Genomic DNA, 72089 nt, shown 5'->3' with positions numbered 1-72089 from the left:
ACCACTTGGGAAGGGAGGGAAGATTAATCCAATCAAATAATCCATCCAATCCCTCCCCGCGGGATTGTTGGATGTCTTTAACAAGATTTTTTAATTGATTGATACTCTCATGGATTGATTGTGCATGATCAGAAAAGTTCATGCAGCACATCCCTTCAAACTCCTGGCACCCATGTCCGTGTGCCAGGAGCAAGAAGTCGATGGCTGCACGATTTTGAAGACTGATCTAGGAGGAAGGGGCTCACCATTGATGTTGGTTAATGACCTGCAGCTAGAAGTCCAGTGGTAGCCCTTCCCACACCTCCGGCAGAGAGATTTTGGTAAATTTGGTTCAGGGGTCAGCCTCGGGCAATGTTTTTTAAAGTGCCCCTTTTGGCCACAGTTAAAACATGATTGGGGCCCAGTAAAGGCGGCAGCCAGTAGACGTGCCTTATGGGAGTTTGAGCCAATGTTCTTACAGGCGTCTATCATTTCGAGCAGAGTGGGATCTTTTAACATTTTCAATGCTCTTTGGCAGTCCTCATTTGCTTTTTCTATAACCAATTTGTTAAACAGAATCTCCTGACTTTCTTTTTGATGGACTTGCCTACTAATTGCTTCTTTTAGCCTTGTAATAAAATTGATAAATGGTTCTTTGGGGCCTTGGTTAATAAGTGTGAAAGAGGGTGTCTGGACATATGCGTCCGCCACCCTCTTCACTGCCTCTAACGCCAATTCTTTGGTTGCATTTAACAATTTAGGGTCTAATTGTACCTGATTCCTTCTGCTCGAATAAGGGCCTTCCCCATAAAGCATGTCCACTACCTGCCTTACTGGGATTCCCCTCCTCTCCATTTTCTTGTTCACGTACGTAGTAATTAGCTTTTTCCACTCTGTCTCAAAGACAGAGGATTGTACTGTGGAAAAAAGCCCACCTATTACCGCCCTAATGTCATATGGAATTAAGGTGTATGCAAGGAAAAAAGACTCCAGGAGCCCGATGGTGAAGGGCGCCCCCAACCCATACTCCACAATGGCTTTTTTGATGTCTTTAAGTATAGGATAGGAGATGGGTCTCCACTCTGGAGCCTTGCCCTCCTCGAAATAAACAGGAAAAGCCTTTAGGAAGTCCGTGTCTTTCGCATGTGCAGCCTCCTCCCTGAAGGTTCTCCAGATGTTAGGTAACTTGGGCTGCCTTTCAGGGGAGTACTGCACACAGTCCGTGTCTGAGTCAGGGTAGCGGCAGGCGGGGTAGGCCCCGGTGGTATGGGCCCTATGGGCGTGGCCATGTTTCCGGAAACTGGCCTTGACCTTCGCCCTGACCCCACCCTTCGCTCCCCTTCCGTCCCTGGGTGGTGACCTTTCCAGGGAAGAGGCGGTGCTAGAGGGAGAGGGCGTGCTTGTGGGCGTGTTGGGGGAGGGATCCCTGACGTGGGCAGGTGGAGGCGGAGGCGGCCTAGAGGGTGGTGCTGAGGGGACCCGCCCCCTCTTTTCCCGCGCTGCTGGTTCCCACGCTGCCCCTTCCCGCCTTCGCTCCACGCGGTTCTTATGTCCCTCCTCCTCGACGCCATTTTGAGCACGCCGCGACGATTTTTTTCCCCTCCCGCCATCTTGTGTCTCCGTTCGTGTGGTGTTTGTCTCCGGGAGGCTGCTATTCATGTTCATCATTTGGTGCTGTAGCACCATCAGAACAAGTCTCCAAGCAATAAGTGCCTCTTTCGCCGTGCGGTCCCCCCTATCGTTGTCTCGCCAAAGGCTGTAGCCGATTGCTTGCCATTTGTCTACAGTGGTATCATCGGCGAGCTTATGACCTTTACGGTCCAGCCATTTGGCGAGTGCTTTAGCTGACTTTTTGTCCAGAGAGTGACCATGTTCAATTATAAAATCTTTGAGGCGTCTGTACACGAATTTTTGGGAGGTAGACAGCGCGAGTCCCATTCTGATGTTATCTGGATCTCAGCGACAGTCTCTGATGGTAAAAATCCTCCCTTCGGTGTTTTATTGGGGTTGTGGGTGTTGGGGTGGGATGTGGATTGTCCCCAGCTGCTCACCTCTCTGGTGCGTCGACCCGTGCAGCTGCAGAGCTCACAGTCGTCCGTCCAGCTGGAAAGGACCGGCGGGACAATCACCTCTCCTGGTGATGCCTGAGCCCAATTGGCAGCACAGGAGTTCTCCTGATACAGGAGACCTCTACTGTGCCCCACGTTGGGCGCCACTTGCCACGGTCCGGGGGGTAAGGGAAATGGGACCACGGCACTGCAATGAGGGTCAGGACACAGTAGAGGTCGGGAAGCAATGCCAAACTTTATTAAGGCAAACAGGGATTTAAATAGGGTAGTTTCAGGGGGTGGACTCAGGCTTAGGGAGGAGCATGGGACAGGCAGCTCAGGGGGAGTGGTGATTGGGAGACAGGGAGAAGGTGGGTGGCAACTTTGGGTCTCCAGGGGAAAGGGCCAATGGTAGCTCTCTCTGCACTGCAGCAAACCGGGGCCAATCAGGTGCAGAGGAGCGGGAAAGCAGGGAAGTGTGAGGGAAGAAGGGGACAATATGGAGGGTATAAAATTTTCAACAATAAACAGGGGTATATGAAACTTCACAACAACATAACAATAAACTGGGGTGAAACTGGGGAAAAACTGTCCATCCGGTAGTGTCTAATCCAGTATAAGAATGTCCATTTAATTGCCATAGATGTCCCTCCAAGCCTTGAATCTCTCCCAATCTGTTTTCTGGTCCTCGTCAGAGATTATTTATTTTTAACATTAAGTAGGATTTTCTTACTTATTTCTTTCTTGAATATAAAAATCTAATCATAATGTAGACACCTCAAGTACTAAGTTGGACTCTGAGAAAGTGACGTGATTCTTCTGTGAGTGAAATTAAGACATCACTTAAGATTTACAATGGGGTTACTTCTTTCCAGAATTCAGGAAAAATATAATGTTTGCAGATACTTTTAAATTGCTGTTCAGTTTCAAAGCAGTTTATTTCATCAGAGCTAAAAAAATACCAAATCTAAAACCACCCCCTCATCCAAATTTCTCTAAAAGACTAAATGGCTTTTAGAAAAGAAAATAAGACTTGGGAGGATCTAATTGCTGTTTTCTTCTACCCAAAGGGATGATAAAGAGAAAACAGAGTAAGACTCTTCCCAGAGATGCACGAAGAAAAGAGTGGAGACAATACTCAGACTGAAAGGGGAAATTCCAAACATATAGAAGGAAAATTTACCTACACAAGAGTGTATGAGCACTGGCACAGGCTGCCTAGAGAGAATGGAGATCTCCATTCTTAGAGATTTTCAAAACATGCCTAGATAAATTCCTGAACAAGATCTAGCTTTGAAGTCCATTCAGCCTGAAGCAAGAACTAGACTACAGATTACTATATTTATTTACTGTGGGATTTTGGCCAGAAGCACATTCATACTAATACCCTAAATACTAGGTCTGCTAGGGAAGAAAAATTGCTGTATTTCCAGTGGAACCAGGGAAAAAGACAAGATACTTCAGGAGCAAAGCTGCTGTACACATTTGCTTACCCTCCACTGTCTTTTATTACCATGGTATTTCAATTCATTACAAACATGAATGCTTTTATCTCCTACTAGACAAATGTAACATTATCACCACTTCACAGACAGTGAATTAAACACATAGAGCAAAGCCTTAATTATCTTGTCCAAGGGTCAAATGCAGAAGCTATGGCAAATTCAAGAGCAGAAACAAGTCTTCTAAATACTATTATAGAGCCTTAATTTTAAGCATTCATTGTTTGTGAAGGATTTATTTGCCATATTACCACAAAACAGTAAACTAGTACCCGAGGTGCCAAAATATCCAAACTACTCTTTGGTTCCTCCTTTATGCCTTGTAGTTTAAAAATCTGTTATTTATGCTGGTAATGTGATTTAATGTGATAGCTTTAACAAGATCTGACCTGGTTTCAAAAAATCAAGATGACTATATCCTAGTACAGGCAATGCATAAAAATCGAATGTAACATTTACAATATTAAAACATTTACACTCTTAGCAAGGAGTCTTTGCATGAAGCTCAGTACTGAGTGGTGGACCATTTAACACCTGTAAACGTTTTATTTACATCCATACTTTTAAGCAAATTTGGAAGCAGAAATAATGCCCTGCTACCTGGTCATGACTGATACGGCAGGCATGCAGGCATTCTGGAGTAATTTTTCAACAGTATACTATCAATGAAATGGCAACAAACTAAACAGATCCAAAAATGGGTGAAGAAAAAAAAGAAAAATAAAAAGAAAGAAAAAGAAAAAAAGAAAAAGAAAAAGAAAAAGAAAAAGAAAAAGAAAAAGAAAAAGAAAAAGAAAAAGAAAAAGAAAAAGAAAAAGAAAAAGAAAAAGAAAAAGAAAAAGAAAAAGAAAAAGAAAAAAAGAAAAAAAGAAAAAGAAGAAAGAAAAAGAAAAAGAAAAAAAGAAAAAAAGAAAAAGAAGAAAGAAAATTCATAGGGTTAGAAATAATTTTCCAAGAAAAACGACAAATTAGTCAACTTGCAGGTTTAGGTTTAGGTTTAGGTTTCTATTTAGGTTTCTATTTTGATTAGAGAAAGAAGTCTAATCAATAAAACCCAAGGAAAACCAGAGATAGTTTTGTCTCTTTTCCGTGATTTCATTTTAAAAAATGTAATTTCTTATTTCCTTTCAAACAGAAGGTTTTGAGCACTTTTTTCCCTTAAGTGACAGGTCAACCAAAGCCTATTTTCCTGCAGAAATGCATCCCATTCCCTACAATATTGCACAGTTCGCGTTCTGCATTCCTCCCCTGTGCCATCAGACGGACCCTCACCACCACACCCGGCACCATCTCCACTTCCTTCAGCTGCAGTGCCTTCACCCCTTGCCCTTACAGTGCTCTCAGTCCTTTCTGAGACCACTGAGTCCTTTCCCCCCTTGACCAGTGGGAAAGCAGGATATTTTGCTGTTATTCCTTCCTGTGCCCTTCAGACTCAGCTGTACACACAGCTGCCCAGTGTCTGTGAGTGCCTTTGCCATGGTGGGGCACATTCCGGCTCTGCTGTTGGTACATCTCTTCTCACCCCTTCTCAAGTTTCACGACACTTGAAGCAGATGTGTACCTTTGATAGCTCTACCGTCCTGTCAAATGAAGTTTAGAAAGGAATCAAAAGCTTTTAGGACTGAATGAAAAATCGAAAACTCATTCAAACAAAATTCCTTAGGAAATTAGGATTAAAACACATGATATTATTATTATTAGTAATAATGTAGTGATATAGAGGGAGTATAGGATTTTAGCCAACTATTCTGTACATTTTAATTAGAAAGTACGCACAGAAACCCAAACCAGGCAGAAAATATCTTCCCAGAATGCAGTCACTAGGAACTTACAATAATATGAACTGAAAGGCAGTACTGCTGAATCTAAAGTAACTGTGGGACATACTGATCTTACAGAATTTGAGGGATGAATGGAAAATGTGACTAAACCTTTTCTGGTTTACCTGGTGGAAAAGACACAAATGTATATACTGTTGATTACAATGCTAAGTTCTTTGAGGACAGCACAGATGTGTGAGTCATAGTTGTCTTCTTACTGCAAGCTATGCTTTAAAGATAGTCTCCTAATCCCCTTGCTGCTGCATTTCCTCACATCAATACTTAGGAGTTTTTTAACAACTTCTTGCTTACAGCCTTTTTTATCAAGAAAAAGAATTCTTCAGGAAAATACTACGTATGGATGAGCAGCCCCACTCAACCTTCATCTGGTCCTTTTCAGTCTGTCTTCAGTCAGGGCATTTATTTTCTTCCATATTTGCTCACAATAGACTAGAAGTCACCAAAAAATAAATAAGATTTTCAGAGAAAATGGCAGCACAGGAGTCTGGCAAAGTGTGGGTGGGTGGTTTGGTGGGTTTTTTTTTTTGTTTTGTTTTTTTTTTTGTTTTTTTTTTTTTTTTGTGTGTGTTTTGGTTGGTTGCTTGGTTGGTTTTGTTTTTGTGTTTTAATCTGACTAAATTATACCATAATTATACCAATATACATGAGCAAAAATAAAAAATAAGGAATACACAAAACCAAAAAAGTTGCCCTCAAAACTCACATGAGAGAAGGAAGAAGAATTCTTATTTTCTCATGTCCCAGTACTCAAAATACTTCTGCTCCAGGTGTTAAAATCAACCTCTTGAGGGATGTCTTTAAGTTCTCATTTACAAATACGGGGCATTTTGGCTCCCTCTCTTTATCCATTTTTCTTATTTGTCAACTGTTTCTGACCAAAATATCAAACAGCAACAAACCCTGGCTTTTGTGTAATCTATCATTGTGTACAGAATATAGAATAGAGTAGAATAGAGTAGAATAGACTACTGCAGTTGGAAGGGACTTTCAGCATGAATCTAGTCCTACTACCCAACCTCTTCAGGGCTGGCCAAAAATAACAGCATGTTATTAAGGGCATTGTCCAAATGCCTCTTAGACACTGACAGGCTTAGGTCAGTCACCACCTCTCTAGGAAGCCTGTTCCAGTGTTTGACCACTCTCTCAGTAAAGAAATGCTCCTAATGTCATCTGAACCTCCCCTTTGAACCACTCCTCTGTGTCCTATCACTGAATCCCAGGGAGAAGAGCTCAGCACCTCCCTCTCCCCTTTCCCTCCTCAGGGAGCTATAGAGAGCAATGAGGTAACCCCTCAACCTCATTTTCTCCAAACTCCAAAGTCCTCAGCCACTCCTCAAAGGCCATTCCAGCTTTGTTGCCCTCCTCTGGGCATATTCAAGGACCTTCACATCCTTCTTAAATGGTGGGGCCCAGCACTGCACACAACATTCAAGGTGAGGCTGCACCAACACTAAATACAGAGGGATAATCGCCTCTCTTGGCCGGCTGCGATGCCATGTGTGATGCACCCCAGGATGGGGTTTGGGCTCTGGGCTGCTGGGGCACACACTGCTGACTCACATCAAGCTGCTGTTGACTAGCACCCCCAGGTCCCTTCTGTCACGCTGCTCTCCAGCCACTCTTCTCCCAGTTTGTACTTGTGCCCAGTGCTACTCCAGCCTAGGTGCAGGATCCAGCATTTGGACTTAGAATGATAGTAACATAGAATATATTGAGTTGGAAAGGATCCTTAAGCATCATCAAGTCCGACTCCTTGCTCTTTGCAGGGTTTCAGTCTATCTAGATCCCTCTGCAAAGCCTCTTGTCCCTCAAGAGAGTCAATCCCTACCAGCTACTTCTACTCCTACCTAGCCACTTTTCCAGTGAAGGCGTCTACATGCCTGGAATATGAGGAGTTTGTGCACAAAAGCCTCCAGTTAATAATTAATATTAATAGTGTTGCTCAGTGGTAATGAAAACATCCCAATATTATCAATGCTATTTCCAGCACAAATTCAAAACCTGGTCTTGATACCAGCTGTTATGAAGAAAATTAACTTCATCCCTGCCAAAACCAGCATACTACAAAAAGAAGGAAGAAAACAAGGCAATAAAATTTTCCCTCCTTTCGTCTATTGTTAAAAAGGTACAAATGCTACAAACTCTGCTTTTCCAAAGTATTCAGTAATGTTGCATATCCAGTTGAGGTTTTGTGTCTAAAAATCAGAGCACTTTCTATGAAGAAGCATTGTTTATTTTTATATCACAGAATCACATAATTATAGAATGATTTGAGTTGGAAGTGTTCTTAAAGATCATCTAGTTCTAATCCCTCTGCCATGGACAGAGACACCTTCCTGTAGACCACGTGTCCTCTGTCAGAATAGTCTGCTTAACAACAATATGTGAACAAATGTAAAATTGTCTGACTAAAATGAGGAAAGATCACCTATCTAGATCATTATCTGCCTAGAAGAAAAACCTGTCTATTGAATGAATTATCCCAGCTGAATAGAGAAATCGAGAAAGACCAAAGAGAACATAAAGGGACTGTGCAGTGACACCCTCATGAAGGGCAGCAGAAGAACACCTGAGAGCACTGTGACATTCCTGTGTATATTGTCTTTTGTCCTTGCTTTCTAATCCTTCCTCCATTTTTATTTCCAACTTTGTTGCCCAGCAACATATCCTTATATGAGGATATAAGAGACCTAGCTCACATCCTTAAAAATCCTTATCCCTTTTTTCTTTCTTGGGAGCTCATAACTCTTTTCCTGCCCTCCAGATCTTCCCAATTCAGTGCTCAGCCATAGCATCTCCCTGATTCATAGAATCCCATAATCATAGAATATGTTGAGTTGGAAGGCACCCATCAGGATCATTGAGTTCAACTCCTGGCCCTGCACAGGACAGCCCCAAGAATCACGTGTGCCTGAGAGCATTGTCCAAATGCTTCTTGAACTCTGTCAGGATTGGTGCTGTGACCACTTCCTAGGGAGCCTGTTCCAGTGCTCAGCTACTTCTGGGTGAAAAACCTTTTCCTGATATCCAATTTAAATCTCCCGATTCAGCTCATGCTATTTCCTTGAGTCCTGTCACTGATCATGAGACTGCAGGGATCAGTGTATGCCCCTTCTCTTCTCCTCGTGAGGATGCTGAAGACCATAATGAGATCTTCCCTCAGTCTCCTCTCACTCAGTCACTTTCAGAGTCAGACTTCTGTCATTAACTGCCTTCCACACATCTCCTCTGCCTCCACACTGATTTACAAACCCAGTCCCAGACTGTCTAGCTGGTCCCACTCTCTTCAGGGAAACTCAGCCCTGTGTTCTGTGTTCTTCACACCTCTGCAGTGAGAGTCCTCCCTATTGCACAGTTGTCTGCCTTGTTCCTGTATGAATTGTTTTAAAAAATGCCTTGCTTTCAGTCTAGCAACACTGCATAACAACCTTGAAAGTACAAAGCCCCTTAGCTTAAGAAAAGAGTAGTATTGACCGTACTGCTTCTAAGGATTCTTATACCAGTTTTACAAATGTACAAATAAAATGGTCTCAAATTTCAGCATCATTAAAGATGAAGGCTTGCAAGTACACCATTATCTTGTGTTTTGCCATCATTTATGGGCTCCATTAGGCTGATGAAAGCTTTCTGACAATTTCTAGCCATTTCTGACAACCTTCTTCCTCTTTTTTTTTGGTCCACTTATCTAGAAAAACAGAGTTTTAAAAAGACTGAATTGTTATCCCTATTTTAAATACTGGGAGTTATTACCAAGCATCTCAAAGAACTCTTTGTTAACCATGAAATACTATGCAAGAGTGGTTAATTAACTGCGGTCATGTAAAAACACCTGGGAACAGTTAATTATGAGCAACACTATAAAGTCACAACTTGTGTTGGCTGTTTATGTTTTCTCCCAGCAGAGAGTTCACTTAGTCCATTATCTGAAATTTTAAAGTGAGGTGGGGTGACTGTGTTGTTTGAGTGTTACAATATTTACCTACAATGTGCTGGAGCTAAGCCATTTTGGCTGTGTAACAAAATTCTATGCTCATTTGCACAGCCCATTTTATGTATGTCCAATGCTTGCAGATTTTACCACTGGAAAAATGAGGCCATCTGAAGAGTAACTGTGTGCAATGTGCCATGTGGCAAAGCAAATTACAGAGTATAAGCCTAATATAGGCATAGAAAACGATCTCTTATCTCTGTTATATATCTCCAACATATTCTTCCCTCTTACTGTAGGATTAAGAATCCAAGTATTAGGTTCTTAATTACCTATTATAAGCAAACTTCCCATTTCAGTGTGAAAAGAGAGAAAAAAGCAGAAGTAAACCAGAAGAGGTAAAGACGTGATGCTGGGTTGGATCCTGACATATGGTACACGGTGGTTTTTTTCCCTATATATCTGTGCTCCAAGATATCATTCTGTGGTAAAATGCAGTAGCAGTTTATTGTATTAAAAGGAAAAATCTACTCAACTGTCCTACCACACTTATTCCTCAAGCGTGCTGATAAACAGCATTATCTAAATTTAGCTCTGGATATATATATATATATAATGATTTTATTTCAAAGGATGTTAATGGCTGTCTTAGTCTCAGGTCAGCTACAGTCCATGCTACACTGATAACTATTGTAACACCATTGACCACTCACATCACTGTCTCAGTGAACACTCTTAAGTAAAGAATGATAGCAATATACCGAATCAATATTTGCACCTTGTTCTTCATTGCTGCTTAGGTATTGAAAAACCATATTTCTTCTTGTCAGAATCAATAGCTTTGATTCCTCTATACTTTAGCAGTATGATTCAAGTTCCCAAGCTGTACAATGAGCAAAAAGCATAAAACTAACAGCATCAAAAAATTCTAGCGAAAGATACGTTACTATCATGTACCCTTTATCTGCAGTTGCACTTAATTCTAAGATGACTTCCTAAATTCTAAGAGAGCGGATGAGATGGGGATGATCCTTCTTACCACTCATGTCTTCTTGCCCCAGAATTTCTTGTGCTTAATTAAGGGGAGCAGGATTTCTTATATGAGCAAGAGGGAAGGCAGGAAAGGAAATAAATGGATGTGGGTTGGAGAAAGAGAATGAGAAAAATAACACAGGGAAAAAACCCCAAACTCATAAAATAACCTGGGGAGAAGAGATAGCCAGGGTGCAGTTATACGTAGATGCCAGGATGGAAAAGACTGACTAACAATGGACTGATGAAAAAGGATGTCGCTCTGAGTGGAAATAAAACTCCAAATAGCCAAATGTAAGATACAGTGGAGAGAAAAGCAGCAACAGGATGAGTAATATGAAGATTGAAGTACAAGTAGACAATGACTACATCTATTACATCCTTATGATCTCCTTGAGGGAGCAATGCCTTTTCTAGCAATTGCTCCAAGCAGCTCATGTCTATCCTATCAATGGCAACTTGCAATTGATGTGAAATGAGCACTTCCATATTGCAGAACACCTGGAATAAGTTCTAGCTTGGTATCTGCTGTACAGGCCTTTGCACCTACTCACTCATAGGCTCATCTAAAAAGCTATACTTCATGTTGAGCATTTTATGTTCTACACAGGCTGTGTGAGCATATTTCTTTAGTTTTACCTGGCCTGCTCAGAGTTATATTCAAAAACGACCCATGAAAATCTTCCCTGACCCTTTCTTGTTCATTGGCAGAGTGATTTTCTTGGTTCTGAAGCACTCCCAACTTCAATCCAGTATAATACAAAGCATGCAAATACACTGGCCTTCATTTTGCCTCTTTCAGCTTGAGACGTTTTAAGGTGTTTAAGATTCAATGTGTCTTTATAGGTGACTGAAAATAATTGGAGAATCATTTTTCTATCAGTTGATAATGATGTGATAATAATATCTACAGTTGATATCTCTGCTATCTTGTATCTTAATTTAAATCTGATCATTCTTTGTGTCTTGACTATTGAGGTTGTGTATTCCTTGGGACAGAAGGAGTATGCTAAACTCACCTAGAATTTATTCCATAAAACCATCCAGTGACTCTTGCTCCAGTTACTTTCGCTCACTCTCACGTCCACATTTGAGCAGACAGGAAGTCCTTGTACAATGTTCATAGAATAAGTAGAGTTTCACAGATATTATGAAGACCATGTACTTGATATCTCTCCTAATATGGTAGATGAGGTTTTCTGGAAGGCATTCAGAAAGCTGAAATTGAAAGAGGCGTTCTGAAGATAGAACTGTACTAATAAAACCATACAAAATAAATGGATAAAGAAATAAGGAAATCTCCATATATGTGTCTTCCGATCAATAACAAAATTCAGGAAAAACAGGAAACAAAGAAGTAGACATCAACAAACCTCTCTGACAGAACTCCCAATTCCAAACAGATAAGGGCCATTGAAGGCATGTTAGTGCCAAAATTCTGCTAGAAGCCTCACTCACTGTCATTTGAGCATTTGACTTAGAGCTCCCAAGACACAATATATGCCAGCAATCTGACTGGGAGGCTTCTCTGCTTTTCAGAGAAATTCCTCCAAGGCTGACAGCTGCAGTGACCTTAGAACTCACCCGTCTTCTGGTCTCTTCAGTGTTGGTAGAAGCTGAGTTGAAATACCATGACTACGTTTAAAACTCTTTTTTCACACAAATTTTCCTTAGGTACAAGATCAAGAAGACAAAAGAAACTGGATTTGCTCCTTTGCTGAGGGAGGGCATGACAAGGAGAGAGATCACAGGAGTCTTCCTCTGTGGTTATGGAAAGTATGGTTTTCATAAGGCTATAAATATCTCCTTAGAACATGATCAGCTGAAAACAATTTAATGGGAAAAACAAAGATTAGATAGTGGTAAAACTCTCTCATTGTTAAGATAGTAAAACTACCTTGTACCAGGACCTAGAAAAGTGTTGGAATCTCTTTCACTCTAAGTAAATATGAAAAGGTTAGAGAAGTATCTGTACAAATTACTTAGATACACGTGATCTGCTAAAATGTAGGGAGTAGATTAGAAGACATTTGAGTCCCTCTGTATATCTATAGCTGTCATATTTGAATCAATAATTCTGATGCTGGAGTCATATTATAGTTCCCAAATACTATCCCATTGCAAAACAAATTACATTTTAAATCTGAATTTTGGTGGATAATCTAACACTGGAAAATAAGAAATATTCATGAAATACATTGCTGTTGATAGCTAGAGGGATATCTTTCCTCAGGTTCTGTTTAGCATGTTTCCTCTTCATATTTCTTTAAAATAAATGAATGAGCTGATGTATCACATGATATAATAATGCCTTTCTGTATAGATGTGGTTCAGGTTCTAAAATTCTGTGTCATGGTTTGAGATAGCCCCAAAATCCAATTCCCTAGTCTAAGCCCCCTCCCACATCTCAACCTAATGTGAGATGGGTTTTTCCAGACAAAACACACCAGACTCAGAATGGGGGAAAGGGAATATATTACAATGACTATACAAATAAATATCATAATACATTATACACACGATTACAATATCTCTACCATGACACGTATTTACAATGATCAGATCTCTTCTCCCCTCCAAATAAAAGTCCAGGAGGGAAAGAAGGACAGATCCCTTCCAGTCTCTAAGCAGCATCTTCTAAGGCAGCAGGTCCTCTCTACATGCAGCAGCTGATAGCTGGATCTCTGCCAGCACTCACAAGGGAGGTATCCAAGCTCCCTCGGCCCCATCGCCTCTAACTGAGGGGTCTTCCGTGGGCTTCGTCACCCCAGACAAGGTCGTTTCACCACGGTCATATCACGAGACGCAGGGGATCTTCATGAAGGTCTGGTATCTCCAGGAGACTCAAGCTCCTGCAGGGCCTCTGTGCCCTGTTCTCAGGCTGCCACCGTGGCAGCAGTGCGAGGGGGGAGCCAAGGTCAACCCCTCTGCATTCCATCTGGCCGTCCCGGTCCAGCTCTGGGATGTCTTTTGAGCTTCTCAGCTCCTCTCTCTCCGGTGCTGCTGTCCAAAACTGCTCCAAGGCTCCTCTCAAATAGGAGTCCATCTACTCCTCCTTTCTCAGAGGTCTCAAAGGAGTTTGGGGGTCTAGTACAGTTCTTACCCCCAGAACTCTGTAGAACTCAACTGCTGACTCCCTCTCTCTCCATTTCCAGGAGTCCTTTCTGGGATGCTGCATGTCTCTGTTGCCTCTCCAGTTCAGGTCTTATCTGTCCTGGCTCTTAGCCAGAGTCTCCGGACGCTGCGTCTCTGCTTTCTGCTCTGTCTCTGCTGCCCACTTTGGAGAAAACATCTCCCGGCTTAACTACAGACACTTAGTCCAGTCTAGCACTGTTCCAAGTCTCTGTAGCCCCCAATTGGGGCTGAGGGGTCCCGGAGGCCCTGAGGGGCTCTGAGCCCCTTCCTCGTGGCTCTACAACATGGCCACCACCCTTCCACAACCAACTAAAACTCATCTCTTCCGGTGCTTGTGATATGTTTACATTTTTGCGGGAGCGCAGATTGGACAAATCTCAAGTGTTACCACCCCTGGGGGTTACCACTTCTCAGCCTCTGGGGGAAAAACCAAGGTCCAAACCACCACATTCTGGACCTCTGATTTTAATTACTAAGATCAAATCACATGCATAAAAATGGAAAAGTATCCCTCCTTATTTGGCTGACATGAATGTGCAAAAGTCCATGACAACTTCTAGACAGAAACTTTTCAACAGTTCCTTCTACCTTTCATTTCTTAGGAAGAAAGAGCAAGGCAATAAATGTTGGATGATCTTATTTTGCTGTCCTTTGTGCCCCTTCACACTCCTACCATAATCTGGACAGTCTACATTGCCAATACAGATGTATTGTGTGACATGAAAGATTAAAGTTTAAGAGAAATTCAAGAACTCAGTGAACAGAACAGTTCATAGGCAGTGAAGATGATTTCCATAGACTACTTAGCTTATTGGATTAAATTCTGTAAATATATCTGTTCTGAGGTGATACGGAATAAATTAAACCAGACCTGAGTCTTTGATGCAGTCTACTGAGCTCATTTCATTTTTATGACAAAATAACACTTTGGTGACAACTTCTCTTGTTTTCTCATCTGAACAGTTACAATAGATTGTGAAATAAAAAATATATTTTCTTCTCACATCACTACTTCTTCGAAATGGTCTTTCTCCAAACGAATATACTCTGTCTTCAACATGAATAATCAAAAGCATTTGGTGTAGGAAGTGGCATATTTTGCTTGAAATTATCTATTTGTAACTAGCAGCTGAGAGACTTTTTTTTCCTAAATCAGTATCTTTACCCAGTTAAGTGACCTGTTAGTACAAGATTTCTGGAGAATGTTGTGTTGTTTTTAGTAATTTGACATTTGCAAAGAAGTCATTATTTAATTCCCAAAATGATTTCCCGTTATTTGACATTTTAAGAGTTGAAATTTCATTTGCATGCAACCTTTTGCATAATTAATATACTAGAAATTATTATTTGAAACTGTAAACCTGCTCTCCCATACTATGACTCTGCAACTGAGGTCATAATTATCATTCAGCTATTAGTTATCTTGTATTTAAATTCACAGCTCCATACACAATGAGTCCCAGGTTCAGAAAAAGACCTTTTGTTGTTTCTCTTCCTTTATCTTGTTTAAGCCTCTGATTTTCTTCCAGCATTAGTTTTGCTAAAAGTTGTTTCAGTAGCTTCAGTCATAAAAATTGAAGACAAGATCAGAATGTTCCTACTGCAGATCAACCATTATAGATTTCAAGTTTACTACCTGTTTTAGGCACTGTGTGTCTATTTGTGGGGAAGAATCATTATCTAACTCTACTTTGGCACTTGGATTGTGAATTTCAGCAATGATAATCAGTGCTGTACTTAATACCCAAAGCCACTGTGGAGAAATGGCCACAACATACGAAAACATAGCATTGCTACAGGTATTATCATTTAACAAAGGGGTCAAAATATCTGTACACATAACTATTATATATTATTAATAACAGTGGAAAAAAAGACAAATATAGAGGGAAAAAAGGATTAAAGTTGGAAGTGGTGATCAGAATTCTATGGTATATATTGTATTTAGCTCCTGGAAAACTTTGGTTGCATTTTGAAGAGCTGTTTAATCAGCATTGTGTGTAGCCACACCTTAATCTGTGATAAGTGTTCTAGCAAATATTAGCTAGAGCTTAATGTTGAGCCTTTGTTATAGAAAGTTTATTGAGCCAGAGCAAATTTTAAACATCTCTCGTGCAGAGCAATGTCCAACAAAAAGAATATGACTCAGGACCAGAGTAAAGGATAAGGCAGTAGACTGTTTTAAAGACTCTGTAATACCTTCAGTACCACCAGATATTCTGAGCTTTACTTGTAGATGACTAGGTTGTACTGTAGGGCTCACCTCTAAATCAACAAATAAGCAAAAGAAAAATCACCATTCATAACACTGAAGTATGTAACACCCTATGAGTAATAATTATTCATTGATTACATTCCTTTCTGTTTAAAATACTCTAGGAAAGGATTTTGATGATTCAGAAGTGGGGAAGTCATGGAATAAATGAAATCTGGACAGAAGATAAAAAATTCTTCTAAACTGAAAGACACACAAGTATTTTGAACTTTCAATTTAAAAACAAATAAGTGAAAGGGAGAATTATAAAGATAATGAAGAAAATATTCTGCATTTCTTCATTCTATGATGCTTTTCTAAAATAAAGAGGTTTTTTAAGAATAAAATATTTTCTTTTAAATTCACATTTGATTATTCCTTACATTTATTTTGAAACTGTTTAAAAGGTTGCTTTTAGAAAATCCCTGGGTTTGCACTGAAACTGTGGTCTTCTGTGAGATGCTTGAATGCCTGAGGAATAGAGTTGCTGCAAAAGACATTTCACAAGACCAATGACATTTCAGTTCAACTCATTGCACCCTTGGCTTGCTGTTGGCTATCAGCCATCACTGTCAGATGTGAAGCTTAGAGCCCCAGAAAACAAAATATAAAAGAATATAGGGAAGCAGGAATCCTACTGAAAGCATAAAATTAATCAAATTACTAAAGATAAGAAGGAATAAGTACAAGAGGTTATGAACAGAGTCAGAAAAGTTAAGGCAGAGCTAGAGAAAAGAGTAAAGGAAAGTGAAAACTAATGAGAAGTGATGTTAAGAAGGCCAATTTGTTTAAGGTCTCTTCTGTGTTAGTCTAAAGCAAAAAGCTTAAGTTGGATTTATGCAACTAAGAAAGGTTCAGACCAGAAGAGAAAGACAACAGGCTGGAAAATATAATTACTTTGTGATTTGAAATAGGCATAAAAAATTAAATTCAGTTTTGATGTATTGAGGATTTGGTCTAAGAGTAGCAGTCCAGTTACCTCTGAGCTGTAGAACGGGTGAACGAGATGCTGGAAGACCAGATCTAGTGATTTTTTTTATTTTTGTTTTTTTCCTGGGGTTGTGTACACAGGTGAGCTGTCACCAGACAATTCAGGCAATTTGAGCTTGATTCCCAAAAGGCTGTTGAAACCAATAATAGTTTCCTAAGCAACTAGAAGTCAACACAGTGAAAAATAACATAGCCTTTTCAGTAAAGGATTATTTCAGAGTAAGATAGCTCTTCCCCTATATGAAACTATGTTACAATTTTATTAAAAATTATGCTGTTAAAAAGAAGTTAAGGAAAAAATAAAACATAAAGGTGGAGAATTGAAGGGTATTGGAAGGCTATATTCATGGTTTAACATCAAATTGGAAGAGATGTACCATGCAAGATGTTACAGTTTTTCCTCAAGTAGGAATCAAGTCATTGTATTCATAAATGTTTTGGCTGAATAAATGTAATATCTGAGAAGATAGTACATTAGAAAGCAGTTTGAAATACTTTAGGGGAAAGGATCCTAATTGAAGATGGCAGTGATGGGTCAAGGAAGCAGCCTGAAATCAGGTGAAAACCAAGAACTGTACTTTCAGAGTACATCCTATCAGGGTGATGTAAGTGAGACTTCCACCTTCCACAAACAAACACTCCCACCTGTCCAGGAGCAGCAAAGTTCAGCTGTTTGCTCAGGGACATGGAAATATGGTCAGCAAAGCAGAGGCCACTGCAGCCAGTGCCCAGTCTCACAGTATCCAATAAAGTGATTAAGGAAAATATGGGTGCCACATTCAAGCAAGAGTCTAGATCCTCAGGCAAGGTAACGAGACAGGGCCAAGGTCAAGCCAAAAAGTCAATCTGCAGGTCAAGTCTGGTGACAGTAACCATGGCCAGACACCAGTACCAGCAAGGTGCGACCTCCTCTAGGTCTGGGCTCTTGGAGACCTTGATACAGACTTATTTAACTGCTGTGAGGTATCAGTAGGCTGATTCAGAACACATAGTGCTGAGGCTGGGAATTGGGAAAGGGATGTGGCAACATGGCATAGCATGGCATGGGAAACTTGGAGTTGGATGGGGGTGTTCAGGCTGGATGTGACAGCACAGGCACCACCAGTGGACTTAAGGCCCCAGGTGCTCTCCATGGGTCTGATCTGCTTTGGATGAAAAGGAATTTTGAAGGGGATTACTTTTTCAGCTAATAGTAGTAGTATTTCTTCACATTTACCTGATGTTCCAAAGCAAAGTGGAAGAGACTCATCCATTCTGTAATAAAATATATCTGAGCTCCTGCATTAAAACAGCTCAGATCCAAGTCTTTTTAAGGTTTTCTATCATATGTGAATTTGTGATTGAATGACTTGTGATTTCAACAATCCGTTGACTCTGAGAAGAATTTACTTTGGTGGGGATCAGGAATTAGAGGTTGTTCTGCCTGTGCCATAGTTTTAGTAGTTACTTGAAAGCAAGCAATATCCTAAGAAACAACAGGAATCTAATTAAAAAATGTGAGAGTGTCTACTCTTATAGTGAAGAGCTGCTCAGGGTAGTGACTGCCACACTCAAGCCTACCTGGTGGCTGAGGGCAGTTGCCCAATAGTGGATTCCATTTCAAGGTACACAGTTGAACAATCTCTTCTCTTTGTACTTCTGAGGGTCCACAAGGCAGGATGAGATGGAAAAGGAAATGTGGATTTGGACCTTCCGTTCCAGAGACTTGACCACTCTCTGCTTCTGCTGCTTGATTTTTTGTGTTAGACTCTAAGTCACGTGAAAGCACGGAGGAAACAGCAAGCTTCACCATCTTTTTTTGTGCTAAGAATTTCAAGACAAGAAGCAAGACTTTGAGTTTTATTTTGAATACATCTGTACCAAAGTAAAGATTCTGTTACCATATTGGTTCAAGCTGGGGAGCGTCTTAGTTATATAATGAACATACAATGCAGTGTGCCAAAAAGTAGCATACAGTCATGTGGAGCTTCCCTTCGCCTGTTGATAACTTAGAAGACTGACACTAATGAGGTCCCTTGATAAGCAAAGGCAGAATTTAAAGCATCCTAACTTCAAAAGGATTTTGTGCTTCAAATATTAAAGTAATGCAGAGGAGAGAAAGGGCTCACAGTTGTGGAGTCCCACGAGTTAAGTCAAACTGCTTGAAGATTAGAAGCCATATCTGACTTTGTATCACAGATATACAACTGATGGAAAATCTGTTCAGAGGAGATTATTGTCCCAACTGCTGTACAATTTCTAAGGGAACTTCCCACAGGGGACTGTGTGGCTGAAGTTTGATAAGGCCTGACATTGCTGAGGATCATGTGAATGATATGCATGACTTTGTAAGCATCAGGCAGGAGGTTTTCCCACATGTAAAGCCTGGTAACCATCAATGAGGAAAAATATCAGTCATGTTTCAGTAAGAATTTTAGGGAAGGTGTAGGAATAAAGCCCTAAAAATGAAGCCCTAGGAAGATATAAAATGCTAAACAAAAATAAAATATATTGGATTATATAAAAAAGAAAGATAGGCCAGGAAAACCAGTGATTTCTAAGGCGAGATTTTACTACCCTAAAAGTATGTGTTTCTCACCATCCCTCTAAATTTTTCCCAGTCTGTGGCTATTTTGATTGTCTAATAGCAGGAAGCCCTGGCTGCTTAGGTAGGGTGTTTGATACCAGAAACAAGTGCTTCTGTGTAGGTAAATGACTCATGCAGGTTACCTTAACCAGGTGATTGTCAAGTAGTTGATGTTCTTGGTTTTCAGCCATTGAATCTATTCTGCTGTGTTTCGCAGTCCTTGTGTGAGCCTAGATAGATGTCAGGACCTCTTTTCTCAGTAGTGCAATGTTTAGGCAAGGAACAGAAATAGTGTAAGAATGAGAGAATCCACTTGGTTAGATGGCATATATGCTAGACATTGGAATGACTGGAAGGCTTGGCTGGTATGGGAAGGGGAACAGAGATAAGGTGTTGGTTTTCAGCAGTAGGGAATAGGTGGTGGCACCTGTGGCAGTGCGGGGCCAAGCTCTTTGCTGGGGACATGATCTGCTGGGAGGGGCAGGAAGAATATTATCGTAGAACAATATGGGCTGGAAGGGAGCTTGGGAGGTCACCTTGTCCAGCCTCTACTAAAAGCAGGCTTAATTTACCTGTTAGGTCAGACTGCTGCTGAATTCTTAGGGACTATAGGATCCTTATCCAGGCTAGGAGAAGGTGTACAGATCCTGAAAGGGAAGGGCATGGGCTGAGTTGGCTCCTCTCTCCGACTGGCCACGCAGTTGGACATAAACAGGATGTTGTAGAAACTGGGCATGTAGGGCGCACCTCTTGCCCGCGTAGGTTTATAAGCTGTCATGGTGGCAGCGAGGACTGCCCTTTAACTTTTATACAAATAGAATAAGGAAGCTGGCTATAAATATGAAAATAACCTTTTAGTAACCAGCTTTGGGAACACAAAAAATTACTCCTTTATGCAGGAAAATATAATATAGAAGATATTAAGTGCTGTGTTCAGCAGGAAGACCCCAATCCAAGAGTGGGATTTTGAAAAGTCTGACTGCTTCTGAGGATCACCAGTTGAAATATCATAAGTAATTCAAGGGTAAAAAAACCTCTAATTCATGGGAATATTCAACTCTATTCTTAAATCTTGAGTATCTCCCTTGGCTTCTTGAGGCTTCTCAAATTCACTGCAGTATCCAAATCCCTGTTTAGTTGTGTTGTGCAGTCTTTTTATGAAGCTGACTAGTGTCTTGCACAAATTAGAAGGAAATTACTGCTTCCCTGAAGGGGAATCAGAGCACATTCTGGTTAGGTAGATAAAAACAATTTAAAAGACCCCCCAAAATATGAAATATTAACTGTTGTGCTGGTCTCCTGGTAATAAGATGCAGATCTGGGTAGCTCTGATGTCCTAGATTTAGTTAGTATATCAAAGAGACTTGAGGGTGCTAACAATGGATCCTGAAGTGGATTTTGAGAGTTATTTTCTTATAAAATACAGAGCAGTTAGCTGCAATTTTCATAATAGTCCTTTTGCCATTATAGTAATTCTGAAGTGACTTTGTCCTTAGAACTTTTTCACTCTTGCTCACATTAAAAACTCCTACTTGACAGTCCTGCAGATGCTTGCAAATGGACAAAAACGAAGGGTTTGCACACCTACTTCTGCTATGTCTTTTCTTGGGAGGCCAGACTGCAGGTGGAAAAGAGGTTGTAGCCAGCGGGGGTTCGGCCACTTCTCCCAGTCACATAGTGGTAGGACAAGAGGACATAGTCTTGAGCTGCACCAGAGGAGTTTTGGACACTAGGAAGAAATTCTTCACAGAAAGATTAGTTATTGGAATGGGCTGCCCAGGGAGGTGGTGGAGTCACCATTCCCTGGGGTGTTTAAGGAAAGGCTGGACGTGGCACTCAGTGCCATGGTCTAGTTGACATGGTGGTGTTTGGTCATGTGTTGGACTTGATGATCTCAGAGGTGTTTTCCAACCTACTTGATTCTGTGATCCTGTGATTCTATGGCTGAGATGTCTCTAAATACGCCAATGTTTTTTGAGAAAGGAGTGATTAAAAGCTGCAGGACTGGGCATAATGTTTAAAAGCATTAGAAGATTAAAGCCTTGTATTGCAGAGAGCTGATGGTGCTGTATATTCTGAAGGGCAGCTATTTTTCTTGATTTGGAGTTAGTTGTGAAAAACAGTGCACAGTTCTATGACTTAGATTTGAAGAGTTATCTTCTGTTAAGTTAGGTTACCATCTTTCCAAATATGTATTTTTAATTTGAAAGGGAAAAAAATGGAATCTAAAGTCTCCAAGTTTAGCAGAAATGGATAGGATTTTCACTGTTTGGGAAGTGCTAAATGCCTTTTTCTGGATCAGATTTTCCTTGTAGTTTGGAAAATCTTAATATCAAACAAAGAATTTTATTTCCAAGAATGTATGTGGCAAACAATACAAACAAGGAAAACTTGTATCTAAGTGTGGTGGTTTGGGCTAGGCCTTCCTTGGTGACCAGTTTGCAACCAAGGAAGGGTCCAGATTTACCCAGTATTCCCTACAATTTTTACGTAAGCCAGATTATAAGAAGAGAGGAGGAGAGGCCTTTGCAGGTTCCCTGCTGTTGACTCTGCCGTGTTGGGGAGCGAGGCCTGGTTAGGCCTTGCCGACCTTGGGAGACAGAGGTTGCCGGCGATCGTTCCGGAGTGACTCTCGGTTGTCCCAAGGAGAGTAGTGAGCTATTTCTTCTCTAACTCTTTTAGTTGTTAGATATTGGGTCACTAATCAGGATACATATATATATATTTTATTTTTGGTTTGGTTCCTTTTCCCTTCCCCCTTCCCTTTCCTTGGGAAATTGTATATATTTTAATTGTATATAAGTGTAAATATATTTATATATATCACTTTAGCTGTCTCTCTCTCGTTTCGGGTTTTCTTAGGTTTTTTTTTCCTCCCTCTTCTCCCTGAGGTTTTGGCGGGGGGTGGGGACTTCTGGTGGTAAGGTTTGGAGACTTGGCAGGGAGCCAGCTTCAAACCATATCACTAAGTGATCAAAGAATATGTGTGTAGCGATAGATTTAGCTTCCACATTGATAACAAATTTGACTAAGGAAAAGTATAATCCCTCAATGAAAAAAATGGGGCATAAAGCCAATGAACGAGGAATGATATGAAGAACTGAAAATTGCAATTTATTATGTTGCTCAATCACAAGGAAATTCACCTGTCCTAACCTCTGTTCCATCTCTTCTTCTTTCTGTATAAATGCAGGGTTAGGATTCCAAATAAAGAAACAGACATGAGTGTACTCACAGTAGTAGCAATAAACTCATGTTTCCATTCAGCCAATCGAGACAACTCCTATTCAGCAAAGTAAGAATTTTTATTGTGTTGTCCATGTTGGCAAATAGACACAAAATGTGTGATCTTCCAAAGGACATGGATCTGACCTCTAAAAGGCTTCAGACTGGTCTTCCTCTGCAGACTCCACATCTGCATCTGTGTGCTTACCTTGTAACAAGAAGAGAAGGGAAACAGAACTTCATGTAAGTAAAGAAACTTCTTTGCTTTGACTTGGTATTTATCTCTTGCAAGAGTCCATGAAAATTCTTGCTGGGATGTTTCTGCTTCCACAGGAGGTAAGCAGAGCTTTTCAATTTTCATACTGGATTGTGATCATATCATGATCTTCTTAAGACATTACATGATGTAGCTATAGAATCTTTCTCTCTGATCTGCAGTACTTGTTGCACTAGCAAATTATTACTCCGCAAACAAGAAAATTGTGTCTTTAACCATTGATATTGTAATTAAAAATAAATTAAAACCTAGATGTACTTATCCTAGAAAAACTGAGGGAGTGCACAATTTTTCCAAAAAGCCTGCTTTTATTTTAAAAAATTAAAAATAAACAACTGTTTACTATCCCCTCTGGATTTTCAAATTGAACATGTAGTTTTATAATGATTATTTGTCTTTCCACATTTATTAAAATAGTTTCCTTTGCTAAAAGCTTGTGAGTTTATGTTAAAAAATTAGTATTTGCTTTTAATTATGCAATGAAGCCAAAAACTGACTAACTTTCCAAGAAATCTCATTTTTTCTTAGTGTTAAACATGGTATATGTGCCACAATAGGAATGCAATAACTCGATTTTCCAAACTGTATTATTGGCTTAAGGGAGGATAGCAAACACTTAGACAAATGAACTCATTATTAATGCAAGAATAGGATAAACACACAGGATACAAAAGTGCTATACAAAAGTACAAGGATACAAAAATGCTATTTAACATAACTATTTCTGTCTTTGTAAACAAACATTGTTATAGGCATTAAACCCTTTTTCTCCTCTGCCCCTTTCTTTGCGTCCTCCCCCCTCCAGTTTTGTAAGGGGGATTAGGCTTAGATAGTAGGAATTGAAATAAAAGAGACATTGAAAAATAGATTTGTTATGTCTGGGGCGCTAGAAAGGAACTCATTTGCAAAATAATTGTCTGAACTGAATTACAACCTCCTCTTCTGCTGCTTGCATTGAGCACTCTAGGTTATAAGTCCTCACTGCTAAAGGTTGCAACCTAATAATAATAGTAATAACACTAGTACTAGCACTAGAAGCTTCAAATGATGATGTATTCCCTTTGTGTTAGGTATTACACAAACACAATCGAAATGGAAAGATCAAGGGAAAAATAGGTGTTATTATTTTTCCCATTTCACATCAATGAGTCACCATACATTTAAGCAGATAGCCAGTGTTCTCCCGAATTAGGGTTTGATTCTGGAATGAGGGTTAGAGCACAATGACTGCATCAGAATTATCCTTGCTTGCACCCTGCATTTTTCCCTGTCTCCTGCTGCTTTGATTGTCCATGTCAGATACCTCTTGTAACACATGCAGGACACATGCCTAGACTTTCTTTGAGTGAAAATGGGTGTGCAGGAGAGGGAAGAGGAGGTTGTAATCTTCACAGTTTCGCTTAAAACTGAAGAGGATCAACAGGGGACCTATCAAGGATTGAGCGCAGCTGTGTTTGTTCAGAGGTCCATCCAACACAGCATCTCACCTCCAACCACTGTTCAGTAGAAGGTGCTTATGGTGGAGGACAAGAGCAGACAAGCACACTTTGTTCTCTTGACACAATTAACATCTTCTGTGTTTCGTAGCCATAGGTGTGGTTTTTTTCTACACACTAGAAATCTTTCAATATCCTTTAAACCTCCAGGGACTAAAAGCTCATCAGTTCTTGTGGAAAGGAGCTGTGTGTCTTAAATCTACCCTTTGAGACGTGTGCATGGGGTTTTTGTTATTTTTTTTAAAATTTTGTTCTGAAAGTGTTGCACCTAATTTCCTTTGCTGCTCGCTGTTGTTACTGAAAGAGACAGAGAACAGTGTGTTAACCTCTGCAGGGCATGATTCATTTTATGGGTCTCTAGCATATTTTCTCCCCATTCACCTCTCCAGCTAAAAATAATCACATTTTATTAGCTATTCATAGATGAAATCAAAGCAATATTCTGATAATCCTTATATTTCGATTACTTTTTTTTTATTTATACTCTTCCTCAAGCAATTTAAACTTCACAAGTTTCCTGTTGGCTTCCTTTACCAGTTGTCATGGTCCCTCTGAACGAGAGTCCTGTTTCTTGGAAATGCAATATTACTTGCTTTTCCCAAGACCTTCTGGCTTGGCATCATCTGCAGGCTTCTTAGGTGTGCACCCTGTCCTGTCATACAGACTGTTTATTGAGAGGTTAAATGGAAAATTAAAGTTGTTCCATCAGTTGTCCTCCTTGCCTATCAAAGTTTCAGAAGTTGTTTTCATTTATCATTCTCAAATACCTAGAGATTTAAAGTTGTTTCCTTTCAGTTGATTGTCTCTATAGTCTGCAGTAGAATATTAAAATGTTTCCATATGTTGGAAGTGTTTTCTATTTTATTTATCAGCCAATTGCATTTTTTTTGGTCATAAAGATGGAGGTGAGGAGGAAGTCCTGTTGACCAAAAGTTTGGTTGTCTTTCTCAGGTATATTGTCTGAGAAATCTAGTGGAATGCAAAATAACGTTTCAGATCCTCTATTATGAAGTGGATTAATACTCCATATCAATATTATTCTCTCAGTTTTAAAATGGGTTGTCTCTATAATATCAGTTTCTCTCTGATACAGCAAGAAAAAGAATATTTTGCTGCATTAGACTGGAGAAAGTAAAGGTATATTAAGCTAAAAAATCCCAGATCATTGAATTAAAATAATTGATGTATATTAAAAATGAACTGTGAAAAATAAGAAAAAAACATATGATACATTGAGAAATGTGTTTCCTTAAAATGTTCTATGAATGTCCTTTAGTCTTCTTGTGCTCATCCATTTGTTTTATATTATAAAAGGGTCTTCTTACTATTGGACTAAACTCATTGATTGCCCTTTGATGTTCAAGTGATCTTGCACCAGCATAATCAAGTTCTGACACAAGAAGCTTCTCCCGTTTGTTTACTACCCTTATATTTTAATTTTCTCTCATCTTGTCTCTCATTAGGTTTGAATCAATTAAATCACTGTATTATCTCAAGAAATAGAACAGAAAGGAGATCCTCTTATGTTGCTAAATATACCTGACTCAAAATAGATGAATTTGAAGTCGGTGGCTAGAATTACAGCAATATTGTAGATGGGCTCGTACATAATAGCATTTGAAGTGGAAAACTAGAAATAGTTTGCCTGATGCATCTTGACTCTTTACTTGCCTCTTCTACAACTTCTTCAAGCTGGTGTTTCACAGTCCAACTAACCACAGACTTTCTTTTCTCTCCCTATCTTGCAGTTAGTTAAAGCTGAGGGTTTTGCTGTTAGTTCACCGGTAAATGATGGGAAACTGCTGTGCTTTGACATTCAACATATTGTTGCATTTCTATTGCTCTATTGTAAAAATTTTGCAGTCTTTTTTTGTTCTATTTGCAGTCTTTTTTGTTCCATTTCTCTGCTTTGAGAAAGTGTTCCTGGTGACTCTTGAGACTTTCTCCTAGCTCCTGCTATTCTGGCACATCACAGCAAAGAATTGTTCATTCCCTTGAGCACCAAGCAGGCAGGTCTGAATGCTCTACTCTGCTCTGAAAATCCAGGTACTTCATTTCATTCCCCTTGGTTTTCACCTCTATTTTTACTTTTTCCCTTTAACTTTTTCTTAAATTGTATCCCATGCCTTTCCCAGAACAAAGTTTAAAGAAAGCAAATTCTCCAAAATATGATTTCTAGGAGTAAGTTTAGTCAACATTCATTGTCTCCAGAGGCATAGGCAGGTTAGTTGCTCTGAGGTACCACCAGGAAAAACCCAGAGCAGGGTTGCCCCACGAGTAAGGACCAGCAATAGCATAGTGTGGTGGTACTGCAGGTAGGGATACTGCTCTCCCCAACAGTCCCCCACATCTGAGTAGAGTGGGTCATAACAGGGTGCCACCAAAACAGAGCAGTTCATCAGGTTCGCTGTCTCATCAGAGATTGCAGTTAGGAAGAGGAGGAGATGCTGCTGGAGATGAAGAAAGAAAAGGAGGCAGGGCTGAAAATAACTTAATAGGTCTCAAGTCCATCCAGAGACTGTGCCAGAAACAGAGAATAAGATACTTACAGCTACAGGTGTCACAGACAAAGTAGAGTAAGCAACAGCTATAGCAGATCCAGGGTTTATTTAAGAAAAAACAAACAAACAAACAAACAAAGAGAATAGACCTCTTACTACAAACTTGCTGGCTTGCCTTGTAGAGCTGCATCCGCCAGAACTTATGTAGTCTACGCTCAGGTGGCTTTGTCTTATGTCCCTTCATTAATCAAAGAATTCAGAATCTGCTGCTTTGGTTTATTTTTTACCAAAATCTGTATTTGTTGTTTCTAGCAAATTCCTGTTTGAGAACTCAAAAGTTCAACATCATCCAGAATGAAGTATCTGCAGCCTGTAAACATCAGCAATTTAAGTTATGCTTTTTACCTACAAAAGCAACATAGCTCAGTCTAGGGCTGAAAGATTGGGTCTGAGCTTAAATGGAATTCTGGGACCAATCTGCAGAGCTTGTGTGGGTGGAGATCCCAAGTGAGATTGGTCAAAGCAATTTAGGCCTATTAGCGCACTCATGGCTCTGCATTCATGAATCATCTGAAAAGCCTTCTAAACTTCTTCAAACAACCAACTCAAAATGTTATTGATAAGCTAAAATATTCTGCTCTATTTTGCCATTCCTTTTTTTGTTCTCTTCTTATGCAAATTTCTTCCTGGATTTTCAGATCCATCCATTTGATCTAAAATGAATCTGCATCTATTCTTGAGCAGACACTGAGTGAAGTCACCACCTTCTTAGTTTTACATATGATGTAACTTCAAAGTATGCTGCAATAAGGGATTCCAAACCACAGTTAATTGTGGTAGCCAAGAGGGTTTTAGTAGACCTGGCTCAGTCAGTTGCAAACACACACACCATGCAGCATCTTACCCTGAGTTCATTTTGATCTGGTGGGGTGCAAGAGTCTTCCAAATAAGAAGGAATGTAGGTGCAATGCATTGGGAGTAGTGGCAAAACAACTTATCTGTGCATGCTAAATTAGTTTGGAAACAGTTTTGTTTCTGAAAGTATTCCTTCCTCTAGAAGATGCCAATACCAGATTTTTCAACCTAGTAAATAAAGGAAGACTAGGTGCTCATTAAAAGTAATGTTCCTTTCACCTTGGCCATATGCTGTTTATAAGCAGCTGTAGTGTATTATTATGCCAGTGACAATAGGAAATCCTTAGAGAAATGTTCCTGTGAAAATGAGTCCACATATGTCTGCAAGACTGATAATCACTGCAGTGATTAACATACAGATATCCTTATGCTAATCCCTCAGTATAATTTTTATTGCATCAGTCTTCCTCCAACTGTGGATAAACTTTCCTTTTCTATTTGTCTGAAAGAGAATAAATAAAACCAATAATGTCTTGCAAAAGGAAATGTTCTGCTTCTAAAAAGAAGAAAGTCAGGAGAGTGCTGTGATTTCAACTATGCCAGAGAGCTGATGGAATAATTTCTGCATGACGTAGGACCCATGTGCAGAATATAGCTCAGTAAGCAATACCTTAGGGTGACAGATAACTTATCCGGTTTGGCTCAACGTCAGCTGGGAAGTGTGATTCTTAGCTGGCTGGCCACTTAGAGTAAGCATGTCTCTGAGTGGCTATCCCACACCTTCCAGACTTCAGCTATGCTGGTTTGTCAGTGTGCCAAGACACTCATCTTTTTTCCTATCTTGTCTCTGTGTGGGTCTGCTGTGGTTTTGCAGGCAAGCAAACCTGCAGGTCCCCAAGAATATTACTGTACTATGTCAAGCAACTTTTTTGTTTACTTGCATAGCGAAAGGGGACAGCAGATTTTAGGGGAAAGGGAAGGAGAAAAACACACTGCAGCAAAAAGAAGACACTACATACTGTAGGTAAACTAAATATGTTTAAAAGTTCATCCACTTGTTCTATTTGACATGTGTGAACTAAATTCTTCCAGTTGTCCCTTCATAAGATATAGATGGGTGACAAACAGGCAATTATTTCAGATTATAAATTTTCAAATTTTAGATAAAGGGAGGAAACAGAATATATCTCTTTCTGCCTTCCTGAATGATTTTGGCTATGCCACATAATATTAGAAGGTTGTTTCTCACCACAAAGCTTTCATATTGAGTAACTTCTGTCTTCTTGTAAAGAAAGCACTTTTGTCATATTGAAATGGTAGAGAAATAATAATTTTGTCATTCTTTAAATGTTAAAATGCATGCATTGCTATAAATATGGCTGCTACAGTTCTAGTCTTACATGGGGGTTTTTGCAACTCAGCTGTTCTTAACCCTTTCAATGATACTTTTCTTTAAGCAAACACTTTATTTGGCCTACAAAATTCTTGTGCATGGAGAAGAAAGAGTTTTATTTTAGGACTTGCAAAAGCAATAGCTGATAAAAAGATATAGAATTATAGAATGGTTTGATTTGGAAGGGACCCCAAAGACCATCTACTTTCAACCCCCCAGCCAAGGGCAGGGACACCTTCCGCTATACCACGTTGATCAAAGTCCCACCCAACCTGGCCTTGAGCACTTCCAGGGATGGGGCATATGTGACTTCTCTTGTCTCAGAATCACAGAACCACAGAATCACAGAATATGCTGATTTGGAAGGCACCCATAAGGATCATCAAGAAGTTCTTCCTAATTACTAATGTAAACCTACTGTCTTTCAGTTTGAAGCCATTCTCACTTGTCCTAACACTGCAGACCTGTGCAAGAAGTCCCTCTCCAGCTTTCTTGTAGGTGCCCTTTTGGTGCTGGAAAGCTTCCATAAAGTCTCCCCAAAGCCTTCTCTTCTCCAGATCGAACAAACCAAACTCTCTCAGCCTGTGCTCATAGGAGAGGTGCTCCAGCCCTCTGATCATCTTCATGGCACTCCTCTGGACTTGCTCCAACAGTTTCATGTCCTTATGCTGGGGGCCCAAGAGCTGGATGTAGTACTCCAGGTTGGGTCTCACGAGAGCAATTATCTACCTGCTTTCTCCTACAGTTTTCATTTCCTCAGCACTTAAGTATATGCATTGTTGTATCTGTATTTAGCATAATGGATGGCAGAAACCTCTGTCAGGACAGAGAAGACAGGAATGTGCATGTAGGTGTAGAAATGAAAAAGAAGGATGAAAAAAGTCATGATGAAAGTGGTTAAGCACTGGAACAGATTAACCAGAGAGCTGGTAGAATTTCTGCCCTTTTAGGTTTTCAAGATCAAGCAGACCAAGGCTCCAAACCACTTGATTTAGCTTAGGAGGTCAACCTGCTTGATGACAGGGGCAGATTGGATGGCCTCTGGAGGTCGTTTCCAGCCCGAGTCTTTCTGTGAATTTTCTGAATCAACATAACCAAACAGTAACCTTCTGCAGAAGTAAACTATCTACTTCAGAAGATTTGCTAGCTGCTTGTTTTATCTCACTAGCTCTTAATGTGGTCCTCAGTTATGGCAAATCAGCAAAATTATCATTCCCTTGTGCACAACATAAGCCTTATTCATATATCAAAATTACTTTCACTTCCCACCTTGAAATTTAGGCAGACATCTCCATGATTATATATTATCACTCTGTTGACAATGTCTGACTGTGCTTTTGAACATCTTTGTGTCAAGAACGAAATACTGACTCCTTGTTTGTGAAACATTGCACAAGCTTGTAGCTTAGCCTAGGGGCACTTCCAATGAGTCAGGTTAATGGGAAATAGGAAAGCAAGCAGTTTCTTCTTGCTCACTGGCTCTTCTCCATTTTTCTTTATCTCCTCACCCTCTACATTTTGTGTCAAATGCAGAGCAGCCCCTAACCTTTTTGTTCTCTGTTCTCCTACAAGTTCTTAACCCCTTTTTCGTTGCTGGGGCTCACTGTTTTGCTCTGCATGCTACACCTCCCAGAGGCAGCAGGACAAATGAAAAAAGATTCACAATGATGATGCAACTAGTTATGAAGGAATAGATCCTATTTAATTCAGCCAGGAATTTCCTCAGGAAACAGTAATGTCAGCTAGCACATGCAGCAATCTTCCAGGTTCTTGCATTTTAATTTTTTTGGTGTGTTTTTACTGAAAGACTGTGGATAGGTTTTTTCCACAATACATTTCTTGGTGCTTACTCTCAATCTCCACCAACCTATGCAATTTTTGAGACTACTCACCTTTGATAGATAGTTGGGCTAATCACAGATTTCAGATGAAAGGACTAAATCTTAACAGTATGAATAAGATTTCGTTCAACTACTAGATGCAAATGATAATTCATGGGAGTCACGTGCCCAAAGTCAGTGTGTTTTCCTAACTGATGGTATATTTTTCACTGGTTTCCCACATTGATAAACTACCATTCTTTCTCTAGTGTAGAGTTATATATGACAACTGCACCATTGACATAAATGATGTTTTTAAACTGCACATCTTGGTGATCTGCTCCTGAAATCTCTCCTGTGGGAATCAATACAAATGTTCTCTTGTAAGTAACTGCTGAATGGAATCACTCCTAAAGTGCTTAACAACTCATATTTCTAAGGAGACACTTTACAGGCTTGCAAATTCTATTCTATTGAAGAGAATATGTTTCTATTGAAAATGTCAGCATTGTTAGCCCTACATTTTCAGTTTCAGTTCACAGATGGTGGAGTCTGTAGTTCAATGAAAATTCAGTTACTACAAAAATGCTGCCCTTAACTCCCAAATACACAGTCTTATCCTTTCTTAGACTGACGTTGCTGTGCTATACAAACTGGGAGCATCCTTCATATCTGCCTATAAAGAGGTCTTAATTTCCAATAAATAGTGTCAGGGCCCAGAGCAGGCTCCCCTTTTTCTGGGAGTTCAGATTATTGCATTCATGCCCAGCCTACTGATGGAAGTTGGACAGAAGAAACCAACAAGACTCTATAGGGGTCCCCACTCCTTGTCTTGGAGTGGCCTTCATGCTGAAGCTCCCTCCTTTGTTCTCCATCAGTCCCAGAATTGTTAAGACTGATTTGCACTTAATATAAGGAGCCAAGGAAAACTACTCCTTGTTACCTGTCCCATAAAATGAAACAGGGAATTGTGACTTCAGTGTGCTCTCTAAGGCTCTCCCCTTTATGAGACATAAGCTTTTAAAATTCATGCAGACAAAAATGACACTGACATGATCTTTAAGCAAAACAAAAGCATTTTAGTGTTACGCAATTTGGATTGCACAAAAATCAGCCCTTTGCACTAGTCCCAATTTGTATATTCACCCTTATGTCCCAATGGTGCCACTGGGTTTGTTTTTCCTAGTCACTGTTAGGTGTAATTCTTGTGCAGACACTGGAAAATTCAGCAATTATATAAGACATTAAAAAAGTTTCTGTTTGAACTCCTTCTATCTGTCTTATTTTATCTGTTTGCAACTGGTAATTATAAGTTCGTGCTGATCTACAATTTCAATTTCTACACCATTAGTCTGTCTTTTCTTCTCCAATAATATATTTCAAGGTTTGGGTGTAACACTGAAATATTCATAAAATTCCAAACCAGTTGCAAATTTTTTGCACTGTATTATATTAATGGAAGCTGTCTGACTGAAAAATGAGATACAACAGAGCAGAAAAAAGGGTGAAGGGAGAGCAAGAGAAAAGGAGAAAAAAAACCAAACTCAAAACTGAGCACGAAGAAACAAGAAAATGCAGACCGTAATGAAAGAAAACCAGAATAAGGAAAAGTAAAAACAATGGGAAGTGATAGGTGGAGAATATTTAAAAATTAAATATAAATGTTGCGTCATCACCTAACAAATAGGCTAGCAAAATGTCAGGTTTTTTCTAATCTTATACCCATACGCTTGACATACTACAATAGCTGAAAGACTAACATGCTAGTATGATATTTAAGTTGCTGAGGAAAAAAAAAGGAAGTCAAATATCAGATGACAAAATGAAGAAAAATTTTTGTTGAGAAACTGCTGCTAAAACAATTAGAGGAGTTATGTAAATGCAAATTCTTAGAGTAGAGATCACACTAGCTGAATTTTAAGAAATGGCGGAACCATTACTTTCTTGAGGATCTGGTTTTTTGGACAACCACCCAAAACTGGATCAGCCACTATGTTTGAAAATCACCTTTCTAAAGATTACCAGTTGCACTTGTTGTGTTAAAGAATAAATCAGATGTCTGGTAATATTGACCTTCCTTCACAGCCTCTTTATCAGCATTAATGATATTTCTATTCTTTAATTCCTCTGCTGTTGTATTCCATAGTTTTGTTTGCTTGTTTGTTTTTCCTCTGAGATTATTATAATGTAACTAGCCAATTGTTGTATCAGTTAGCTGGTTGATTTTCTGCATTCCATGTTGGCATGACACTTGCACTCTCCCAGTCCTTGGAGGTCCTTAGCCACTGTACCAGTTATGATTAGGTATAATCTTCTGGCCTCAGCATAATGAGTGAAAAGTTTTGTATCGGCAGATTAGCACTGCTCCTTCCCAAAAGTTATCACCTCCATGGGTCTGTCAGCATAAATTCACATGGAATATCCCTCTCTAACCTAGGTTTACTGAAATGATCCTAGGGATTTTTGACCCATTGAAAACAATAATTGAAGTATCTACACTAAGGAAAAAGATCTGGTTGCTGTTAATTCTTAAACAGCCCCACTGGAGCCAGAACATCACATCTTGGTGTATTTCCAGCCTCCTCTTTTGGTTAGCATTCCCAGTTTAAGATGCTGGGAGCGGGATGAAGGTGTGTTTGACTGTCATTAAGAATAGGCTGCTTGTTGTAAATTGCATCTGCCTCTTTAAATCTAAATCTGAGCGGCACATTTTTGATGTTCAGCCCTGAGATGGCTTGATTATATTGAATAGTGCACTGCAGAGTGCTGGTAACTACAGGGCTGTTTGCCTATGTGTCCCTGCTTAATAGCCTTTTATCCAGAGAGCTATTAGAATTGAACGCCTATGGAAACATAGCACATTGTATTCACATGCTTCTTCAAAAACATGATGCAGAACAACCTGCCACACAATTTTGATCTCTGTGTCATATCAGAATTTTTTCTACCAGTGATCATAAATAAGGCGGGAGGTAGATCCTAGATGACAGACATGCATTCATAAGAGACAAAATTGTATAAGCCGTCACTTGCCAATCTTCTCTCATATTTAGATTAACACCACTGTAATCCATGATTGACCCCCAAAGAACAAAACTTTGTGCACCTCCAGAAAGCAACAACATGCTTATACTGACTGTAACCCAGGGGTTTAACTTACCTGTTCTGAAACAATTGCTGAGTGAAACTTCTGACCTGCTTGTAAGGTGTGTGTGTATTTGTTTTTAAATCTCTAAGTCTAGGATTGGTGACAAAGGAATAATAAAAAATTTCCAGTTTGCTTTTCTTCCACATTCACTGATGTGATTCTCCAGTAGAATATGAATGTCAGTGAGCAGAACTTTTCTTATTCAAAGACTAGAGTCAAACGACATAACTGCAACATCTACCTTTTTGGCTGGCAGTGTAGCAGTCAGCACTCACAATCACGTGTTCCCTAAGCAGTGCGTGGGAGAAGTGACCATCTCACGGAGGGCTCCACTCTCAGAAATTGAACCCCAGTAGTAGTCAGCTGGAAAATACCAAAAAATAAAGTTATCATTTGAATTCTACTACACAGAAGCTTGAAATAAGGAGGGATCACTTTTATTTTATTACGAGTTTGTCAGAGGATGACAAGCTATTACAGTCCTGACCACTCTTTCCTACCTTTCTCCTCTATAAGCAAGTTCAGTAGTTCATATACAGGAAAGCCAAACTGGTTTCATTCCTCCCCGCTATCTCACACTCATATTTCTCTCTAGGGTTTATTGTATCTCTGCTGTATGAATGAGCAGGTAGTGTTTGCCAAGAGAGTTGTACTCCCTTTCTATTGGCACTAGTCCACCATGAACTTGTCCACACTGAACTCTTACTGATCCAGAGAGGACAGGAACCTCTTGTGTCATATATTTAGGAAACTTACTGGGAAAAGAAAGGAGTCAGTTGCAGTCCTCTCAATAAAGGTAACTTATGTAAACTTTTCACAGAATAAAATCCTGCCTGGAACACAGACTAGAGACCAGCTCCTCTTCTCCCATGAGTACTGAATCTTAGAGATTTCATTATTTTGTCAAAGAAATTTTGAATGTTTCTGCAAAATGGAATAGTTTCAACAAGGGTTGTTTTCCAGTCTGGTCTGGCTCATACTTCAGGCATCTTTTGCGGGGCAGACAATGAGCAGTAGAATCCTTTCAACACCATGCTATGTACAGGAAGGAAATGGATTTAGGTCTCCCATACCTGCTCTAAAAATTAAAAAAAATAAAATACATATTAAAAGGATGAAGGGAGAGGTTTTTTGTTTCCTCCTGTATTTATGAGAAAAAAGAAACTCTCTCCTGCACATTAACAGGTCACAGACTGCATCTGGAATATTACTTAGTATTTTGTGTTAGCTACATTCTGAACTTCTCAGATCTGTTAATGCTGAGGCATTTCTCGACATGCCAAAAAAGAAAACTGGGAAACACTAAGGAAAACCAAACACAAGAAGTTAGAGAATTTTTGTACATTTAATAGCAGAAAGAAAATAAGCAAAAATTTTAGGATTGCAATTTTGGTCATAGATAGATGCTATTTATGCTTTATTTCAAATATGTCCTGATTTTTGATGCTTTATCTTTGTAAGATTTGGTCCTTTGGTTGCCAATTCTTACAAATCCTTCTATAGTAGACTTTTAAAAAGAAGTCAATATGTCTACTGTAAAGACTTTGGTCTACAGCTTCTGAGGTTTAGATAAATCTTCCAGTGTGTTCAGCATGTTTTTTAGTCTACTCTAAAAGGTAAATTATTTTACATAAGTTTTCCATGAAATAAAAAGATATTATTTGTTTCCATTTTCCAGTAATGTTTCTTTTCCAGTAATCAGTTTGCATATTTGTACTCATGACACAATCTGTTTAAAAGCATTAGAAATAAAGTGTGCTAGCCAAAATAAAAGTGAAGGGCAGTCAAACTACAGGAGATAGATTACAGAAGAGAAGGTGCAAATTAGGCTTTAGTTTTAAAAATACTATAAGACAGATTTTTTTTTTAACTGAGCAGTTATTTTCAGAGAGAGTCCAAGAATGGTCTCAAATAAAAATAGAATTGTCGTTCTTATCTTTTATGTAGTTGTATTGTTTGAATTAGTGCCACACTTTAGAACAATCACAGCCAAAAATTATAAAGGACCGCCCTTCCTCATGCATGGAAGGTAACAAGCCAATACAGGTATTTTATTTTCAAAGTAAATATTCCTCTGGGCACCTCTTCATTTTGCCTTAACTGTTAAAGCTCTCTTTCAAGATTCATAAATTTTGGAAAGGATTACTAGCAAATTATTAAAATTAGGGTCTCTTAATTCTCTAAAACCACTAAAGCACCTGCTGTCAAGTACAACCACCATGTACCTATCAGCACCTTCTGCAAAAGAGCGACCGACAGCTCCAAAATGAGGTTTGAGGTTACAGGTAGCCCATGACAGATTCACTTCAGTCACACAAAAAGCAATTTTTGGATAGGGATGTCAGCTGAAATTTGCTGTTCATCTTTAAAAGATGAAAAACCAAAAGAAAAAACCCCAGCATGCAAGGATACTGACTGCACTCGCAGAGAACAGCCTTGGTACTTACAGCTGAGAGTAATACAGGCAACCTGTTACAGCTTTTGCAGCCACAGGCTTGCTTCAGGCTTGGCTTATATTTACTTCAAGGCTGATTTAGGTCTGGTTTTGGGAGGCCCCCTGCCTTTTAGTTAGGAAATGAAGCACATATTTAAACTATCTGCTTAATGCTTTCTTTTCAATGTTATTGCAACACACCAAGGTGGTGACTGAGGTGAAACTCCTGGTTTAGAGAATGAGAGTAATGGATTTTTATAAAACACATTACAGCAAATCAAAATAAAGAGCTTTGAGGGGCAGGAGAGTGGGCTGGAGTCTCAGCCAGTTTGCTGACATCCACTCAAGCTACAATCAATCTTCCCTTCAGGCTATTATAGGCACAATTACTCTACACAAACGTATGTGACCAGATCATGCATGAAAAATCAAATGCAGAATGAGATGTCCAACGTCAAGTAATGATTTTATTAATTAATAAATTCTAAGAAAGTAGGGATTATAGGATCACAGACTGGAAGGAATCTCAAGAGGTTTTCTAGTCCACACTGTTCCTCATAGCAGCCCAGCAGCTCAAGCTGGGTCAATCCCAAAGACTGTTTCCCTAACCTGTTTTCAAGACAGACCTGTCCTCCAGCTTCAAATAATGAAGATTTCTTGTGCTATATATCCCAGTTGCTTCACTATCATGATCATCTCAAGAGTTTTTCCATCCTGAATGTCCTTTGTTACAGTTTACTTCAGTGACTGTTTCCCATGCTATATTTATGCAATTAATTATTCCCGTCTCAAGAACTTAACCTGTATTCACAGTTACTTTGTAGCCCTGTGAATCAGGCAGTTGATGGCTTTGAACAAAAACATAAGAAATGTATCCAGTTTACTTAATGCTGAGAACATGTATGGCACTGCTACCATTTATGTGGGAGTCACTAGATTAAAGCAGTAGCATGTGCCTCTCCCCTCTTCCCATAGCTATGCTTTACAGTGGAAAAGACTTCTGTTTGATATTTGCAGCTGTGGAAGTAAGCAAGCAAACAAGACTCAGCTGCATGAGTGAGGAAATGGATCAGAGGAAATAATCTCAGGCTGATTAGAAAGCAGGAACATACTGAATAGAGAAGAGGAAAATAAAATATTTTTTTCTCCAAAAGTTTCAAAGATGATGCCATTAAAATTGCAAAACATGACAGAAAAATATATTTGAATTCACGCAGGAGAACGTCCTATCACAATGCAGGGATTGCTTCCATGTTTCACCACTTGACAACCCAAATGATTCTATGATCCTGTGAAAACGGCAGTCCAGTCCTATGAATCGACATAAGCCTTTGCAGGATTAATGTTTGGTTTCTTTTTATGTGGACAGGTAGGACAGGGACTGGTGAAACTCCATTCCCATAACTGTTGTGATTCCTGGTAACATGAGTAGGAGGATTAGAGCGTGACTGTTACCAATCTGTTAAGAAGAGTCTGCTGTGAACCCATTGGCAAACAGTTGTCAGCTGTTGCATTACACAACAAAAATCTTTCTAGACCAGCTGGAGTTTTCAGAGTAGCACCCTTGCAGAAGAGGTTGCACTTATTTAATGGGTTTTGCCAGCTTTTGAGCCCCAGGTACATGTACCTGCAAAATTCAATCAATGTGACACTGAAGATTTCTATAACTCTTCATACCGTATTGGGTAAGAATAGACAGAAAGGCAAAGTATATATCCCAGGGAGACGTTATTTCCTCTTTTCAATGATTATAGGGGACTTGTAAGTTGGAGACAGTCTTTTTAATAGGGCCTGTAGCGATAGAACAAGGGATAACGGTTTTAAACTGGAAGAGGATCGATTCAGACTACATACAAGGAAAAAAGTTTTTTATCATGAAAGTGATGAAAGACTGGAAGAGGTTTCCCAGAGAAACTGTCTTCAAGGCTATTTCCAGGATGTTCCACACCAGCTAAACTCCAAGGTTATTTTATTTCTGCAAAGCTCTTGGTGAACTAATTTGGTTTTTGAATCTGAGGCAGCAGGAGTGTAAATACTCATATAAATACATTTCTATACCTTATAAGCTGTTTTGTGTGCTTTTGCAGAACAGCAGTGTGTAAGTAATCAGGCAGCTACGTTATCATCAATACTGAACTCCACAAACTCAATGATGTACAATTAATACAGGACTGTGTGACATCACTTTTCTTTTGATTTGACCCTCTATCTTAACATCTGTCGGATGTGTTTGGCCCAAAACATTGAAAACTCGATACATGGTTATTTTTCCAGACAGTAACACTGAAGCAGGAACACTCAGAGGTCAAGTTCAACTTCCTGGTGGCAGAACAGAAGCTATGAACATATTCTGTTGCTGTAGTAATCGTTTGATAGGATTCTTTTGTAACAAAGTGACTCTACAAATACCATAGTCCTAAAAGGATGTGTGTTACCTCTCTCAGCCCAGTTCTTGGCAAGAAATTTATAACAGGAAGAAGTTACACGTAATACAATTTCTTCATTCAGGAAAAATTGAAGTCTTCTTGGATTTCATTGTTAAAGTAAAATGAGAAGTTAATAAATTTTCTGTTAGTTTTGAATAACCTTTAAGTAAAGCTATTCATAGTCTAGAACATCCGCTATTTTTTAATCTTTTGAAGAATACAATACGGTATTTCAAGGCTAGCAACCTGTTTTTCAGCACTGACCTGCTACAGATCCCTCACATATCTACTAGACAATCACTTTTTCCAAACTTTGTTTGTATGCACCTGACAAGCAGCACCATCTATGGCCCTCTATTACACAAAAGAGATTTCTGAAACAGCTATCAGCTTCATTAACAATCCTTAGTTATTTCTAATATCTAAGCTGTCACTGACTTAAAGAAGTATTATTGTTGAGCTCAAACACAGCCAATGTTAGCAATAAGTACTGTAGGCATGACTTTCTCCACGGAGGTTAATCAATGAGAAGCTTACTCCCAGTGGGTGGTTAATTTTCCATTAAATAAACTTCATGTGAAATGGCATCCTTTACAGGAATGCTTTTTTGATAGCTTGAGAGATTGATTTAGCTGACTTGGCCATCTGTCAGCCAGACTATCTGATCGCAAAAATATATCAAAGAAGTGTCATGGTTTAAAAACAAAAATCAGACAAAAAACCACAAAACAAACCCAGAGAATTACTGCTCAGATAAATTAGTTTCCTGATCACTCCCCACTCATATGAGCACTGAAACTGCTGCCAGAGAGGACACGTGAGAAATGTGGGACTACCAGTAGCAGCAGGGGCAGGACTGTGCTAGAGCACCATAGGTTTTGATGACTTCAAGCCACCTTGGGATTAGTGATATATACCGTAAACTTTAATTTCTTTGCCAGGGAAATCCCTTGTGAAATGAGAGATTTTGTAATGTGACTATGTGGTAAGTTCCTAAATAGGTAAGAAAAGGAAGGAACTCGATATCATCATTGAAAAAATAGGCAAAAAACCCCCAATCTTAATATGATCCAGAACTTGCCAGAGAGCTCCATACAGATCAGTTAATCAAACCTAGTCTGGTTGTCTTTCAGGATGCTGTTTTGTGACCTTTACTAAAAATATGAGACCAGGTCACTTCTATAGGAACCTGAGAGACTGAGTCCAGAACTCAGAACCCCAAGACCCCAAGCAGACAATTCCTACTGTCTATGTAATAGCTATCGTACAACAAAGATCCATAAATCACTGCTATGAAGTCTGTGATCTTGCAAGAATACTTGTTGAGTATGAAGCTGACAGGTCTCCATATCAGTTTAATGGCTGGACCTTAACATTTCTATTTTAGTGACTGTGCCTAAAGTTGTTTACAATGATTAATAGATCTAACAGAAAACAGATGCACTTTCACAGACCCACAATATGACAGGTGCTAATAACTGTATCCAAAGGATCTTACTTAATGCCTCTTGATATCATGTATCCCATTCTGTGTCATTTGCTATTTCCCTTTCTTATGGGTAAAATTTCAAAATGTGTAGGATATTTACCCATATTGCACATCAATATTTCCAAGACTTTCAGTTGGCTATACAGAGAATTCAGGCTTGCAAAATCAAACACACATTGACTTTGCTTGCTGATGACTTAGGTCCTATTTCCCAGAGCTGGCAAGTGGAAAAAAAAAAAAAGGAATAAAATACAAATCATGAAAGTCCAGGTGCTGAAATTTGTTTATATCAGCAGCTTTGACTAATTAGTTCAATTTAAAAAGTCTCTACGTAAGAGAGACAATTAGGGAATACTAAAGCGATGTTTTGTTTTTTTTTTATTTACTCTCAGATTAAGTCATTACACTGAAAGTTAAACCTCAAGGAAATTGCAGTTAAAATGCAATTATAACTAGGTGTTATGTTAATAGATCTCAGTGAACTTCAGAGACGGATAACCATAGATTTTCTTAGTTAAATATTGTAAATAGTATTGAGATGGGAATGAATTACACATTGCATAAAGCATAAAAGTGGAATCTGAATACTATGAATAAATTTTAAACAAATTCTTAGAATACCTAAAGTTCTTTAGCGAAAATTGGTATGTTACACATTTCAATAACGGGTTACAAAATAACATTCACACTGTGTCTTAGGATGGAAAAACATATATTCTTTATAAATCAGCAAAATATATTGTCTTTTTTACTTTACTTTCCTTCTCATTATTAACAAGCTCCATATGTTGATTCATGATCGCATTTTCAATGGCAAACACTACAAGTATTTTGCAGGCCCAAGAATACTGGAGTTGATAAATTATATTATTGTATTTTGGGGCACTGTTCTTCTACAGGGCAAATAAAATGTCTGAGAACCATCCTGGCTTCTTCCCAGCCTCCTGAGGGAAGCAGTAGAAGAATCATGTTTCAATAGTCCCACTGGGCATGTAGAGCTCTGAGTTAGAAATGCAGAAGGACTCTGAACACATTCATACCCACGGCCTTTTTGCATCTTGTTCCTGCCAAATGCCTACAGGGATCCAGAAGACAGACAGAGGGCTGCTTATCCTAAGTTCCAAGTTCAGGGAGATGTTTAGGGCTTTCTCAGCAAAAATTCAAGACTCACAGCTGGAACCGCATTAGCAGAAAACAAAACTAACATCTTAAGGAGATGCCACAAGCCTTCTTCATAAGAGCTGCCAGTTTTGAGCACTGGTATAGGACAAACAGCCTTATTCCTGTGCTTAATATTTAGGTGGCACATCATTGAGAAGCCAGCTTTCCTACAGAAAGGTCTAGGAACAAAAGACTCGGTCTTGGAATATGTGGAGGTCTGCTGCCAAGGTAGGCTGGAGAAATTTTCAGTTTTTGCTAGCTTTTCTCGTTAGCTGCTTGGGCAACTAGTTAGGTCACTTAAATTGAGTGTCATGTCCTCTGTTGTATAATAGTGAACCATTAAAATTTGCATGAGCTTCTTACTGCATCTCTGTAATTTATATATAACTTGTACCTTGCAAGGGGGATTGCTTACATCAGGCTGCTCTAGTTTTTAAGCTTCAGGGTTGATACAGAGCTGGTGAATTAATTCATGCTATACTAATTATTTCCATACCCCTGATTCTCCATTAACTGTAATTGATTTACAAGGTTGATGGCCTTTAAGTATGTCTGCACACATACAAACACATTGTATTAACACACAGAGATGCACATGACTTCATATGAAATTACTTTTTCCAGCATCATCTCATACTTATTTTTTAAATTATTTCACCTATCCTAATATGCTTATCTTTTAAATACCCAAGAAATAAAATCAGACTGTTCAGTCTCTAACTAAACCTTACTTAATATTTCCTGTGTTTGCAATTTTGATTTATTTCTCTCAGTGCCTCTCTCTCCCCTCTCCTAGGGAAGTTTAGATAAATATATTTGGAATTTTAAATCCACTACAAAAATGGCATTGTTTTTCTTTGCACCAAGAATGGTTCAGCAATTAAGTTTGATCTTGTAATTTTGACTGCATGCCCCAGTGATGATGACTAACTTTCTGACACTGTATATGGAGCTATCAATATGTAATATTTAAAAAGCTTGTTTTGTTTAGTCAGTGTTTTTTACCCTTTGCATACAGAAGTCCAGAGACTGCTGCATGCCCACAAACCTTTCAAAGTCCATTTCAACAACAGATTTGGAGACAAACATTTTTAAAAGTTTTTTTCTTCTTCACTCAGAGTTCATAGGCCAGTATTGTGTCATTTTTAATTAAGGGCATTTTTAACTTACGACTATTTTTCAAGACTTCAGGACACTACTTCACTAAACGTCTAATCACCAAAATAAAAATTTTGCTACATTTTTTAAAATAAGATTTGCATATGCTGAGATTAGAATTTCTTTGAAAGTTTTTACTTCTGTACCTTCTTGGACTTTCCTTTCATCTTTGTTCAAACCTATGTCCTCATGATACATATATTTCCACTGTTGTTTGAGCATTCTCTTAAGAGCACTTTGGCCTATTTTCTGAACATGGAAAAAAGAACAATCATCACGGTACAAGTCCTAGTTCTTCCTCATAGTGGATCTGATTCAGTATTGATCTAAGAAGTACAGGTATATCTAGTATTTAAGAAAGGTGCGTGGACTAGGCCTGCCTATTTTAAATTATTCTCTTTTCATTCATTGGCTAAAACAGGAAAAGAAGGACATTAAAGCACCAGAAAAGGAGTCCCTTTTCATAATTTGCAACAAATAGTTGTTTTTCAACACAAAGATTTTGCTTTATGTTTCCTTGCCTTTTTTATCTTCTGCTCTTGCATTTGTTTTTACTAGCAAAGAGCACAGATCTCCCTTTCACTGTGCCATAATCTAAACTAGACATTAAAAACTCCAAGTCTGACATTGTATTGTTTTAGAAGTAGCATTTATTCACACTTCTGAGCAGCTTGCTTCTAGGTAGTAGTAGAGGTGACTTACAGAAAGACAACCTCTGTAGGAAATGTAGATCATCATCTCTACTTCTCTGCCTCACCTACCCTCTGTGACCATGATGGCACTATACATAAGTAGCCCCATAAATAATGCTTTCCCCTTTAGTTGCAAAGCATCATAGCTTTGTACTGACCTCTCAATACAATCTCTGCATTTGTCTCTTTAGGCCTTTGTTGATTTTAGCTGGTGATAGCTGTGGCACCAGTTGCCTGACGGCCACATGACTGTCGCCTCCCTATGTTGGCTTCAGTCTGGGAGTGCCCAGGCCTGGGGGCTGGCACCCCTACATAGTCACTGTAGGACAAACAGCCTCTCAGGGGTAATGAGGCTGGGGGAGGGCTGCATTTTATATTCAATATTTAGTCTGGAAGATGTGACGAGGAAGTGGGCTACGATGAGGAAACATATAAAAATAACCAATTAAACACTAATTGGTCTAAAAATACATTCCCAGCTCTACCCTTAGTTTATGTTTGTCTGCCCTGAGCAAGATCTTGAGTGTAACCGTCTGGCATACTATGACTATGAGAGCAGTTCATGAGTACAGATATTCTAGAGATAAAAGCAGCTGCTCAAAACTATGGGAAATATTCAAGCTCACATGAGAAAAGACTTCACTGAGAACTACTTATGTCAAAGTCAAAGAGACTGTAAGAAAAGAAGAGTTAGTATCTACAACTTATCCTTAAAAAGAAAATAATCTAACAATACTGAATATTCCCAGTCACACACAGATTCCTGTGAAAGGAACCAGAGAGAAACTTGAACAGAGGCAGAAGATCTGGCTGGCTAAAACAAACACAACTTAAAACTGAAATATTACAAACTTTTTACTTACACCTTAAACCCCAAAGTCATGTGACTTCAAACAGCAAACTTAATTTCACGTTGTAAAAGTGGGCATTTCTTTCCCTTGTGACTTTGAGGAAAAGCTGACAATTTTACCAAAGTATTAACAATGTAGAAATGTCTGGCTTGCTCCACAGAACCTATGCCATGCCCTTCAAAATGAATTTGATGCTCACCTATCATTTTTTTGTATATGATGCACAGATATGTAATGCCTACCTGTTTTCTGTACAGACAGGAGATTTTTGGTAACTCTCTTTTTATCCTCAAGATAAGGGATGCCATGGTTTGCTTTTTTTATATGATTGTAAATAACTGTGGCAGAAAGAACTCTGTCATTATTACCTGTGTCTTTGAAAGGGATGAAAAACCACTGCCACACGACCAGTGACAGAGAATCAATAAATGCAACAGAATTTAACAGGAAATCCATTTTCTGCTTTGTATCCAAGTTTCTTTTCACTCTGTCATGGAAGATTAATATCATGGATTGAATAAAGTGTGAAAGACAGAAGTGGTTTGCAAATAGAGTAATATATTACCAAGTATTCCAGGTTCAGTGAAATGTTAGCCATTTTTAATCTTGAATCAACTAAAATGGGATTTTGGGCTATCACAAGCAAAATAGTCTAAAGTTAGGGAATTTAACTGAAGAAGGTAATGACTACCTGTTGTCCTTAGTTTTTCTTCTAGGTTTTTTCCTTCAGTAAGTACATCATCAGCATAGTGAAAAAGTTCTCCAGAGGTATTTTGCTAAGGTTTTATGGATTATGTCGGTGATGCCATGGCAGGTAGTAGGATGTTTTTCTTCATGGGACAGCTGTCTCCCAGCATACAGCACCCCGTTCTGAGAGAGGATAAATGGGAATCTTGCTTCTCTGGCACCACCACTCCACAATGTTCTGTACAGGACAAATTGGTGTAAGTCAGACACACTTTGGACACAGCCCAATTTTTTCTGAAAAAAATCAGCTGATTTTCAAATTTCACTGCCAGACCCTCAATTGGTTGGATACTGCTTTTGACTAATTACTTGGTCTCTCAGTAATGGCAACTGTGTGTACCTGAGCACAGGTAGGCAGGAGACATATCACCTCTTCCAAAGACCCAAACCAGTATTTTCTGGCATTTTGATTGTTTTGACCTCACAGTTTTTGTTTGTGTGTGTATGTAACACATGTATATTGCATTATGTGCCAGCGCTAGTCCTGTATAATGCAAAAAGAAGACTTTGAGTAGAATATAGAATTGCAATAAGTGTATGTGGAAAAGCTACAAAAGACACATTTTTAAAGATACTGCTAAAAAAACCTCCACCCATGCAGCAAATAGAGATTTTTCAATGGTACCTGTCCATTTTTCCTGGTTTGTGCAATAACCTCTTTTACACTCTCTTTTTGTTTGACATATTTTAGCTTTATTTTGATTGCCTCAGTTTTCAAGGGATTGTGTCTGAGATACCCTTTCCTTGCATAACTTAGAGGGAAAAAGAGGAGAATGTCCTACCCTGTGAGTCTGTCTACAGCAGTCAAGAGAATAAATCCCAGTGACAGCAGGGGCATCAGGGCCAGTGGATCAGGGCCAGTGGCAGTAGATGCGTGTGGGGTACCAATCTCATTTATTCGAACCAAAGCTTTCTCCCACTAGAATCAGACATTTCATCCCCCGGTGCCTGCCCTGTGTCCATAGCTCACAGTACTAAGACGTGTCGGTTCTCCTTGTTTCATGTAGAGAGCTCTTACTCTACCACCAAAGAGTGTCTCCAGCCTCCAGCAGCTTCCAGTTTCTTTTGGAACTGTGTTTGGACAGGGACACTATCTGCATCTGATTGGATAAAATTCCCCTGTGTGATGGCTAAAGTTTTTTTATATGATTTTTCTTTTCCACTATTGTTTTCAAATGCCTCAGCATTGGCTGAATTGTCTTATAGCTTGTAACACAGGCTCATTCCATAGGCACAGTTCTTCATGTCCCACTTTTCCATCTTTAAAAGGATGGTGCTTAACTTCTATTCGGGCTAAACAGTATGTAACATAATTTACTGATTTTCACATCTATCTTGACCATTTAGGAAAATACATCATCTCCTACATTTCAACAAAATGACTTCTTCTATGCTGATATGTTTGTCTTTCAGTTATCAATCAGCTCTCAGTTTTAAGGAACATATTGGAACTGATTTTCTCTAATGTTTTCTTGGGCAAAAAAAGGATTTAGCACCAGTTTAAGTGTGACTCAGTGTTTGGTAAAGATTTTTATAGCTGAGGTTTCTGGCAGTATTAATTAGAGCCAATTATAATGTGATAGACAGGTTTTGCCAGTTCAAAATTCTTAACAGAACTCCCTCTGTCTCTTAAAAACCAAATGGAGATTTTGATTGCGTTTGCATGCTTGAATTGTTAGACTCCTTGAATGTTAGACTCCAGGAATATAATAGGATATATGCAAATTAAATAATCAGAAGTTTACTTAAGCAGATAACCAGACGTCCATGTGTGTGTATATAACATTAAGAATGGAACAATATTAAACATAATAAATATTGTGGGGTTGTTCTTCATGACATTGTTGCTCACAATGATCTTCAATCTCAGCTTAAATTTTTCTGGTCAGATTTTCTATTTTTGATACTTAAGTAATTTTTCAATTATCGCAGTTGGTAATTTCATGTTTCTATTTGACTGGAGTTAGTGCTAAGCTATTAATTGGAAAAGCGAGTATATTTTTAATGAAGTATTTTCTGTCATTATCTGCTCCAGTGGCTTCCTAGATCCCAAACAAAGACACAATTAGTGTTTCATTCTCTCTCTGGTCCAGTAAATGTTTTAATCAAATACAAGGAGTAAGAGCCAGCAAGAAAAATTCAAAAAATCAGCCAGCATACATCCTTAAAATACATCATTACTTTGGTTACTTTCTCCACCCACAGCCTCTTCATGAAAACCTAGTGTTGCAGGTTTTTTTGAAACAGATGTCAAGAACTATTTTTTGTGTAAAATTGTTTTCTGGCCAACCTTGCTACCAAATTACAGCTTCCAAAATTCACTTTCTTATGTCAAAGTAATCTTCAACACTGTCTATTCCCAATATCAGCAATAAGAAATGTTAGTTATCCAGTGAATCTTAATATGTTTTCTATAAAATACATTTTCTTCATGTGCAAAGACAGCTTCTTTAACCATGTATGGCATGCATGATTAAAACAAAACTCTGTTAGACTATGTATAGCTTAGACTATGCATATGTTAGACTGTGCATATGTAGACACAACAGGAATTATTCTAAACCAGTTTTCTGTGCAAAGACAGTGGAACTCAGATGACCAAAAATAGACTAATCTGCTCTCCTTAATTATGCATTAAATTAATAATTATTAATAGTAGTTATTTTTGTCTTTTGTTAATTATTTCATCTTTTTAAACGTGGCTTGTGTGATAATTTGACTTTGAATTTTTTGTATCCTAACTTTCTTCATAATTTCTGGATTTCTAAATCATTATGTTATTTGCCTGCAGACTTTGGCTATTGTTCCCTCTTCACCATGTGCTGTGTTTTCTCACCACAATGTAGTACATTTCATCATATTTCATGAATGCCATTGCCAGAAGCCTTAGCATGCATAGACCAAAGCTGGAATCATTAGCCCTGTGCTTGTTCCATACTTTTCAATCTCCCAGGGCAGATTTATTTCTCTGCTTCTCCTGAAAACTGCAGATGAAAGAAATAGATAAGCTTTTGTATGTCAGTTCTTTGTTACTGCAAGTCACTCACTTCCTCCACTGTACTATTGGTTTTAAACATGTGAACCATTAACTCAGCTATAGAAACTGATGTCAGTACTGACTTTTCATGGTCTCAAACAAAAAAAGTGCTGTTTTCAATAGAGTTTATTCCTTATGACATTAAGAAACATGGGCATTTGATCTCTGAGATCTTAAATAGCAGGCCTGACCAAAACATTTGATCTATTTTTGATTCTGCTCTTGGTTTATATTTCCAAGTTGTTGGTTTGTTTGTGTTTTTTTTAACTCCTTTCTGTAGTGACACGCATCAAGTGAATGTATTCAGGAATATCGGATCCTTCATCTGACCTTTTTAGAGGCTTACCAGGACACCTAGCTGGTTTCTGTGAATGCTTTCAAAAATACAGCCTGTACTACTGGTCCACTCGTGGCTGTAGGCTTGATGCATGTTAAAGTGAAAATCACAACTGCAAGCCAATTCAATGTAGAAAAAGAGAGCTGGTGTTCAGCTTGTAGCAGAGAATTTTCTTGAAGATATTTGCTAGAGCTCATATTCAGTATTATCTATTCTACCGTTGTAACTTGCTCATCATCACAGTCCAGTAGCACCCATGATCTCCTTCAGTCAAACATCTCCTGGGAACAAGACAGTGGAGAACATGTTGCAAGGTGCAGTTTGCCTAGGGTGCTGGATGCAGTATAGGTGCAGTGATAATTACTGCAGGAATGAAGCTTGCAGGAATGCCCCAAAGGAGCAGTACAATAATTCTGTTCCATTAGAGTCTAGAACCTACTTAGTCACTGGTGTTTCTCCCACCCCTTAGACTGCCTTTATTTCATGTGCTTTCATGCCGTATTTGACTGTAAATCTAGATCCAAACCCTTTGCAGAGCTTTGAGGTACAGATCTATAGTGTGGGTTTGGTGTCAATTACAAAGACTTTCTATCCAGATTCACACCCTAGATATGTGCCTAGTTATGCTTTTAATTTTGGAAACATGAATCTGCTCTAGCTTCATTGTTAGCAAAATACATCTCAGTGGGAAGGCTGTATATAGAAACCTCTTACTATTTCTGTCATACACAACAGGGTGAGCAACTAGACATTCAGCATTCACCACAGGTTTACATATATTCAGGATTCTACAGGACTCACTAATTCTGTACACTCTTTAATTCAGGTGTAGATTTTACTTTACCTGTATCCTTCTTTCAAACATCTGCATGAATTATTCCAGCCCCATGTGCCCCATGAACCTAAACTAAGAAGGATGAAATGCAGTTCTGCATCTGAACTCTTAGCTGCAAATCTGCAATCAAGGATGGAAAACACTGACTGAAAAAGCCTATGCAGACCTGAGGGGCAGAGTGGCATCCTAATGGAGCATTGTCTCCCATTTTGTGGTTTTGCTGCAGAGAATTTATATGGTTTCCCTGAAGTAAGACTCTCTTAATTTACTGCCTGTATTACTTCAATAACTAAGAATAAATCAGGCTCTCCTGGTTAGGTTGTGATCTGAAATTCAGTATGAAAGAGCCACAGTTGAGAATTTTTATCCTTCACGATGATGATTTCACTCTTCCCTCATCCCTCTGCTTCATTTTATCTTGCAGACAAGTCCTTTTAAAAAGTACAAAGCCACCACTTGCAAAACACATTCTCTTTCCCAAATATAAGAAATATAAGGGGCTTTCATCATCTTCCCTCAATATTTCATCAGCTTGCCCCAGTATTAGGAGTAATGCCCCCTAAGACAACCAGACAGCAGCAACAGCATGAGAGGTACCACTGTGAGCTGCAGAAGTGATGTAGTGACCTGGACATTATCCCCCCTGGGCCCCACTTCCTTACCTCAACGAGTCAAGAATTCATCAAGCAGTTCTGTAAATCTGTCATGCTGTTTGCTACTCTTAAGTAGTCTTCTGAGGTGTGTCTGGCAGGACTACAAAGAACAGTGAGATCTGAAGGCTGATTCATGAATTATTGGGTGGTAAGTTGAAAGAACTCCATGCTTCTAAAACCACATTGGCTTCTTAACAAAACCTATCATAATGGTGCTACAACTGCAGAAGTTATGACCTCTGAGAAAAAAAACCACACACACAAAACAACAAAAAACCCACCCAAAATCACCAACATATTCATATTTTTGGATGCATTTGATGTCTCTTTCCTCTTGCAATGTGTATTCCCTCCTATTTTTCATGCAGATTACTGAGATGTCTAGGAGGTTGCTTTAGGCAAGGCAAATCATTCTTCCCAGAGCTAGTTCCCCTCAATGACTTCAGACCTTCCATAGATTTCACCACTTTAAGCTGTACTGGTTTCTATTAGAAATACTGGGATTCTCCTGCCACCACCTAAGCTCAGGAATTGAGTCCTGATGCGTGGGAATGAGCTGATGCTATTATCTCACCATGGTTGCATCCCATGCAATTCCAGACATCCCTATTCTTTGAGTCCTTAAGATATTGTCTTGGTCTCACTATTTTGTGCTCCAAGGCTCACTTGGCTTCCTGCAGTAACTATAGTCTGCTAAGAGAACATTTCAGGAAAGTGAAATGCAGCACTGCAGAAGCTTAAATATCTGTTTTTTGGGATGCTATACAGATTGCCATGTGAAAAATATTTCTGTAAGACTGTGAGAATTTGAGAGAAAAGAGTTAAACAGGTGGGAGGAACACTTTCTTGGGCCTTTCCTTTTACATGCCTGCAGTACTGAGCCCACTGGAGGCTAATTTCTCTGGGAAAATTCAGAAGCTGTAATAATTTAGTAATCAAGTATTATTAATAATTGAAAACTGGAGAGAAATAGAACACAGAAGAAGTGGGTACAAGTTTCCCAGTAAAAGAAACCTGGTGAATAACTTCTTTCACTGATCTCCCTCCCATGATGTTCTTAGAAAGAATTCATTTGTTCCATTTACACAACTGTCCATCACAAGGAACTGCTGTGCTAATAAATCCCTGCCTCTCAAAGAAGATAAGATATATCTGTCATACAAATAATACTCAAAGTGAGTTGAAGCAACAGGAGGTTAAAAAAAGGGAATTAAACCAAGGGAAAACTTTAAAAGTGTAAGAACAGCAAATCAGTACTGGATGACTCATAATATGTCAGAGTAAAAAATGATAAAATGGAAAAAGAAGCTGCGGATTTGGGTTTTTCCTGTCAGATTTACTTCAAGCAAACTTTCAAAAATATACCACTACTGGCAGCAATAGCAAACTATGTTTTGTTTTATTGTTAAAACTGCTGTGTTGCAGTCAGTGCAATGAGCATTATTTGAATCTTTCTTTCTGTGCACAATGTTTTTAACTCTGTGGTATGTGACTACAGGAGCAGGGATTGCATATCTGCTTGTGTGTGTGTATGAAAACAGGTGAGCATGTTATCAGGGGTATGGTAGGCCCAAATGACCTCTCTAACAAACTTAGGTTAAATATCAAAACTACCATGGTCTTAATTGTAAAAGAAATGTACCAAATCAGCTCCTGTGCTTTTTAGTGTCATGCAATGGAAGTGGACAGTTATCTGAGTTCATCTGGCCCCAAAACAGAAATGGGAATAACATAATATAATTCTCATCTTTCGCTGACAGAATTCCTGGTTCTTAAGTTTCTACTTCCTGAGTTCCAGGTTACTGCTTACAGCACAAACCTTCAAGTGTTCCCATCTGCAAGTTCTCCAAATTTGAACTTTCATACAGTAACTGTATTAACGTCCTGCTCCGAGAGTCACTTTCCTCCCAAGATTCAAAGTCACAGAAGAGATCTTGGCAGGGAACTCTGGAGCTCATCTTGTCCAACCCCCCTACTCAAGGAAGGTCCCTCAGAGCCGGTTGCCCAGGACCATGTCTAAGACAGCTTTTGAATATCTCCAAGGTTGGAAACTCCACAACCTCCCTGGGCGACCTGTGCCAGTGCTTGATCACCTTCACAGTGATAAAGCGTTTCCTAATGTTCAGAGTAAACCTCCTGTTTTTCAGTTTGTGCCCATTTTCTGTGCTCCTGCCACTGAGCACCACTGAAAATAGCCTCTCTCCAACTTGTTTGCACTCTTCCTTCAGGTATTTGTATACATTGATGAGATCTTCTCAGCGTCTTCTATTCCCAAGCCTGAACAGTTCCAGGTCTCTCAGCCTTTCCTCATAAAACAATGCTCCTGTCATTTAATCATCTTCATGGCACTTCACTTGACTCTCTCCAGTACTTCAGTAGCTCTCTTGTATTGGGAAGCCCAGAACTGGACCCAACATATCAGGTAATGAATGGCCTCAGCAGCGATGAGGAGTGGGGAAGGATCAGCTTCCTCACCTGCTTGCAACACTCCTAATGCAGCCCGGGGTACTGTTAGTCACCTTTGCCTCATGGGCCCATTTCTGGCTTACATTCAACTTGCTGTCCACCAGGACCCCCCCACCAGGTCCTTTCTGCACATCCATTTTCCACCTGCTCAGCTTCCAGCACATACTGGTGCATGCCATTCTGAACACAGGGCTGCATCCTCTTCCTCACCACAGTCCCCACATTCATCCCATCATCTCATCCCACTGCTCAGTTTCTGCTCCTACGTAGACCTCCCTCCTCCTCTTCACTTTCAGCCCCCATCCTCCGCCCACGTGTCTGCTGTCTGCAAGTGCTCTGCAAATCCCTTTCTTTCTATTTTTAAATAGCTGATAATTCTTCCTTCCTCCCCCACCCCTGGACTCAGATTACTCTCCAGCATCCATTTGTCTTTGATTCCACCTCCTTTCCTGACTTTCCCCACAGGAAAAACAAAAGCTGGCTCCAGGCTGCAGCTATCAAAAGTCTGCCTGGATGTATCCAGAGGAAAGAAAAAGAGCAGCTGTCTGGGAAAAAGAAAAAAAAAAAGATGATGTATGATAGCCTGTATTATACAAGCAGGCATTTTTTTGTGAACTAATAATTATTGTCATCAAGGCAGAATCTGTTCAAAACTGTCTGGAACTCTTTCAATTAGGAATGAATGCCAACACAAAGTTTGAAACACTCAGAGATTTTAATACAATTTTATTTCTTTTGTCCCATATCTATTCCTAACAAATAAGTATTAATACACTTGGACAAAAGCACGACACATTGCAGTATTTTTAACTAGCTTTTCTTTCAGTATGAAGCAAAGCCTGTCAGTCTCTTAAGTGGGGTTAGCAGATGTACTGTGCTACCTGCCACTTTGCCAAATGAGCCTTTCTCTCTCATCCCTACAATTCACTTCTTCTCCAGCAGTCTACCCAAGAATACTACATTTAACATGAAATCACAGCATTTATGAAGGCAAGCCAAACTCTCCTAAAGCTTAGAATTCTTGAGTTTCATTACATACCCCAAAAAATACAGATCCTTTTCATTCAGCTGGTATGTTACTTCCATTTTGGTTTAAAAACAGGATGATTTTCCAGACAAAAATAATCTTCCTTGAGCCAATTGGCTCAGAAGTTTAAAATACAGAACTCAGAAAAAGTATATTGCATATGGTTATGATTAGAAAAGAGCTTTTTCATCAAATTCTATTAAAACATGCAGTGGTGGGCACAGCACACTGCTGACAATAAAACAGCCAAGGAAATTCTCCAGAAAACCAGCAAGTTTCTCAGAGCAGTGCTGTCAGATCACAAGATTGTGAGTGAATTACATTATATAATGAAAGAACTGTCTGTGTCTTTCTCTTTTTGTGCTTTTCTCCTCCTGTGCAGGCCTAGGGAATTCAGAAGACAATGTGGAGAACAGAGGAGCAAAACAGGCAGGAACGGTTAGGATGGCTTTGTAAATGTGTGCAGATTGAGTTCATAGCAAACCTTCATAGTAGAGTGAGAAACAGGCAATGACAGGGAAAAGGCTGAGGGAGAAGATACGCTTGTAGCTGACAAATATATATGACTTAGGCATATGAGGTGACTGAAACTAAGGAAGTAGATAAAATCAATAAGAACAGACGATATGCAGATGAGGAAGAGGTAACAGAACTTGGAAAGACTTGACAGAATAGAGAAAATAATACAGAGTTTAAAGTCTGGCTGCAGAGGCACAAATAAGTCCAGAAGAAAGAGACCAAACAGAAATTAATATAAGTAACTTTCCTTCTGTAGTCACTGAAAAAAACCAAACCAGACTGACTTTTACAGGGGAGTAAAACTCCTTCATTAGGTGTTGAAAATACATGAAGTGTTTTTGTAATATTTTACTTCACTTACACTTTTTTATCTTTGTTTTTAGATTGTCATTAAAAATGTTTATAAGGTCTAATGGTATTCCATATTTTCATGCCTTCTTTCTTCACCTAAGTTCTGCTGAAATGAGATCTTTAACAGCGAAAATATTAACATGAAGAAAATAGTTATGGAAGCAAACTGGTTACACTATCTGATTCATCCTAAATCAATAGGTAAATGAGATTTTTTTTTAATCAGTTTTGATTTCTAGATAATCCCCATGTTCCTGAGATTTATTTAATCTCATATCATGGATGTAGACTGAGCTTTCCAGTAGGAATGCCTGTCATCAACCTGGATGATGCTCTCTTCTTCTCCTACACTCTATTTTTAAAATAGAAAGTGTGATGATTGGGAAGAAGTAAACAATTCTAGTAATTGTAGTCTCATGCAATCTTGTATCAAAAAATCAGTGCCAGTAACACCAACAAATATGTATACTCAGCATAATGACTCTGGACATGACCATTTTAAAATTTGAAGGTTTGTGTGTGTTTGTGCTTGTGAAAAGGAGCACACTGACAGTATCTGACATGTTCCATTTCTCCACAGAAGGGTTGCATGGCAGGAGCCAGAGCAGTAGAGCCTTAACAGTGACATGACCCATTCTGGATGCTGACTACTTGCTGTTCCCATCTTGTGCATGAGATCACCTTCAAACTGAGAATATAAAGACACAGGTCTTTCATTTACACCACTATCAGACTTCTAGGCCTTCTCAGTATAATATGGACATTCCCAGAGCAGCAGACCTGCCATGGTGATCTGAGCCCCATGTTTAACACACCTGTCCAGAGTCTCTCAGGAGTAATAGCAGCAGAACTGGAATATACCACCACCCTTTATGTATTTCCTTCACCACTACAATAGTCTGATTTGCTAGTGTGATAGTGGTTGAGAATAAATCCTGTGTACTTGATGCTCAGGGGGTTCCTGGAACTGGATACAGACTTCCGTTCATCTTGTTTTACAATGTCAGTGTAACTCATTTGGCAAGGAAGGGACAAATCTTCAGCCCCTTGAACATTTCTGTCCTTTGCCCTCTTGCCTTGTGAGGAGACATACTCTGACTCCTTTAAGACAGAAATGCTTTGCTTGCTAGAGGGATCATCCCAGGGGCTGCTGATTAGAAGCCACCACTCCTTCCGGGTGGCATATAGCCTAGAAGCTGAACTGCAGGAGTTAATCCTAAACACACCTACAGCCTCCAAAGGCTTTGAAAATTAGTCTGCATCTTCCTCCTAAGAAAAAGATGTAATGGAAAGGTAATAAATTACAAGAGTAAATAACAAATGGGGACAACATAACCCTTCTTAAGATGCTGCTTTTCTCAGCACATCTGTTTTGAAATCCAGGTTTGGGAACAACACTCAGCACATCTCTTTGCTGCCTGCTGCATTTTTTCACAATTACAGTGTTCTGCTGAAGCAATGCTGATGTGTGTTTCTTTTTTTCCCATTATTTCACTTCTGTGAGGAGAAATTTGAAATATTTATTTGAACATGAAGAGGTTAACAAACTAATAAATTTACTAGTTAGCAATAAACAGAATTGAGGGAAGCAGTCCTGTGGCCTTTCATTCATCTCTGTCAGTTGTGATTCAACATGTCATAACTAGTAACTGAAAAAAAAACATTTAATTTTGAATTTAAACAGTCAGAGATCCAAAAATATGAAATAATGTGTCATAATATAGGGAATTACAAAAAAAAAAAAAGGATATATCTGGAAAGCTAATCTTTAAAAGTATTTGACAAAATGCTGAAAAAATATTTAAAGCCTGATCATGAAGCTTGATACTTGAGTATCAAACTAGTTTAGTGTCCAGAAACTTCTGTTTCATAGTTTTGGATCCTTTCTCGTTTCATAATAGGGTTTTCTAATGCCTGTTCAGTGATCTGTATTCCTGTAAAAGATGCTAGAACAGTCCTACTGGTTTGCTCGTTGTTTAATGTATGCATATAGTGTGGTATGTCCTACTATAAAAAGCGTGGCTCTGTTTCAAAGCAAGAGGGTGTCTCCTTGTTTTCTAGTGGCTGCCTTGCTCTGAATTGAGCAGAGGCCCCTGGAGAGATGGAAACACTGCTTCCCTCAGAGCTACCCAGCACACAACACACAGGGAAGCTCCCAGCTTATTGGAAAAGGAAAGACCTTCAACACCAGGGAAGTGTGGGGAGGCTGGAGAAAATGGAGAGGGAAAGAGAGGGAAGGTCTCTTCTCTGCAGCATAAGGCATGCTCAGTCCAAGCTAGAGAGTTGACTGCAAAGAGACACTCCTAGAAATGAAGAAGTGGTTGTGCATGGTGTGCTCAACACAGGAAGCTACTGGAGAGGAGCTGGATGGCAAAACACAGCAGGAAAGGCTGCCTCAGCCCATAGAGTGCCAGAGAAGGAACTGGGTTTTGTGCCAAGCCATGAAGCAGTGGTGTTTAATCTTTTTGTCCACTAATGACTTCTGACTTAAAAGTTCAGAGGAATTTGACTTTTAGGTAATTCCTTTATGGGAATGCTTCTGCCTCAAACTGATACTCCATCATGCTTTCTACTCCTGGCATGCATGAAACTGCATCTACATTATCAAAAGTATGATAATAGGAACATTTATTTGTCAGCTGAACAAAGTCAACAGATTCAATGGATGTGAAAACTAAGTATGTTGCAAATGTAAATAAGATTAGGGCTGCAGAGGTTTGATGTACTGCTGGCATTTTGTGCCTGGCCAGCTGTAACCATAAAGGGAATATTTGTGCAGAAGTACTATATTCACAATACAAAATTAAATCTGAATACATTTGTCCCAAAAAATAAAATAGACTCTCTTATTTTCTTTGCCAGAAAATCGTGATGGACAATTATGCCTCTGAGGAACCGAGCTCCCTGAATAGCAGGATGGGAAAGCAGCCTAAATGAGGTCATAAAGTATTAGCTATTTGATCAATGGAGAGGATGGAGGGAAAGCAGCAGTGGTAGCAGCAGGGAAAGATGGTGCTGTGAAAGAAAGGACAGATTTGATGCATGTACGTACTCACAGATAGGAAGAGACTTGCATACATGTTCATTGTGGAGTCTCTCTCACTGGACATATTCAAGAACCATTTGGATGCCATTCTGTGCCATGTGCTCTAGGATGACCCTACTTGAGCAGGGAGTGTTCCCTTCCAACATGAACCATTTTGTGATTCTGTGATTCGTGTCTGATGGCATGTCAAAAAGCGTGTAAATAGTGGAGGACAGTGTGCAATTGCTCATTGCCACTGGTGATAGTTTCAGTTATGGTTTCCTTTGAGGGCAGGTTAACTTAAAAAAAACCCCCACAATTATGGAATACAAGCGATCTTCAAATGGGATGCTCCTAGAGACTGTCAGAAAGCAAATCTCTGCAATAGTTCATCAAAACTGAAGCAATGTAATGAAAAGACATACCTTTGCAAGCATTTCCCCGAGTACAGTACAGCCAAAGATGTATTTTGCTGTATCTTCTGACATCGTTGCTGTCTCATCACAGAATCATTAGGGGGCAATAAAGTCAGGAACATAGAATTAAGAAGGAAAGCTGTCTATGACAGTACCTTCTCCTTCAAGAGTATGAGAGAAACTGTCATCTGACAGGACAAATCATCTGCAGAATCTACAGTAACCACTAATAATTACATCCCTACCTAAAGGGACTTAGGGGTCAAATTTATTTTGCTACAATAGTATTTTCTTTCCTTTAACTAATTTTTTCTCTGTAAGGTCTAGAACATCCTTTTTCTCCCTGTACTAATGCTAAGGACACCAACAAGATAGCTGCGTGTTTCAGGTTCCTTTTTCCTTATGAAAGTATCAAATGACGGAAACATGTTAATTAAATATTTGGCATCAGGCAATCTCTTAGGGAAAAAAGAGAACTTCTGACAGACAAGGCTCAGAAGAACAAGGAATTTTTTGTTCAGAACTGCACAACTTTTTCTTTCTTTCTTTTCTTTCTTTTTTCTTTCCTTTTTTTTCTTTTTTTTTTCTTTCTTTCTTGCTTCCCTTCTTTTTTTCTTCCCTTCTATCTTTCTTCCCTTCTTTCCTCCTCCCCTCCTTCCTTCCTTCCTTCCTTCTCTTGTTATTCGTAAATAGGGTTGCAGAATCGTAGAAAAATTTCATTTGGAAGGGTCTCCAGAGGTCTCTAGTCCCACTCTACCTTTGAGCAGAACTAAATTAAAAGCTATCATGGCTGGGCTTTGCGAACAAAGATTTGTTCTACCCACGTTTGCTACAAGCACGCTGGTGTCTAAAAAGGCCAATACGAGACAGGCATGTCCGATTGCAAAAGGCACAGCAGAAAGACTCCTTAGGTGGAATATTCTGCAAGACACGATTCTTTCTGCATTGTCTTTTCTCCTCCAGAGTGATCCTGCGGGCGTTCTCAAAGGAAATGGCAGCGTTATAGATGGTGTGTCTCCAGACCTCCCGGTTGGAGGCCAGAGTAGACCAGTTATGTTGATCAATATGGCCAAGGCTGAGATGTTGTTTCAGGGAGTCCTTGTATCTCCTCTTTGGGGCTCCTCTCATGCGTCAGCCGGTGGCAAGTTCACCATAGAGCAGGATCTTAGGGAGGCAGTGGTCCTTCATCCTTGAGACGTGCCCTGCCCATCGCAGTTGCGTTCTCAGCAACATGGCCTCAATACTTGTGACAGCTGCTTGTTCTAGAACAGATGTATTGGTCACATAATCTGACCAGTGGATGTTTAGGATTGTGCGGAGGCAGCGTTGATGGAAGCGTTCTAAGAGACGCAGGTGGTGGCGGTAGATGACCCATGTTTCAGATCCATATAGGAGAGTAGACAGCACTATGGCTACCTTTGAGCAGAACTAAATTAAAAGCTATATGAGGTTGGATAAAGCCTTGCTCAGGTGACTTTTGAAACATTCTAAGGATGGTGACTGCAAAACCTTCCCAGACAACCTGACATTTACAAAGATACAGAAATATTTCCTCAGTTACATGAAATGTAATAAATAATAGCACTATTTTTTATTCTTCTGATTCTTATTATTTACTTAACTAAGCATATTACTACTATTATATGTGAAAAAATTGCAGATTGAAAATGAAGTAATGGTTGTTTACCATTTAAACAAAATGTGATGTATCTGTGTCTTAGCTTTTACAAGGATTCAGCTCTGCTTGGAAGAGAATGTTCCTCATAGCAGCATAGGTCCTGGTAACAGATGGGCACTTTTTTAATAGTCTGAGTTTTTCCAGACTTTTTAGCAAAGTAGTCAGATCTTTTTCTTGCTGATGATCCTTATGGGCCATCATTTGTCCACTCTTCATGGTAATTTTTTTCTGGACAAGGGGCAAAGTCTTCAGTCAGTTCCTTTCCCCCCAGCTTGTAAATAGAATACTTCTCCAGTTCTCTGGAAAAATTTGAAATTGTTTTTTTTTTTTTTCAATAACATATCTTTCACTATTGCTGCACTGATTTTATAGGTATGATATTTGTCAACACCAAACACACAGAAGAGAGGATAGTGCAATAGATAGCTTCTCTCCTGTTTACTTGTAGAGATTCAAATGCAACACTTGAACAGAGCTTCCATTTGCTGCAGGATCAAGACAGGTTTTTCTCCTGTCAGAGAATCCTTTGCAGCTGGAGCACTCAAATAGCTGAACTTTTCCTTCCTGACAGAAAGACTAGTGCAGGGAATGAGAAACGCTCCTTCCGTGTCTAAACTTATGGAAGGTTACTAGGTGTATGCTGACCTGGATGTGCCTTGATTTGAGCAGGAAGGGTTTGCACGGCATCTGACTACTTCCCCATCTTAAAAAAAAAAAAAAATCAAGCCTCAGCTGGACATACTCTGTCAAGATATGGACAAACAACCTCATTTTCATTATGAACAGAATTACCAGACAGTGTTATCTAGTTCTGTGATTTTTTTTCCATGTAGGTAATTTTGAAAATACTTAATGAACCTTAATGACACAAAGAGAGAACTGTAAATTGACATGAAATGTTACCAGACATAATAGGGTACAAGATGGCTTCTGACAGTGGAAGCCTGTGAATCATTAGGGCTGCTAATTCCAGGTACTCTTTATGATATCCATGTGCTAAATATTATGTTCTACCTGGGGTGCCTATGATCTGCTGAGAGGTGTTAAAAGGGCCTTAGAGCTGGCTGCAGGCACCTTAGGTAACAGGGAAAATGAAGTCAACAAAGCTGACAATGTTTGATACCTATAAAAACTAGACTACTAATGAAAAAACCTATGTGATATTGCATGTTGTTGAAGTTAATGTTTTTTTACAGTGCTTAATCTGATTCCAAAAAGGATTGCAAAATCATTGAAGACTGGGGTGCTTGTTATCTGTTATCTACATGCCATGTCAAAATATATTTTTTCATGAAGGTCACTATATTCTCTTTTCTTGGAATTAAGAACAAATTATTCTATTTATGGATGTTTGCACCTCCTTTAGTTAAGAATTGCTACCAATGCATATTATTTTTCTTCAGACAACTGATCTTCACATGGTATCTTTGTCTCATATATTTATAACTCCATTCTCGATTCTTGTGAGAGGTGTTTCCTTTCTCAGACCTTGTCAACATTTAGATTATGAACATACAGATACTGTTAGTGCATCAGGTTAGAAAACTACATGAAGTTTTCCTTTTTATTTTGACAGAACAATCAAGTTGTGTAATTTTAGAAGATGAAGACATGAATGCTGTCCCAACCACCTACGTTTTGGCAGAAATCCTGATGTCAAACAGACATTCTCATTTGTGTCAAGATTGTTGTTTACTTTGCACCATATGGAGAAAATTCAGATAATTTCACTTTGTAGTCATTTGATAGTTCTTGCATATTTTGCAATATTGGTTCACTGCTGAAGCAAATGCTTAATTAACATTTTAAGGGGAAAAGGTACATAATTATTTGGATGCTATTATCTATTATTTACTTAGTCCCATTTTTCCTTTCCTCTTTTTGAATAGTATTTAAAATACCATACATTTAAAAATAAAAATATTACTTTTATGTTCTGTAAGTTAGTAGAAAGACTGTGGAAAACCATTGATCAGACATGTTGAGATTATATTTTCCATGACATATTTTACACATAAGCATTTTAACTATAATAATTAGTTTTCAATTAGATTATGAGAAACAAATCAAAAAGAACTGTACTCCATACAATACTCCATCTCATAGAATTTTAATGGCAATTTCCATTCTAATTCATGTGTTATTAGAATGCTTCAAAACAAAAATAATGCATAAGCTAGAAACACCAATAAGATAGAGTTCTTCTCTTTGAAAAAAAAATCAGTTCACAGTGAAATCAAGCAAAGAAGCCAGCTTTGAATAATAAAATTAATCTTTTAGGCAGATGCTTAAAATCAGTTTGGTTGGATGGTGCACAACCAAAAATGTATGCATGCGTCTGTATGTACAGGATTGTAGAATTCATGGATCAAGTATTTGATATCAAGTTCTGGTATTTGATTTTTCTTATTTTAATAACCTATGAAAACCTTCCTTCTGTAATATAAGAATTTCAGAGAAGGGCTCTGCAGAATCAAGACAAATGGCCAGTTACTAGATGCACGCAGCTCGATTTTGTTCAGCCACGCTTTCATACTTTCTTGCTAGGAGAGTCACGCTCTGGTCTTACACAATAAATGTGTTAAACCAGCCTTAGAGTTCTTCCATTTTCCAGTGGCAATACTGGGTCACAGGGACTGTTCTGACTGACAGGACCTCTGAAACAGTGCATGTCAGCCATAATTTATCCCCACCTACCTTCTCTGAGGAGTTTATTGAGCAAAATGAAGTCAAAAGCAGATGATACAGAGCCAACAGCCTCATTATATACAGCATCTGGAGGTGTTGCTTTTCTAGAGAAGTCAGTTGTTGACTGGCTGGGACAATTTTAATTTTTTATATGCTGCTGAGCATAGAAGGTACAACAGAGGCAGAACAGAGCCAAGTTCATGGCTGGTTGTTAATGTAACTGTTTGAAAGGTTCGTGCTTTGCATTACACAATGCATCTATAAAGCAGACCTTGGCAAAATATATTTCATAAAAGACTTTTACTAGTACAAGCTGAAGGATGGGAAAAATAACAAAGCTGTTCTTCCAGTAAGTGGACAGCCAAATATAAACCTTTCTTTTCCTGACTTTGTATTCTTCATTCCCCCTTCTGCCTCTCTCTTTGTTTCTGCTGAAGTATCCAATGTGATGCTATATAGCATGTCAGCCCCTCCTCTCATGGCTTTCCCTGTATGGAATCTTCTCAAACTGGACTTCTCAGCTCTTCCCACTGATGTCTAAAATGTTGTATACCTAATTGTCTTAAGTCTAGAGAGAGTTCTGGAGTTTAGTTGACACATAAACATTATTGTTAGTGTTATTAATTTCAGATATCTGAATAACACCACACTATCCAGAAAGTCATGCAGTTATCTTCCCTCAACAGGAAATCATCTTCAGTCCCTTACTGGGAATCATAGCATGATAGAATACCCTGAGTTGGAAGGTACCCACAGGAATCATCAAAGTCCAGCTTCTGGCCCTGCACGGGACAGCCCCAAGAATCACATCATATGCCTAAGAGCTTTATCCAAACACTTGAACTCTGTCAGGCTTGGTGCTGTGACCACTTCCCTGGGGAGCCTGTTCCAGTGCCCAACCACCCTCTGGGTGAAAAACCTTTTCCTGAATATCCAGCCTAAACCCCCCCTGAGACAACTTCAGGCCATTCCCTTGGGTCCTGTCACTGGTCATGAGAGTGAAGTGATCAGTGCCTGCCCCTCTTCTTCCCCTCATGAGGAAGTTGTAGACTGCAATGAGGTCTCCCCTCAGTCTCCTCCAGGCTGAACAGACCAAGTGACCTCAGCTGCTCCTCTTATGGCTTCCCCTCAAGGCTCTTCACCATCTTTATAGTCCTCCTCCATAACTCCTCTACACATTCTCTAACAGCTTAATATCTTTCTTATATTCTGGTGCCCAAAACTGCACACAATATTCCAGGTAAGGCCACCCCAGTGCAGAGCAGAGCAGGACAATCCCCTCCCTCGACTGGCTGGCGATGCTTTGCCTGATGCCCCCCAGGACATGGTTGGCATGGTTTTCCAATGATTTTTTCTATAATTCTTACAGTACAACTTTAACCTGGAAGACAGGCACTGTCTGTATATGTAATATTAACAACATCACCCAAAACAGTAATGTGGAGGGGGAGGATTGTTAAAAGGCTTTGACAGCTGCATAGGAATTGTACCAACTGTGCAGTCCTCTCTTTTTAAGCTTATTCAAATACAGTTTAAAGTTAATTTTGCTAATGTTATTGTGTTCCTGGTATAGACATAACTATATTAAGGCTTGTAGTTAGGAAACTGCAAGAGACTAAAGCAAATCTTTGCAGCTGTGGCATTCAGAAACACTTACTGGTTTATAATTACTGAAGTAAGCAATATGCCTTTTGTCACATTATTTTCAGCAATGATGAAAAGCGCATAAGCAAAAGAAAGGAGTTGAAGCTTTGAAGTCAGCCAGCCTCTATGTACAGCAGTTGTTTAATGCAAAGAAACATATTGCTTCTCTAAAGCAGATGCTATGGGGGGGGAAAAAGAGATAAAAATATTCTCAGATGAGCGATAGGAGGGCACCAAAATTCTGCGTTTGAGGCAAAAATTATCCCCACAAATGCAGCAATATCTCCTTAACATGGTGATCATGTATAATTCATTGTAAATCTGTGTAGAACCTTCCTTTTCCTTTTACATAAACATAGGAACAACTAAGATTCAATCCTAGCTTAGTGGCCCTAATAATTAAAAGGCAATCTTGTTGTCACTTGAATGTTAATTGTAGAGCATGTATTGGGCAGTAACTGTTTATCTGGAGTTTACAGATGCTCTTTTTTATCTCCCCTTAAAAGGGCAGTGGGAGGACAGCAGGAAGAAGTGTGGTTTCTTCCTCTGGATTGTATGGGGGAAGGGGAAGTTGAGAGTCTGCAGTACAGTGTACCCTAAGAAACAGTCTCTTTCTTATAGATCCAGAAGGTTAACATGATGTCTACAGCTGGAAATCTGATTAAATCTGTCTGAGCAGGACAGGAAAGCACAGTGAAAGGATACAGGAGGTAGAGGAAGGCATGTTTACAGACCTTTCTGTTTTTTGCTCTACTTACTGTGGTACTAGTGGAGCATCTACAGGGTGTTCAGATGAAGGAAATAGTGCAGGCAAAAGCATGTCAGAAGTGTGGCCAGTTCACATGTAGGTAAGAAACAGTGTCAGTTCCTAACCTAACTGTGTTCCACTAGGTATCTCTGGAGTGCTGAGTAATATCTTACTAGCAGGGAAATCCTGTCTATATTGCACTCCACCATATCCATGGTAAAATTTTAGCATATTGCTTTTGTCACAAGTGAGGAAGTAACCAAATGCATGAGCAGGAATGCAATATTTTTGTGACCTTGCCCATGTCCTTTGAGAAGCATATTCAACCCAGCCTGCAGGACAGAATTTATGACCTTTTCTGATGGAGTTAACTCTACCTTTGAATCTGCCTACAATTTTTAAGTGAATAAAAGCACCTGTTGCCCTCATCAGTTAACCCTAGGCAATACTGGACAAGGCGAGTATGTAACAGTTGTTCTTTCTGTCTCCAAACTTCTGTTTCCAATATATATATTAGTGAAATAAATTGTGTTTGAATTATTACTTGATAAATAATATATTTGTCTATGAAAGTAAGTGGAAAGAACAAAGGAACAGATTAGTTCACAGTTTTGTTAGAAAGACATCATTAAGTCTAACATTTTTCCTCACCTGTTTCTCAAAAGCAGGAAAAATCTCCAAAGGACCTTACTAATAAGGTCGGAGATATTCAGGAATTTTATCCTCTGAGCAACCACATGAGCATGGAATATGCAACAACAGATCTCAGAGTGCATGCTAAAAATATTTTCTTCATCATAGTTTCTCATATCCACTTAGACTTCTGAAGAAGACTTCTCTAAGATCTGACCGTATGGTTGATACAAAAATTCATAATCTGTAGCAATCTAGGTGTCACAGAACAGCTGACTGAAAGTAAGGTTTGGCCTGTTTCATGTGACAGTCCAACATGACCTTAGATTGTGCTTCACTCCAGATCACAACACCCTGTGGGCACATGTCAGGTTTTGAATGTCATGCCACTATAGTGATCTACTACTATTGAGTGGATTGTTTTGCATTATCTTAAAACGTTAAGAAATGTAAAAAGTTGACAGTTTTATGATGAATATATAATTCTGCAGAGGCAAGCATGTGTAGGTGCTTTCCTCAAAAAATGTTGGGAACTATAACAGAGAGACGTATTCAAATTAATATTCCTTGAATCTAAAAAAAATCCTAGAATCATAGAATGGTTTGGGTTGGAAGGGGACCTTGAAGAACATCTAGTTCCAACACCCTTCTGTGGAAAGGGATACCTTCAATTAGACCATGTTGCTCAAAGCCCCATCCAACCCAGCCTTGAACTCCTCCAGGGATGGGGCATCCACATCTTCCCTGGGCAACCTATTCCAGTGCCTCATTACCTTCACAGTAAAGAATTCTTTCCTAATCCCTACTCTAAATCTACTATCTTTCAATTTGAACCCATTTCTCCCTTCTGTCACTACTTGCTCTTGTAAATGGTCTTGCCCCCTTCTTTCCTGTAAGTTCCCTTCAGGTACTGGAAGGCTGCAATTATTTTTCCCCAAAGCCTTCTCTCTTCCAGGCTGAGCAATTCCAATTCTCTCAGCCTTTCTTCATAGGAGAGGTGCTCCATCCCTCTGATCAACTTGGTGATCCTCCTCTGGACTCAATCCAACAGGTCAATGTCCTTCCCGTGTTGGGGATGCCAGAGCTGCATGTAGTACTCGAGATGGGGTCTTGCTGGGTTGTGGAAAAGGATCTTTTTTGGTTAGTTTTGCTGCAGTAAAGGAGTTACAAATGTTAAATAGGAACCTTCAACTTTGTTTAAAAAGAGAAGCCACCCAATGAGTCCGCAGCATTGATACGGTAAAAAAAAAATTACCTACAGAGAATGACACTTCAAAGAGTGAAATACCAGTGCTTGTCATCTCAACTGGTTTACTGATAGAGAAAAGGATTATTGATCACAAATCAAGTGAAACCATGACCAAACTCAGTTCAGACAATTCTGCTCTCTCTTAGGATTTTATTTTCTTCTACAGCCTTGGGAGCAACTATGTTTTTTCATCTTTATGTACATCTTGCAGATGTAAATATATAGTGGGTTAGTCTTGGCTAACAATCAAACTCCCACTCAGCTGCTCACTCACTCTACCACCACCCTCCCAGTGGCACAAAGAAAGAAAATAAGAAAAAAACCAGGAATGTGAAAATTCATGGGTGGCAATAAAGACAGGGACATTGCTTTCCAGTTACTGACACAGGCAAAACAGACTTGACTTGCCAACAAATAATTTACTGCCAATCTATTTTATAGATTTGGGTGGTAAGAAAACAAAACCCAAACGTTAAAGCAACCTCTTTCCTCCTCTCTTTCCCAAGATGAACTCCATTCCTTTAGACTCCCCTACCCCACCCAGAGACATAGGGGAATGTGAAATGATGGGTTACAGGCAGTAGGCAGTAGGCCTATCCTCTCCTTCCTCCTCACTTTTTTCCCCTGCTCTGACTTGGAGTCCTCCACAGGCTGACATGTGGATTTCTGTTCCACTCTGGAGCTCTTCCTCCTCCTCCTCCCTTCCACTCCTGTAGCACCCCATTATCAACAACTTGATACCTACATGCAATACAAAACATCAAGGACATGGAAAATGCTTTTTAAAGAAACCAAGGCAGAATGAAGGTTAACTGAGGGGCAAACAGAAAGGAAATTCTTTGATGAACAGAAGCTGTCTGGACATTTGTGTATCAGCCATCTGGCTGTTTCCATCTGAGAGAAGAAACGTGCCAATAAGTCCTGCATTTCTCAGAAGTTGACTACATTGTCCATGGCTTTGCTTCAAGTTTTCAGGAGAAAAAAAAGAGGTTTGGGATTTTTGGTATCCACTTGTTCTGATGAAAAACTGCATAGGTGAGATGTACCTTATGACTGCTGGTTGTGCTTGGGCTGCAGACCTAGGCATCACCACACGGTCCTGAAGCCGGGCGATTAGTGGCACACAGCTTAGTGTTACTTTTATTTATCTTGCTCTTGGAGTGGGAGCTACAGCCCCAAGTCAGTTGCCTAATATCAAGTTATATAGCCTCATCAAGAGACCATAAATAGGAGATCCACAAGGTTAGCTTGTTAGGGGATCAGTCTATTACCCCCACATTGAGATAGGCACAGGCTGTCTCTTAAAACTCCTTCTGTATGACTGAAAACAAAATGAAAGAAAAATAATTTATAGGTTATGACAGAGAATAACTGAGTTGCAGTGATTGAGCTGCTTAATGGCAAAGGTCCTTGGGTGTTGTTAGACCCTGGAGGATTTTCATGGTGACAATTAAGTTGTCAGTGGACTTGAATTTGCAAGCAGTGACAGCAGATAAAGGTAGTTCTTAAAAAGTCTAAGCATTAAATGCTTTTTCCTGGAAAGGCAGTCAGCTGCCCAATATCTAGACTCAACAACTGAAAACAAATGCTGACTTTTCTCTGCAGTTAGAAAAGTTAGCTCTATACTTTATAACAGTGACATGAGATGTCATCTTATTGTATTTAGTATGATCTCAAATAACCATTTTGACTACTATAGTTTTATGGCCAATGCCATGTAACAAGTGTACCGTTTCTTCATTGGAACAAAAATTTTTTAGGGTAATATGCTTAAATTTCTGCAAGACACTTAATGTGGGCTCACCTGTTGCTCTACTAAAACAATGCCGTACAAAATTGGCATATGTAATAAAAGTGGTTAAATAGTGTTCTGCAAAAATAACTATGAATAAGAAACAGTCATTTGACAACAATGTTTCTAGTGAAATCTTGCAGAGGTTTAGTGGGGATCTTGAGTCATGGCCTTGCCTTGCACAACAAGCACAAAATCTGATAATCCTTCTCCCAGGCACTTGAAATTCCATTTGTAAACGGAATAAATCCTGTGAACAGACAGATCTTCTTTTGGAAAGGTGATTTAGAATTTCACTGCTCTGACACTTGCTATAGACCTTTTTCATCCAGCTAATCTTACATATAGGCCACTTTTATGCATTTGCTTTTATAATAGCTTTATCATTTAGACTTTTTCTCTGTTTGGTATTAAAGCTCACCTCTATTTATAGATGGAAGTTGTTCCAGCTAAGACTTGATTTTGCAACATTAGGAAAAAACAAGCTCTTCTTGTCTCCATTAAAGTAGAAAGACAGTTCTTTACTTATTTGGTTATTAAGAATATGCCTCTCCCTTGGAAATCAGGGACACTTTCCAGGTTAAGGTGTGTTACCCAGTAGGAATTTTAGTCTGTATTGGGGTGAAATTTGGATGTACACCCTTTGTTTTCCCTCATTTGCTGAAACTGAAAAGTTCTTGATTTCTACTACTCAACAACAACTGAAACATCATTGTGTTATCAACATTATTCTCATCCTCAATCCAAAGCACAGCACTGCACTGGCTATTAGGAAGAAAATTAACTCTACCCCAGCTGAAATCAGGATACTACAGGAAGAAAATCAAGGCACACAAGTGAAATGGAGTATTAATAGCCTGCAGCTGATTACTCTTTTAGCAAGACATAGGGAGAAAATGCTGTCAGGTGCCCTTATCCACAAATTAGATGTGGTTTATGTAGTTCTCTGTACATGATCTGTTCTACACTCGTATTTTTCAGCACAGATAGTCTGTATGATACTACTCTCTTTCTTTGAAATACTTTCCTCATGCATAATAGAATTTCATTTGCCTTCCTTGGTGCTTAACCTTGATATCTTGTAATGAACCTGTAGCTAATTAGTTTTGGTTACAGATCCCATGACTTATCAATTATTTCCAAACAGTAACTTCCAACACTGAGATTTACAGTATTTTTCAAGTACATTGCCTTGCGTATAGCAATACCAATTTTATTCTTGTTTTCATTATTTCAGTCCTTGTGGTCATTCAGTTATTGCAGTCCTCTTTTTGGTGATGCATGCCAGCCTAGCATATTCAGTGTACTTTATTGGCACCTTTTTTTTATGCCAATGTTGTTAATGAAAACACTGGAAAGATTCAGTTTCAGGGGCAGTACTTAAAAAACTTCACCAATCACCTTCTGCTGGCATGATATTTATTCTTTTAGCAGTATTGTATTCATCCCTCTAGCGAGTATATTCCCTGCCTTGCAGTTCATGTACTAATTCTGTTACTCATTCAGATCTCTTTGGAACAGTCCCTCAAGTGCGACATGCATCCATCTTCTATTTGGTACTTCTGAAAAAAGAGAGAGGGAAACATGCCAATTAACATGAAAGATAGACAGATGTCTGCCAGCCATTAAGTTGAAGTTTGTTGTATAAATGAATAATCTTTGAAATCCTGTTAAATTTCTTCTAAATGATTTCTAATTTTTTTCTGAAGTGAATTAATTCCATAGCTTAAATTCTATGTGGTATTTTAAGATACTATTTTTTAGCACTATCTTTTAATATATAATTTCATATTCAACATATAATGAGTACTTTTTCCTACATCATCATTCATTTAACATACTGTTTATGTCACATCTAAACTGTCATCCACTTTTGCAAAATTCTCTGTCCAGAGACTCACAGATAATTCTAGGAGTCTTTTCTTCTTATAACCCTTAATTAAGGGTTATAAGAAAAGATAGATGCTAACAGCAACTATTGTCAATATTTCTCTAAAAATAGGCTGTAATTTGTTTTTTCATTCCTCAGAATTCTGATCTTCTTAACCTGCATATATTTGGTGGCCTTTTTAAAGAAGGAGACACTTATGTCAACTTCAATATTAAAGACAAATATTTTTGGATATTCACACTTTTTTTTTCCCTCAGGGAGGTGTAAATTGATGAAAGGAAAAATGTCAAAACAGAGTTCATAATCAACCTGCGGAACCTACTGCCAAAAAAAAAATGCTTTACTGAGATGAAGAGCTTGGTTGAATTCAAGGCTGTACATATCTGCAAATTCATCTCAGCCCCCCTCTGATTGTCACTTCATGAAGTCAAAGTTTCTTCCTCCACTAATGTTTGACAGCACTCTGAGCTGCTCAACCAAATAGAAATAATCCTCTAAGGGTTTTTCTGACTGCCCTCTTTATCTCCCAGCTATCTCTGACAGACACTTTAGACAGTTTTAAATTTTGAAATTACCCCTTAAACAAAGAATGAAGCAGGGTTTTGGATGCTCAGCTATCTCACACTTCTTTCTCTAGTGGGTAATCTATTTCTAAAGCAATTAACATCACTTGCAGAAGATAACACATCTCAAAACCGTGTCAGGATTTGTAAAAATATCTAGGAAAATGAGTGCACAGAGAAATGGGCATATCTTCCTTAACATGTCATGAGGCAGCACATCTCACCACCATCTCAGAATTGTAGCATATCCAATAATATTTGCCCTAGGGAATAGTGGAGAGATCAGAAAAGATTTGCATGTTATGAAAATGGACCTGGAAATGCTTTCTAAATGGTTTCAGTAGGTACAATATTTTTAGTATACAGCCAAGGCACTGAATAACTGAATCTTCTACTGAAGTTATTTTACCTGCCTTCAGCACTGGTTGGATCAGTGAAAACTCTATTTGTAGCTGACAGATGTTCATACTCAAAGTCATCAGAGAGATGTCCCAGAGTTCCGTCTGCTGAAGCACAATGCTTGTTTGGTAGTATCGACTAAACACATTTCATTTAAATGGATTGAAATGCATTTAACTTCTAAGTATTGGCCTTATTTGTTCTAGCAGCATGGCTAAAGCCAATTTGAGATAATGTTCCTTCCAAAATGTAACCATTACAGCCAGCATATTAAAGTTAATCTATTGTCATTGATTTTGGTTCTGTGCCACACTGGCAAACACATTAGTCCCCATTTCAGAAAGTGTGAGACAACTCTTTGGTATTATTTAAAGAGTTTCTCTCAATCAAAAATTTTAACAGGGTATGTATTGATATTATTTTTGTTTCCTTAGCTCACAACTACTATACTTGAGACTGAGTTAAATATATAAGGAAATATATATATTTTTATCTTAGTCTCATACAGATAAAGGGTATAGGAAGCTGTTTCTTAGCAAAGAAGGGAAGAAAATGAGATATTTTATTTTCTTGCAACTGCACGTCAATAAAAAGTAAAATATAAATTTAACAAGTGAAGAAATGTACCTGCTCCATCTTTCTTGTACTCCTTCCACAATGCTCACTGTTTGTCTTCTCGTTCTATCTCCTCTTGATCTCAGCTGTATTGTTTTGGCCATGTAAGGCAGACATCAAAAAAAACCAGAAGAGAAAGGTTTTTGTTCTGAGAAACCATGAGCTGCTGTGGTAGGCAGAACTAGAGAAAATGGTTAGTGCTTACAAAATGTTAGCAACTGGATACTAAGCCTACAGTGCCTTCGTTATACTGCTAACAAACAGCACTGCAGATCTTGGGGAGAAAAAAATGGAAAATGGATAGTGCTTTTTCTACTGTATTTTGGAAGCAAGTCTTTTACATGTTTGTGAATAGGGAAGAAACACAGTGCTCTAGCTGAGCACTGAGGAGAAGATTGTTGCTGTTCAAAACCCAAGGTAGAATTCCTGGCATTGCATATAGCTTCTCTGAGGAGCAGTCAGTTTCCTCTGTTTCAGAAGACCAGATGGAATGGCTACATTTTTTAGGGAATTAAAAATGTTGTTTCACACTGATTTTTTTTTGACCATTTCAGTAAAAAAATTTATTGGAAAAT

This window comes from Lepidothrix coronata, unplaced genomic scaffold (assembly GCF_001604755.1).
Source record: "Lepidothrix coronata isolate B3197 unplaced genomic scaffold, Lepidothrix_coronata-1.0 Scaffold109, whole genome shotgun sequence".
Classification (NCBI taxonomy): Eukaryota; Metazoa; Chordata; class Aves; order Passeriformes; family Pipridae; genus Lepidothrix; species Lepidothrix coronata.
Note: the sequence above shows the minus strand (reverse complement) of the source record.